We start from the raw sequence: 72,089 nt of genomic DNA, 5'->3' as shown, positions 1-72,089 counted from the left end.
GAGTCAACACAGCAGTCAAAGCTACCAGCTTCTGGACAGGAACACCTTGGGTTGCCTTTTCCCAGATAATGGTGCAGATTGCAGATAGGTTGATGATGATGGGGTACCCTCAGCAGCTGCAACCTATTATGTTTATTCCCCCTATGCATCCATCCTGGATGGACATGTATGCTCACTAGGGTCAAAATGTGGCTTCATCCTCAGCAGGTTTCCAGCAACTTCGGCAAGCAGCTAGGCCAGTACAGCCAAAAACATGATGACAGTCTGCCTCACACACTTCCAGTTCTCAGACTCTGGTACATCATCTGATGAGTATGGGGATACACAGGTCTCCTCTCAGGAGTCTATCTCAGGAGAGGAAGACTGTTTTCCAACAGCAGATGTCCCATCCCTGATTAGGGCAGTAAAAGTTGTGCTAAACATAAATGATGATGAGCCGGTGAAAAGAAAGGTTCCAGTATTCAAATGCAAGAAAGTTGTGAAAGTTGAATTTCCCAAATCTGAGCACCTTCTCACAACTTATGGGGGATGCACGGAGTTCTCCAGACAGGAAATTCCATATTACAAGAAAGGTTGAGGCCTTATACCCCTTTCCATTGGATGAGTGCACCAAATGGGAAGTTCTGTCAGCGGTAGATGCATAGGTTGAACATCTGGTTAGGAGTGCCACATTGCCCATACCATCTGCATTCTCTCTTAAATGTTCCACTTGAAGCCTGTCTCAAGGCACTCTTCACTCTATCAGGAGAGGTTACTCACCCAGCCATGGCTATGGCCTGGGTTTCCAAAGCCATTGAGGAATGGATGAAGATACTGGAAGAAACTCTTTCAGAAGCTTCCAAGGAACACCTGATGATTATCTCTTATGTTAAGGAGGCAGCATGCTATTTAAGAGAGGCAGCATTGGATGCTGGTATATTATCCTCTAAAGCATCAACAGTCTCAGTTCAGTTGTGGCTTGGAGAGCCCTTTGGTTAAGAGACTGGAAAGTAGATGCCCTGGAAATCCCTTATATTTACAGGAGAAATTTTGTTTGGAACAGAGTTAGCCAAGACAGTGGCTACATTGACAGCCTCTAAAACAGCTGGTCTACCTTCAGCATCCACTTCTAGACCTAAGCAGTTGCCCTTTCATGCCTTTTGGCCACATGGAGAAGCAAAGGGTCAAACTTCTTCTAGAAGTTCTCAATGGAAACCACAGTATAAAGAAATCCTGGCCAAACAGACATCCGGCTTCTAGGACTAAAGATAAACCAGCAGCCTGATGGGATGGGCCTCCCACTGGGGGATTCCAGGGTAGGAGGCTGACTTCTTCAGTTTTCAGACACCTGACATCTCAAAACAATGGATGCCTGGGTTCGGGAGTTGGTCTCCCAGGGGTATGCCCTCACTTTCTTGAGAATTCCCCTGCAAAGGTTTTTTTTGTACAACTATGGCAGCAGATTCTGTGAAAGCTTTGACCCTGAGGCAGGCCATACACTCCCTGCTGATGTCAGTGGTAAAAATCCTGGTTCCAGTGAATCAACTAGGAAAGGGATATTATTCCAAACTTATTTTTGATTAAAAAACTCAATGGGTCTCACCGACCTGTTCTAAACCTGAAGAGACTCAACAAATTTATCCCGGTGCCCAGGTTTTGTATGGAAACCCTGTGGTCGATTGTGTTGGCAATGGATGCATATCTTCATGTGCAAATTACGCTATCCCACCAAAGTTTCTTGTGATTTCCATTGCTGCAGGAGCATTTCTACTTTCCGGCACTGCCTTTTTGTTTATCAATGACCCCTCAGGTGTTTACCAAAATCATGGCAGTAATGATGGCCTCTATATAGTAAATGGTTAGTAAGCGCTCACTCACTTGTAACCTGAGGTGGCAGCAGGAGCTGAAGAGGAACCTTATCTCTTTTTAATACAATTGCAATCGAGATAGCCCGCGCTCAATCACAGGTGATGGTATTTTTAGTTTGCTGATGTCACAATAAATACAATAAACATTAAATTAATTCACAAGGTGATTTACTTTTGGGTAAAGCTTAATATAGCATATGAGTAATACAGATTATGCCAATACATGTATACATATAAGACACAGACAAGACAAACCAGGACACCAATAAGGACAGGATCTAAATCAAGGAAAATGCACTCAAAAATCAATATTGTATATATAGAAAAGTGGACCCTGCGAGTGCTTCTATGGGCAAGCAGGGGAAAATGTATGCAGGCAAAAGGAAAATAAACACAAAAAAAGGGGGGGGGAAAGAAAAAGAAAAAATGTGCTTTATGTTCCACAGAAACCCGTTATGTTATGTGGGTTTGTTAAATGTCTCCTGCGATTGCACTGATGGATGTGGGATGCTACAGTACAATCCTGGATAATAGCACCATTAATGGATTAATAAATGAATTTGTGGGTCACTAATGCAGTGGTAATTGCTTGAAGTTATGTGTCCCAATGGTGAGCAGGGCCTCGAGGTGCGGCGTTCCGTAACCCCGGGTACCCTACTTACCCACAGTAGTCTTCCAGAGCACAGTGTTTCCACCTTCTTCACTTCTCTTCGTCCGGAGCCCCGGGAGTGAAGTGGACTGTGGGTGCTGGGCAGATCGTCCTGGCTTCTTCCTAGGTTCCGTATGTCGGAGTGCACGGACGTGTGCCTCCCCGGCTAGGTTCCTTGGTAGCCTCGCTGTACAACTCCGTGACCGCGATGCTTCCGGGTATGAGTCTCGTGGTATTTGGAGGCAGTGTGTTCAGATGGCCGTCTGTGATCACCTCTGATGGGGGATCCGTGTCTCAGGGGGAATTGGTTGATGTCAGCTCCGACGCGTAGCGGCCACAGGGCCTTCTTCAGGGATGCAGTCCATTAATGGTGCCATTATCCAGGATTGTACTGTAGCATCCAACATCCATCAGTGCAATCGCTGGAGACATTTAACAAACCCACATAACATAACGGGTTTCTGTGGAACATAAAGCACATTTTTTCTTTTTCTTTTTCCCCCCCTTTTTTTGAGTAATGATGGCCTGCCTTAGGCGCCAGGGAGTCAGAATCCTGCCATAATTCAATGTTCTACTGATATTGCCTCAGTCATCAAGAGTTGCAGCATCATCTCAGACTGACAGTTGCCTGTCTACACAGACATGGATGGATCATAAATTGGAAGAAGTCATTGCTTCTTCCAGTATGGCAGATTGTGCATTGAGGGGCATGCTTGGATTCTCTGGCACAAAGTATATATATGCCAGAAGACAAGATTGCAGCCCTGCAGCTGTGGATACACAGGCTTCTTCACAGCTGATCAGTATCTGTTCATGTAGCAATGCAGGTTCTGAAATCCATGGTGTCAACCTTCGAATTGTTGGAGTATGCCCAGTTCCACTCCAGACCACTGCAGTGGTTAATACTCTAATGCTGGAATGGGGAGTACCACTTCATAAAGGCACAGATGATCTGTATCTTGCCAGGAGTGCAACTGTCCCCGTCATGGTGGTTACAGACATACCGTCTCAAAAAGGGTAGCCCATTCTAGATTCCAGATTGGGTTCTCCTCATGATAGATGCCAGCCTCCATGGATGGGGCACAGTGGCAGATCAACACATGTTACAAGGAAAATGGATGACAAGCGAAAGCCTTCTGTCCATAAATGTCCTGGAGCTAAGGGCAGTATCCAGAGCACTTTTTCAAGTTCAGGAAATACTACAGGGCATGCCTGTCCAGTTACAATCTGACAATGCCACCGCAGTAGCCTACCTCAACCATCAGGGAGGCACATGGAGCCAGGCTGCCATGATGGAATCTTGATATGTGGAATTACTGATGTCTTCGAATTAAAGGAAATTAGAATAACAAAATGGTATCTGAATGGTTTCATACAGTAGTTACTGACTGTTTATCAAAGTAGTGGCAGAGAAGAGATGGAGAAAATGTGGAGTGAAAATCAAGAGGATGGAGGTGAACTAGGAAGGAGGGATGACAGCAGATGAATCTTAAGAGTACTATATCAAAAGTACTCTTAGGGATAATTGAAACAGCAGGAAACATGACACTACCGATATTTTAATGTATTAAACATTTTCCTCCTGGTTACTCTGATGAAAATGTTTAATAAATTGTAAAATTGATATACAGATCAGAAGTAGACTCCTACCCTGGATTGCTTAATTGAGTGAAACAATAAAATGCATCTACTACAATAAATGTTTTGCTACTAGTGTAATAAGTAATAGTAGGTGCAACCCTCCAGCTAAATTTACCTTGTATAAATGTCAAGAGAGAACACAGTGGCTAGTAGTAAGGGCACACTACCTTTCTACATTAACACAACTTTTATAAACTGCATTAAAAATTATGATTTATACATATCAATTACTTATCCTATAAACAAGGTATAAAGTGTGAAAAATGGGGTAATAGGATAAATGGGCTGAAATTAAACTAAACTGGAATTAAACATTTAAAGGAAAATGTCACAATTAAAACTGTCCTACGTGGACAGCTAATGCATGGGAAGGTGATTGTATCACAGTAGACATATTTCAATTAAAGCACAATACAGGTACAATCATCAGATATTTAGTTTGCACAGGGAAGAGCCCACCAATGTTGCAAGTACAGCTGTACAGTAGGTATCAAGATAATTGGCAGATTGCTAAAAGAAGGTGTCCTATTCACAGGGGGATTGCAGGGTCGATGCTACTTTCACTTGTTTGCAATAACATTGAACAAGTGATGAGTGTGTGACTGTGAAATTAAATATTAAAGTAGTGACTACCTGTGTTATTATTGTAGCATATGAATCAGGTACCTTGATGTGTATATACACAGTGAAAGTTGCCCCTCACAGTGGAGACAATGAGAGCAGCAGGAATGGAAATACCTGTGTCAGCTGGTAAATTTTATCTATTTAAATTCCTATTTGTTATTGCTCACATACTATAATTATGATTCTATATATCACATATTGACACAAATGCTTGTACATGCACATATATGTACACATGTGGGTTCTACATATGTGCAAACATGGTAACTTCTATATGCACTTTAGTATGGATGTACACAATTGAACATATATGCACCTTTATTTATGTACACACTCATCGCTCACACCCTCTCTATAAGCTACTGTTATTCCCTGTATAGTCAATATTAATCTTTATATAGATTATTTCCTCGTTTCTTCATACATTTTTCATACATATTAGTATGACAACCTATTTATAAACATATACTATTTTGGGGCTTCCAAAAATTATAAGGAATATTCTCCTTCCTCTTACCCCTAATTACCATAACCAATTTATTAAATATCCTTTGTACCTGTATTAACCAAATATAACACTAAGGCAGAGGTTCAAAAACTCAGTCCTCAAGGCATCCAAACAGTACAGGTTTTAAGGGTAAACATGATTGGGCACATGTGACTTCATTAGTACATCAGTCAATGGATATCCTTAAAACCTGGACCATTAGGATGCCTTGAGGACCAAGTTTGGGAATCTCTGCACTAAGGTACAACCCTGGTAGGTCCATATGGAAGTCTATCAAAGTCCAAGCTAACCAGTAACTAAATCTTTTGGCTGCATCTGCCCAACACCCGAAGTGTTGATGATGATGGCAAGTGCTCTACCTTTCTAGTGTACTTTTTTATTTGCAAAAGTCTACAATACCTTTGTGTATTACATTCCTTAAGTACCACTTGGACTTGCCAACCAGGATGGCTGCCATGATTTTAATGTGAGCTTTAACAGTCACCGCTGAACACCACCACTCATCGATCAACTCTGCCATCAAAATATTTAAACAACACTACTAAATGTGTGTTGTTTGATGTTTAATGAATCAGTTTGTGAATAGTGATAGTGACAACATACTATAACATGGTGCCTTGCTGAGTGCAACATAATATAAAAAAACTTAATCAAAAGCACATAATGATTTTATGTACCTTTTGAGTTTTTAATGTGCACCCACAAAAAGTACTGTTAGTACAAATATAACATGTATATGACAATTATCACTATGTAGCATATGTCTTTGACCAATGCATCACAGGCTACTTACTAATTTTTGTGAACTTAAGATTGATCCAGAGTCATAGTCATCTGTATGACTCAGAAAATGGGCATATAGTTGCTTTAGCATCTTCTTTGCTGCAGGCATACACAATTGTGTTTGCATTACATGTGATCCAGAATCAGGCACTGAGCCTCTTAAGCAAGTTAAATAAATTTTTCTAACCATTTTTGTAAAATTATATAAATTGCAAATTATAAAGAAAATCCTAATAAAATGATGACAGCTGGTAGAAGCAGTACATTCTCATCATATGTCTGGATACAGGATACGGCAATTATGACAATGATTCAGATGAGAAGGCTTGTAAATATTTCATTAAGGAAATTAATAACTTACATGTTTGTTTTTATTGTTCCAAATGTTTAGCCTTCTAATATTGATAGAGGTCAGGTAGACTGATTTACCCCCTGGCTTGTATTTTGTAAATGTCATGAAACCTTTTTGTGATTCCAAATCAGTTTCAGAAAATTGGCTATTAGCTAAGCTTAATAAGATCCCTGCAGGTGCCTCTTTATAGCTTAGAAGTGTCAGGACTTTATTATTGCAACACCTCATTCACACATTCTAGTTGCTGCTGCTTTATGGACCTTTGCTACTTAAACAGATCTAATTTAGAACTTAAGTTAATGAGACTTGCTTCTCTCTAGTAACTATCAAACTGAACCTGTTGTCTGATATTTAAGAATCAAACTCTCTCTGCAATCACAGCCAGATTATTGTAGAGCTTTATGCTGTGATTCAGTTACACATTGAAGTTCTTGTTATGCAGTCTCGGCCTGACCTTGTTATACTACTGTATGTCACCAATCCATGTTGACAAATCTTTTTCCCATTATATTGTGTTCCTAATATCAGATCCTGTGTGTTTGTGGGCTTGCTTCCACATTCAACCATATCATGCATATATATTATGCAGCATGCATTTATAATTAACAGCAGTTTTCCATTTTAAAAGTAATTAACCAGCAAGGAACAGATATAAATAAGAAATAAAGAGAGAACACTTATGGTGCAGTCTCAAGGATCAACATGTAAAAGCAATGCAGCAATGATACTGAGTACATGAATATATAATAATGAGTTTTATGGACATGTGTCTATTGGTAGAGGTAGTACTGGCAATGTAAAAATGTAAAAGGTACCTTCAGTTGCTATCACAAAATGTATTCATGTAAATAAGGAAGACATAACATCTTTAAAAAATGTTTTTAATTAATATGCTTAATAAAAGCATTTACATGAGAAATTGATTAAGATAGAAATCTAAATGTACTCCAAACATTCACTGCTTCAGCATCCAGATCCAAAACAGAAGTGACATCACTAATGTCTTAAACATGAGAGTCTAGACAAACTGATGCAAATGGCGCAGCAACAAAAAAGCAGACATCCAATGTGTTTCACTACCTCACCAGGGGTCTTGCCTCCACCTTTGTCATTATTCTTTTCATACAGAGAATAGTTAGTCCAATTAATACAATGGTATTAATTAAATATAGACTTCTAGTTTTAAAGGATGAACTCTGATGTTAACTGGCAAAGGACTATATTTAATTTGTTATGCCCATAGTCAGGATGGTGCCAGCCTACTAATAAGTATGAAGCATTGGTGTATAAATAAATGGCAAACACCACTGATACAGTTTTTTTATTACAAAAGTAAGTGAACCCCACCCACCATGTCATGAGATGAACATAGTAAAATATATAATATAATATATATTTTTTTATAAAACTTATTATTAATGGACACAGAATATAAACATTGCCATCAAACTTCATATTGCTTAAATTCCTTTTCCTGTAAATCAATACATTACATTTTTTAATAAACAAAACATTAACTACTAAGCATAAAAATGTACAAAATAGAGATTATTTGACTTTGCCCTTTTATATGATTATTGTATCTGATGCTCCCCAAATAAAGGGTACAGTCCTCCCTTAAACACACAAGATAAAACATATTTCTGAAGAAAGGAAAGATCCATCAGACTCAGATAAATAAACGTCCCTCATCAATGGGATAATAATGATGATAGTAATAGAGTGAGCACAAAACCAGTAAGAGAAGATAACAGTAGGCTGTTATGTAGAGAATCATTTCAGATTGAAAGGTTAATTAAACATAGTTTTGGCATCGTCATTGACTTTGTATGTTTTTTTATTTATATTTTTAGTGGACTTTTTATGGTTTTTTATGGGAGTGGAACAATAAATAAATATCATTACTACTGGGTCCTATTTACATTTGGAATATGTGAATTGCATTTCTAAAATAATTGTATTGGCACATGACAATAGAAGCTGATGGAGGTTAACAAACAAATAAAAGATATGTTTAACTGAAGAACACCATTGTTTTTCTTATGAAATTCTGCATTTGTTTAATGTCACATGACTACCTTCCCAATTAAAAAAATAGCGTTAAATCCAAGTTAGCTGACTTCAATATGGCCATCATACTGGTGACATACCTTAAAAAGTTTTCCCCCACTCCCATATCATATGTGTACTGTAGACACTGGAATACTCATTTTCTTTTTATAAGGGTGTTTCCACACTTATGGACCACTCTGTATAGTCAGAAAATGTATACCAATTCATGGCATTAACAAGTAATTTTATAAAAGAGAATGGAGTTGGAAAAAAATAAAATACAGATAATAAACATATAATTATTGGTGGTGTATTAAAAATGTAAAGTACTTTTCATCTACTCTTTTTTAAAGGCTACAAGTTTTTTGGAACTGCTGTCAACTTCCTCAGGATTGTAGTTGAGAAGTATTTTACCTTTTTAATTCTTCCCCCATTATTTACAGTGTGCTAATGTCTCTCGCTCCACATCTCTTACTATGCTTTAGGAGGTCCTTTCATGCCCATCCAAGGACAATTTCTTCCTCAAGGAGCATGTGTGCTCCATGGGTGAAAAGAATGGTGACTGAGGTGCTTGCACCTGTGATGACCATTCACTCATTCCAGTGAAGGGCACATTTACCCCAAAGTCTTTGCTTCTCGTATTGTGAAGAAAATGACAGCCTCAGTAATCTTTTTGATGTCATTTTAGAGACATAATTCCTGCACTTCCTCAGCAGGCTAATGGATCTCTCTGGTGCAAAGTCAAGCTAGTAATGAAAATCATTTTTAGACCAGATAGTGATCCTTTTTAAAGTATTTCCTAAAATAAGTAACAATTTAATTTAATCATTTTTCATTGAGTGGACATATTGATACATTAGCCACAATAATTAAGTAAATGAACAAAATTTATTATTCTCATAATTAGAGTAAAGGTACAATTAAAAATTACAGCTCGTATCAGTAACTAAACTTGAATGAGTGATATTATATCTATTTCTTTATCCAGGGAACTCTATTGGCATATGACATATGATTCAATCATGTAGGTAAGTCTAATGTAAATTAGTCAATATCCCTCAAAAAGGTGGATGATCATGCTGCACCTGAGTTTGTGATGAGTACTCTTTGCAGTTTGGATGTACACAATGCTGGTCATAGTGCAGAGTGATGTTAATGTTTTATAGTTTATCTGCAACCCATACATATTGATGGGATGTTCACTGTGTTGTTTGTGGTGCAAACAAGTGCCCACAGTGTAACTGTCCTTCTCTTATTCCCACCTCACAATTAGGTGAAACAGGTAATCCCAATGAATATACAAATGATAAGACACAATATGTTCCTCTAGGCCAGACATTGCAAAGAAGCTTCATTGTACATATCATGAATATGTTGTGTCTGAAAAGATCAGGCAGCAGTGGGATCTCCATATAATCTGCTGTCTTGGGAAGCAGATTGGTACTTGAATATAACACTGCAAAGCCTGGATGATCAAAATGCTTGTAAATATCAGAGCCACATGTGATATATTTAGCTGAATCTCAGAATCTACAGGTCAGTCCAGACATGTGGTAAGTAGAAAATTAATCTGCACTTCTCTTTTGGGTCAGGAAAATATAGGGGAAATAAATGGAATACTGCCTTTAGGAATAAATGTTTCAGCTCTAAGGAAATGTAAGCCATATGCAAACCTTGGGAGTATTGAGATGTAATAGATGTGTGTAGTAATATTGTAGAGGAGAGAGGTAGAGGTGAAGAAAAAGAGACCATATAAAAATAAACAAAAACTGCACTTCAATAAAAGTTGTAGGTGGTATGCTAAATGTGATTACAGTAAGCTAGCAGATGTACCTGGTTTCATCAAAGTATACTTTAGATCAGTGGTACCCAAACTCCTCAAGGCACCCTAATGGTCCAGGTTTTAAGAATATCCATGGTTGAGCACACATGGTTAAATCAAAAGATTGAGGTACTAATTTAGTCACAAGCATGGAGTAACATATTCCCCTCCCTTGCCCATGTTGTTACATATTCCCTTCCTTCACCCCAAAATAACACATTTGACATTCCTCTCCCTCATATGTGTAGTAACACATTTTCCTCTCTCACCTCTGCAGTAACACAGAATGTCCCTAATACTGCACTCCATACTGTACACTTACCCGCTAACCCTGAACACACTACTATATGCTTACCCCCCTAACCATGCACCCAATACTGTGTCCTTAAACCTCTAACCCTACATCCAATACTGTGTCCTTATCCCTCAACACTTAACACAATACTGTACCCTGTCCCCTAACCATGCACACACTATTGCATCTTTGCCCCCAAAACTTCCCTTACTATTCAAAAAGGGAGTCACAACAACTTCTAGTGGTGTTTGGCAGCACTTGGAAAGACAGTTGGTGTTTGAATATGAACTGTGCTACAGCTATGATGATATAGTCAGAAAGGACATTGCACAGGGAGAGGAAACCTTTTAGCCCTTTTCATCCCCTTAGGAGACAAATTTCAAAAAATCCCTTCTAAGTGGGCATCTATGTCATGTAAGGAAAGTACTCCCCGATTTTCATGTTTCTAGATCAAGGGGTTTGGGCTGGGCAATGATGATTCAGTGAGTGAGTCAGGCAATCAGGTTATCTGATTTTATATATATATATATATATATATATATATGTAGATATTCAGGGTATTAGTATTCAAAATTAATGGTAGTATTGCAGCACAAATAATATTGCTTTTCAGGAATAAAAGACATACGTAAAACAGTAGACCGTCCATTACAATTGAATCACTAGAAGAATAAAATCACATGACTTGAATTTTTTAAAGTTTTTGAATAGAGCTGATAGATCAAATCAGTAACAATTCCCATATATAAAAGTTTGTTCTTTGTCAGTCTAACCATCGTTTTTATATAAACAACTGATGAGGTTTCAGATGAAACATTTTCTTTCCATTAAGCAAAAATAATTACATATAAATTGTGTATATAAAGTTTTGGCAGTGATAAGAGTGTAGTCTAATGCTGTACTGAATGTATGCAGGTTGCAGCTAGTGTAGGCCTATATGGTAAGTGCTCACCGATATTTGTTTGCCTTCATCCCTACTCACTAGTAATATTGCCAAAGGATTTGTGAGAAGTATGCTCTTTAGAATTTTATACAGTATGTTAGATGTTTTGGTATAATTTAACATATTTAATCATTATATTATATGAAAGACTTCTTTATAAGCTGCGATCTGTGTGCATGTTTATTTTTAGGCTAGTTTGGGTGAATCACGGTGCCCTAGAGTATAAGCATTATCATGACACCCCTAGGCCAAACATTTCTTTTTGAGAAATTCAGCAAACATTATTACATTAAGTAAATTGTGCTTACCTGTCATCCTTAGGGTTAGTTATGTGGTGGTAGACAAGGTGGTGCTTCTGTGTGTCCACATGTTATGATTGGCAGCCCACAGTACTGGCTGTGCCTATCTTCTTGACCATAAATAATTTGAATAGATCCTAAACCACCAACCCATGGCACCCCTGAAAGTGCCAAGTGCCACGGGACCCAGTTTTTTTGAAGCACTGGTTTAATTAATTAATTAATTATGTGTACCTTGAACTTTACTGATATTCATTGTAACAGCTGCATGCAATTATATGAAATTACATATTAATAAAATTGCCTACCATCATTTTCATATGTAGTAAATATAAATATGTTGGTAATGACACCTTCTACATTGATTTGTAAAAACAATATGTTAGATTATGCATTGTTATTATACAATCAATCACAAATAATCTGTGATCTGGCTATACTATGGGTTTGCGAGTTGTTGAGGCTTGATGTGTTCAGCCTTTGGGAGACTTAATACATAAAATATGTCTCTGCTCTGCTCTGGTGTATGGGGATGTGCATAGCAAAAATGACATAGAATCAATGTAGTTAGTGGAAACAGTTATTTTTATTGCAGTAATGGATGTACTGGTGTGACCACTGAGAGACACAATGTTCTCAAACTTACTTACAAGTAGTGTGTTGAGCTAAACTCCTCCCTATTTTTCTGGTATACAAACCCAATAAATTGGCATATCAAATGTGATAGCTAAATGTGAGGAGTCCCAGTAGGTACAGAAGGAACTAAATACAGATGCAATGTCTGTGTTAGTGGCGGCATCCCACACTGTGAGTAGCTTGCTGGTAGCAAATTTCTTGGATATTGTGTCCTTAGTTCTGGGTTGACTGAAATGAAGCATAGAAGTACTATTAGTTTGTAATGTGAGCTCCATTCACAGTGGTCATCTCTGTATCTGTATGTGCATTTCTCTGTCTGAGTAGACTTCCTGGTGTTCAGGGTCCTACCAGGTGTAATGTAGTTCTGTAATCGCTGGTGGAGAGTGAAAGGTTTCTGGCTGAAATCAAGCATGAGATATCTCTGATGCCTTTTGGCTTTCCAGTGCCTTTATTAAGAAGTTGTCCTCCGTGATAATGGCTCTGGAGAGGGGTAAAATGAGTGTAATATAAAAGTACAGGTATGACTAGCTACATACTTGGCACTGGCGTGGCAAATTGCACCACACATAGGCCCTGATTCAGACCCGGTTGCAGCTGCTGGCTGCTTGCTGGGTCTGTGGGCATTTTTTTTCTCTAGCTGCTTGCAAAGCTGTTGGAGACCACCCACAGCTTGTGCGAGCGGCCAGGAGATCATCGCGATAATCACACCCATCGGCCTTGCAACGAGACCCTATGGTAGGGTCTAGGCCAACTTCCTGCTCTAATAGAGTTTAAAAGAGTTCTAATAGAGCAGGAAGTCCACTACTGAAATCAGGGGTGATGTCAGTTTGCCCTCCCTACAAATGGCAGGCGTTTCTAAGGGAACGCCTGCATTTGTCCAGCCACCCCCCCTAGCCACCCACAAAACAGGGCGAGCTGTCACTCCATTGACAGCTGCCCCATCTTGTTGCGAGCCCCGTAGCGACTGAACTTCAGTCGCTCAGTGGGGCTCGTGCACGCCGGATGTGGTGCATGCACAATGCACAAACATTGGGCCGCTTGCGAGTGCACATCGCTTGTAAGTGGCTCTGAATGAGTTCCATAGCGTGAGAAGCATGTCTGCAAGCAGGTATGTGCACTGCATTTGTGACCGTGCCTCCATAGGAATGGTACATGTTCAGGAAGCCAGCCATCGCAATGCCGACAGCCAGCTTCCCTACTACTTAATCCCGGCGAGGGTTAAATGACAGGCATCTAAATCTAAAGACTGGTGCCTGGCATCCCGATAGAAGTGATGCCAGGCGCTGGACGTGAAAAGCCATGTAGGGGGGAGGGTTAGGTTAAGGGCTCCCAGAGAGGCCTTAGGGTTAGGCACCCCCCGGGAGGATAGGGTTAGGCAAGGGGGAGGGAGGGTTAGGCAACCCCTGGGGAGGTTAGGGTTAGGCACCCCCGGGGGTCTTAGGTTTAGGCAGCGGGGAAGAGGGGGTTAGGTTTAGGCACTTAGAGGGGGGATTATGGTTAGGCACAGGGGGGTAGGTTAGGGTTACCTTAGGACAATCAGGATTTCCTCCTATGTCAGCCTGACATTGCCAGGATTTGAACCGCCGGCCATGTGTCCAGCGGTGAATCATACCAAATGCCATAGGAATGCATGGTGTGATTGTAGTGCGCACCATAGCATACCGTGGCATATGCAGGCATGAGGAAATGCATGGCATGATGTGTGCACACATTTGTGGTGCGATCAACCACAATGTAACTGGGCGCATCTGTAAGGTATGTCTGTTTTTAGACTTTTCAAAAACAGCCAAGATCAAAGTCAATATTCTGATTATGTAGAACTTGTGTTTGCATTTTGCATATCTTATTTGGATATTAGTGCTAGTATGAATAATCACTTCTCCATAGTTTATCCACATGTTTAAGTTTTATAAAAATTAATAGTGATGGTTCTTTGTTATGTCTTTGGAAAAACTTATTAGAGATGATGGGTAAAATGTAATAGCCTACAAGCAGGTGGCAATTTATCCATGAGATGTAAAACAGCAATGTATTAAAACTTGGACTAAACTGACCCATGTGTGTGATGATCTATTTTTTTTCCTCTTATGGGGCAATCCAAATCTCCATAATAGAACTCCACAGTGATGTATCTTCACTAATTATTCCTTTGAAGACATGGTAGTACATGGGAAAATAAGCAAAGATTCCTCACTGTAGAATGTAACTGTTGTGTGTTCCATTTTTATTCTAATATATAAGGTTGCTTGAGTTTTTGGGGGGTTGTGCAGACATTGCATTGGCCAATGGTAGAAGAAACCAGTGGTTTGTTCACTTTGCCATATTTTTATTTTTGTGGGGTAATGTGAGACTAATTTGTTATGAAAATTGGCTGGTTTGGTATTTGAGTTTGGGATGAATAGGTAGTTTTAAGGGTTAAGCCTTTAGGTGTATGGGTCAATGTTTTTTTGAAGATTCTTGTCTTAAGCTATTTTGAGGTGATATATGATTGGATAATGAACAATGTATTATAAGTAATATTGTTGTTTTGTTGGGAAATAAGCAACTTCTGTAATAGTCTTTGATATATTTTTTTTACTATTTTAGAGTTTAGTTACAATGTAAATTTTTCTTACAATGGTTCTTTGCTGTTTGTATGATTCTGATTTGTACAAATTATGTTTATTTATTTTTTGAATTGTCTGAAAGTGATATTGCCTAACCATTTATTATGGTCATTGCTGAACTGAGGGATAAAGTTGTTAAAATTCATTGATTTCAGGAATGTTTATGTATCAAATATGTTATCTATAATCGTGATTTGTAAATCTAAAAAGATGGTGCATCAGCATAAAGGATGTATTACCTGTTTCTTTCTGCAGTTAAGACACACAGATACAGTATTGTTTATTTTATTCCAATTTTCCAGATAATGGAGCTGTACTGTAGATTCTGACAACAAACTGTCTAGGATTTCAAGTAAACCAGTTTTGAGCTCACAATCTCTTTTAGCTGTATTCCAGGGCTCCTACCATGAGGAACTCTTAAGTAGCATCTTCTTTGACATTGTTCAAATCATTTTGTACTTGCAGTTTTTATTCTCGTTACAAAGTTGTATGGGCTTTGAAGGCAGATAATTCAGGCAGCCCATAGTAACAAAGTTAGCTCCTGAGTAGCCTAATTCAGTTGAAGTAACCCTCATACATAGCGTTGAATCTGTGTAATCACATTGGAGCCTTTGTCACTAGGAGCAGTAACTGCTGCCTATCCTTCAAGGGTAGTCCCCCACTTATAATATACAGTATGTTGCGTGCAATGTGAATTTACTACTTATCTGCCAATTACAATGCCTAATATTTGCTTGGGGATGTTTGGTATATGGTAGACTTGTCAAAATTCAGAAGGTTGACAGTTGAAATGTCAACAATTTTTGAATGTCGACCAGAATATTTACATGGTCAATAGACCAACAATCAATATGACAACATACATATAGGTTCACAGGTTGAAAATGTCAATGCATTCAGAATGTCAACACCAAAACGTTGACTGTTTTTTTCAGGTATAGGGTTAAGTATAAGGTTAGGATTAGTTGTTACGGCTAGGTTTGGGTTAGAGTTATGCTGAAATAAGCAAAAAACTAAATATCAACTTTATGGTGTTGACATGTTAAATGTCAACATCTTCAACATGTTGAGATTTTAACCATGTAACCACTAAATGCATGTCAACATAGTGGTAGTTGACATATTGTCATGTTGACACTCTGACTGTTGACATTCAGAAACTGTCAGATCCTGTAAAAATTCATGTCGACATACTGTCAGCTGTTTATTAGGAGTGCCTGATGCTTGTTTTGCATGATATAGAACACTAGTTCAGCATGTCCTCACTAAGACATTTCAAGCCACTATAGTTCCAGCCACTAAATGTGCTTTTTAGTGTTACTTACAAAATTCCTGAAATGTTTATTCTACTTCATCATAAAAAAAAATATATACCACCTTTTGAATTGTTATTTTGTATGTATTATTTTGTAAGTTTAGAGGCTTTGAGTTATATAAATATTATTTAGTTATATAGTATAAATGTGTGGCTTTATTACACTATGGGCATATTCAATTGTGTGCGAGAAAAGCAAAAAACCAGCACCTGCAAGGTTTTGCCTGCAGGTGCGGGTAGTTTGCTATTCAATTAGGTGCATGTTTTTTTTCTATTGTGCATGCCAGGAGGTTTTTTATTCTCGCACATCCAGAGCAAGTGTGATTTCTTTTCTAAAATCGCAAATTTTAGGAAAAATCAGTGGGTCTTGCTCTGGGACCCTGGCGGTCCCAGAGCAAGTCCCACTGATGCTGCTGCTGGAGTCCAGGACCCTCCTAATGACTAATTAAGCTTTGGAAAGTTTCCAATTAGCTTAATTAGTCAGTAGTTACTCACCTTCTGAAGTGCTGTCTTCTGCATCCAGCGTTGGGACCTGGACTCAAGCAGCAGCAGTGGTGAGTATGTAGTGTATGTGTGCTTGTGAGTGAGTGTGTGTGTGCATGAGTGTGTATGTGTGACACCTGGTGTATGTGTGTCCCCACCAGTGTCAGAGTGGCTCCCAGAATGGGCTCTGGGAGAACTACATCTCCCATCAGCCCTTGCCCCTCGCACCAGCCCCTGGAGCCTCCCAGCAGCCCCCAGGACTCCCAACAGACCCCTGTCCAGTGAGAAGATAGAGGGGATGCCATTGGGAACTGCACAGACCAACGGAGACCCCCGGGCAGGGAAGTGCTTAATTTTTTTTTTTTTTTACGCGGCGTGGGGTTTTCAGAGCTGAAAACCCTGCGACCATTTTTTTAAATTGGATAATGCGGGTATCGGGAGCATGCATACTCATGTTAGTCCAAAATTGGGTGCGAGAGTTGCAAGATTTTTTAACTTGCAAAACCTCGTGCCCAATTGAATATGGCCCTATATGTAGTGTGTGTGTATGTTCATGACAACCAGACAGTTTATTTATTTATTTTCATGTACATTTGTTCATTCATTCATTCATTGCATCTATATTAAATAATTAAATATTGGTAATATTACTTTCCGACAATAATAAAAATAATGCTAATAATATACACAAATGGCGGTTAGCGCTCCTGAAGGGGGAATTGGATGGCACCACTAGCTGCTACCTCAGGGAATGTCCGATAGTTCCTGGAATAGATACAATGGCATAAAAAGGGAGGAAAGCGCTCTGTGGTTCAAATCAAGTGATATATATGTCTATCTGAAAGTATCAGTGTAATAAAGTCAGTATGAATGATTGTTGAAATATCTGGTCGGCAAAAACTTGGGGCTGGAAACTCGTGACAATGGTATAGTGTCCCAATTAAGAGGGAATGTCAGTATTTAGAAAACTGGTGGGCAATAACTTGTGGCTGAATTTACAATTTGCATTCAAAGTTCCTATATGGACTTGGTATGTAGTGATGTTTGTGCTTAACCAGTCACATTTAAGGCCCAGTGGGCAAAAACTTTCGGCTTGGTGTTCAGTAACAGTAAAATCGCCTGGTCGTTAATCGTGTTGTTCCTCCTTCCCTCTGCTCACGTCACCTCAGGGGATATGAATGCAGTGTCAGAGTGATAGCGACACTATAAAGCAGCGTGGTATAGGTAAGGAAATGTACTTACCAAACAATGTACCTCTGCTGGTCCGTCACTCTTCCACACGTCCTCCGGTGTATGCATGCATGTGAGTGAGGGGTACTAGGAGTATGTAAAATATGGATATTGAGGCTAATGAATAATAATAAAGTAATATTTAATGTAACTCCAGTTTACAAATTCAAGCAGTGTACAAAGTACTGCATAGATGGGATAAGACAAAAAATAAGTATAGTCACTGTGTCTCAACGCGCTTCATCCCTGGTAGGGACTTTTTCAAGGGCAAATGTCTCCTGTTGTCCGTTCTCCCAATAAATAGGGATGCTAATTACAGTTCAAAACTCTGGTGTGCGGTGTAGGAGCCGCACTTCCGGGTATTGTGTTCACGCATGCTCAGTGCCAGCCCAAGTGTAGGAGTCGGTGGACACTCTTTCTGGTTTGATGATGCCTGCAGCCCTATGATTACTCAATGAGATGCGGGCTCTACATTATGTACTTATAGGCTCCATTTGCGGTGGCGGCCATCTTTGGTGAGTCTGCTTGTTACTCTGTTACTCTGTAACCTGTAACGTCAAGCAGCCATCTTTGTTGTGGTTTCTATCTCTCTGATCTTTAATGCATCCATCTTCTAGTTATTCAATTTATACATATATATATAGCGCTCTTGCTGTGTTTCATAATTCATTGAGGTTGTATCAATGTGCAGCAAATCAGGTCTATTGGACATTCCAAGTGCAATATTATTCTTGTAGATGAATCAGGTAATCGTCATATCAAACGTTTCAACTATTACACCTATTGAAGGAAGCTGAATGGGTACACTAAATGCTACCTAATGGTTCTGGTTTTTTCATAATAAAATTTTAGTTTGATTCATTTGATAATATGAATGAAAAGATGTTGTAATAAAATGTAGTGATCTTGTTGCGGGACAACTTTGTAGAGACGTATAATGATTTTGCATCTATTCATGCCTAAGGATAAAAATAAGAATGGAAGGTGCAGGATATGTATTATAGAAATCATTATTATAAATAAGTAAGTTGGTCATGATATATAGCGTCTGTAGAGCACAGGTCTATATAGATAGCTATAAATCCTAGATGTTAGCGTATAGGTAGATGGAACAACCTTCTATATTAAGGGACTGTTGAACCTAGAATAAATAATGTTCATATAAATGACATGGGAATATGGGTTGAATGATGATACCTAAATGGTATCTGTCATGGCTGCTCCTACCGATTATAACTTTTCTCAAATAGTTACCTAATTTTTGATGGTGGATTGTCCTGATTTTCATCCAGAACTTGATATACCTTCTGGGTCTGATCAGGGAAAAAGTACAGGCGGCTAATTTTAGGGGTGCCCTAATTAGCAACCGGAAATGGTGAAATGTTAGGAGCGAGAGTCTTGAGGGCCAGAATTCTGAATCTTCTATTAAAAGTGTGGTTACATGGTATATGTACACTTAGGATTGTATCAGTAGATGTACATTATATTTAATAGCCTATGGATCAATGTTTAGACCTTCTGGATGTAATGTGTGTAATTTGTAAATCCATTGACTTTCTGCATGGTCAATTCTTTCGATCTTGTTTCCCCCTCTCCAATTAAATTGTACTCTCTCTATTGCAACGAATTTGAGATCCTTCGGATTGCTTTCATGTTTATTCCTAAAATGTTCTGAGACACTATGATTAGCAAAACCTTTCATGATATTACGGATGTGTTCTCTAATGTGGACCTTCAGGGCTCTGGTGGTTCATCCTACATATTGTAGCCCACAAGTGCACTCCAGTAGGTAGCTTATATTACTGCTATCACAGGTCAGAGTCTCCCTGATCTTATATTCCCTATCCTTCTGATTGGACTTGAAACTGCATATGGGTCTTGTACCTCTATAACCTAATGTTTTGCAATTGAAACATCTCCCACAATGGAAAAAGCCTCCTTTTATTGTTGATCCTTCTAGAGTGGTTTGCTGTGTATTAGTATCTGTTTTGTAATGGTTGTGGACCAGCTTTTTCTTTATGTCTGGGGCTTTTTGGAAGACTACATCAGGTTTATTGGGCAACAGTGTGTGTAACATATCATCCATCTGAAGGATGTGCCAATGTTTTCCAATGATGTACCTTACCTTCTGTTCTGCTCCTGTGTACTCTGTGATGAAATACACTTTATTTACCTCTTTCGATGTATCTTGTTTATTGGAATATGTATGTAGTGTATCTCTAGGTGTTGATTCCATGGTTGTATAAGCTTTATCTACTACCCCCATTTTATATTTTTTTCCCTTGAAATTTTTGTTTTAAATCAAGACCCTGTGTTTTACAGTCTTCTAAGTTGGTACAATTGCATCTCAGTCTTGTGAATTGTCCTTTCGAAATGCCATTAATCCAATTTGGATGGTGATTACTTTGGGCTAAAATGTAACTGTTGACATTCACATGTTTACAATGGGTTTTAGTCTGAAGTGTGGAGTCCGCAACAAAAATCTCTAGATCTAGAAATTCTATTCTCTCCTTACTGTATGTGGAGCTAAACCTAAGGTTCCTGTCATTCTCATTGATATAAGATAGAAAAGTTGTTAGGGATGTTTCCTCTCCATGCCAGATACAGAGGACATCATCTATGTATCTCCTCCAGAGGACCAAGTTCGCCCCCAACCACACATCGGGCCAGAAGTTAAGATCCTCCCAATGACTCATAAAGAGATTAACGTAGCTTGGGGTGAACTTGGTCCCCATTGCTGTGCCTCTCCGCTGCAAATAGAACTCCTCGCCAAACCACATGTAGTTGTGTGTAAGTATAAATCTGATTCCTTCGATAATGAAGTTAATTTGTTCCTGTTTGAGTTCCCCATCCTTTTCTAGATAGAATCTTATACTGTTTAAGCCTTGCTGGTGATCTATTATGGTGTAAAGTAAAGCGACATCACTCGTTATTAACCAGAGGTAGTCACTCCACTTCACATCCTGTAAGACCTGTAAAACCTGTGAAGTGTCTCTTAGATATGCTTTCTGTTTTGTTATATAATTCTGCAAAAATTTGTCTATGTTTTCTGAAAGTGGTGAGGTAATGGAGTTAATGCCGGATGTGATAGGTCTACCAGGGGGGTGGGTTGTGTTCTTATGGATTTTTGGTAAATGATAAAAGTGGTGCATTTAGAAAAGTTTATTCCTGTTTGTTGAGGATACCTGTTGTTTTTCGCATGTTTAAAAGGGCCACTAGTTCTCTTTGGAAAGTGCTTGTAGGATCTCCTCTCAGTTTCTGGTATGTGTCTTCATCTGCCAAAAAACTTTATGCCTCAGCATCATAATCTATTCTGTTCATGATGACGATTCCACCGCCTTTGTCAGCCGGGTTCACCACTATGGCCTTATCCTTCTCTAATTGTTTAAGTGCTTCCCATTCCTCCCTGGGTAGGTTTTGTCTTCTACCTACTGTGTTTGGATCTAATTTTCTGATATCATTCAGAACTGCCTTTTCGAATGTTTGAACATAACTGCCCTTCATATGACTGGGATTAAATGTTGACTTAGGGCGTAATGTTGTGTGTTTATATGCATTCTGTTCCGAATTTTTGGATATACTGTTGTTTTTGTCTAGAAAGTATTTCTTCAAGTTTAGTTTCCTAGTGAAACTTTTAACATCTAAGTATGTATTAAACTTGTCAAGTTTGTTTGTCGGGGCAAATACTTAAGATCACCACAAGACCCATCAATCTAGAGACACAAGGACTCACAGTAAACACCCTCTTGCAACCAGACTCCCCCACACAAGATCTAAAATGGGGAGACTGTTTTTTAGAACTAGGAAACAACACAACCAATCCACCATACAGGGTGGAGACATCCATGAAAAGGAAACTAGATGTACTAGGAGAGGATGCAGGGGAGGGAAGAAAAATAAGCAGGATAGAACAAGAACCCTGTCCAGTTTAGCACAAACTAAGAAAATACAACCCATAGGTATCTTTAATTTGAGCGACACCATTTTAACAAATACACAGATTGCTTTACTGAACAAGGGGCTAAAATTTGCCCGACAAACAAACTTGACAAGTTTAATACATACTTAGATGTTAAAACTTTCACTAGGAAACTAAGCTTGAAGAAATACTTTCTAGACAAAAACAACAGAATGCATACAAACACACAACATTACGCCCTAAGTCAACATTTAATCCCAGTCATATGAAGGGCAGTTATGTTCAAACATTCAAAAAGGCAGTTCTGAATGATATCAGAAAATTAGATCCAAACACAGTAGGTAGAAGACAAAATCTCCCCAGGGAGGAATGGGAAGCACTTAAACAATTAGAGAAGGATAAGGCCATAGTGGTGAAACCGGCTGACAAAGGCGGTGGAATCGTCATCATGAACAGAATAGATTATGATGCTGAGGCATATAGGATTTTGGCAGATGAAGACACATACCAGAAACTGAGAGGAGATCCTACGAGCACTTTCCAAAGAGAACTAGTGGCCCTTTTAAACATGGGAAAAACAACAGGTATCCTCAACAAACAGAAATACACTTTTCTAAATACACCACATCTGGTCATAGCTGTCTTTTATCATTTACCAAAAATCCATAAGAACACAACCCACCCCCCTGGTAGACCTATCACATCCAGCATTAACTCCATAACCTCACCACTTTCAGAATACATAGACACATTTTTGCAGAATTATGTAACAAAACAGAAAGCATATCTAAGAGACACTTCACAGGTTTTACAGGTCTTACAGGATGTGAAGTGGAGTGACGACCTCTAGTTAATAACGAGTGATGTCGCTTCACTTTACACCATAATAGACCATCAGCAAGCCTTAAACAGTATAAGATTCTATCTAGAAAAGGATGGGGAACTCAAACAGGAACAAATTAACTTCATTATCGAAGGAATCAGATTTATACTTACACACAACTACATGTGGTTTGGCGAGGAGTTCTATTTGCAGCGGAGAGGCACAGCAATGGGGACCAAGTTTGCCCCGAGCTATGCTAATCTCTTTATGAGTCATTGGGAGGATCTTAACATCTGGTCTGATGCGTGGTTGGGGGCGAACTTGGTCCTCTGGAGGAGATACATAAATGATGTCCTCTGTATCTGGCATGGAGATGAAACATCCATAACAACTTTTCTATCTTATATCAATGAGAATGACAGGAACCTTAGGTTTAGCTCCACATACAGTAAGGAGAGAATAGAATTTCTAGACCTAGAGATTTTTGTGGCGGACTCCACACTTCAGAATAAAACCCATTATAAACATGTGAATGTCAACGGTTACATTTTAGCCCAAAGAAATCACCATCCAAATTGGATTAATGGCATTCTGAAAGGACAATTCACAAGACTTAGACGCAATTGTACCAACTAAGAAGACTATAAAACACAGGATCTTGATTTAAAACAAAAATTTCAAGTGAAAAAATATAATATGGGGGTAGTAGATAAAGCTTATACAACCATGGAATCAACACCTAGAGATACACTACTCACATATTCCAAAAAGCAAGATACATTGAAAGAGGTACATAAAGTGTATTTCATCACAGAGTACACAGGAGCAGCACATAAGGTAAGAGACATCATTGGAAAACATTGACACATCCTTCAGATGGATGATATGTTACACACACTGTTGCACAATAAACCTGATATAGTCTTCCGAAAAGCCCCAGACATAAAGAAAAAACTGGTCCACAACCATTACAAAACAGATACTAATACACAGCAAACCACTCTAGAAGGATCAACAATAAAAGGAGACTTTTTCTATTGTGGGAGATGTCTCAATTGCAAAACAATAGGTTATAGAGGTACAAGACCCATATGCAGTTTCAAGTCCAATCAGAAGGATAGGGAATATAAGATCAGGGAGACTCTGACCTGTGATAGCAGTAATATAAGCTACCTACTGGAGTGCACTTGTGGGCTACAATACGTAGGACGAACCACCAGAGCCCTGAAGGTCCACATTAGAGAACACATCCATAATATCATGAAAGGTTTTGCTAATCATAGTGTCTCAGAACATTTTAGGAATAAACATTAATGCAATCCGAAGGATCTCAAATTCGTTGCAATAGAGAGAGTACAATTTAATTGGAGAGGGGGAAACAAGATCGAAAGAATTGACCGTACAGAAAGTCGATGGATTTATGAATTACAGACATTACATCCAGAAGTTCTAAACATTGATCCATAGGCTATTAAATATAATGTACGACTACTGATACAATCCTAAGTGTACTATCCCATGTAACCACACTTTTAATAGAAGATTCAGAATTCTGGCCCTCAAGACTCTAGCTCCTAACATTTCACCATTTCCAGTTGCTAATTAGGGCACCCCTAAAATTAGCCGCCTGTACTTTTTCCCTGATCAGATCCAGAAGGTATAACAAGTTCTGGATGAAAATCAGGACAATCCACCATCAAAAATTAGGTCACTATTTGAGAAAAGTTATAATCGGTAGGAGCAGCCATGACAGATACCATTTAGGTATCATCATTCAACCCATATTCCCATGTCATTTATATGAACATTATTTATTCTAGGTTCAACAGTCCCTTAATATAGAAGGTTGTTCCATCTACCTATACGCTAACATCTAGGATTTATAGCTATCTATATAGACCTGCGCTCTACAGACACTAAATATCATGACCAACTTACTTATTTATAATAATGATTTCCATAATACATATCCTGCACCTTCCATTCCTATTTTTATCCTTAGGCACGAATAGATGCAAAATCATTATACGTCTCTACAAAGCGGTCCCGCAACAAGATCATTTACATTTTATTACAACATCTTTTCATTCATATTATCAAATGAATCAAACTGAAATTTTATTATGAAAAAAACAGTACCATTAGGTAGCATTTAGTGTACCCATTCAGCTTCCTTCGATAGGTGTAATAGTTGAAACGTTTGATATGACGATTACCTGATTCATCTACTAGAATAATATTGCACTTGGAATGTCCAATAGACCTGATTTGCTGCACATTGATACAACCTCAATGAATTATGAAACACAGCAAGAGCGCTATATATATATGTGTACATTGAATAACTAGAAGATGAATGCATTGAAGATCAGAGAGATAGAAACCACAACAAAGATGGCTGCTTGATGTTACAGGTTACAGAGTAACAAGCAGACTCACCAAAGATGGCCGCCGCCGCAAATGGAGCCTATAAGTACATAATGTAGAGCCCGCATCTCATTGAGTAATCATAGGGCTGCAGGCATCATCATACCAGAAAGAGTGTCCACCTACTCCTACACTTGGGCTGGCACTGAACATGCGCGAACACGATACCCGGAAGTGCGGCTCCTACACCGCACACCGGAGTTTTGAACTGTAATTAGCATCCCTGTTTAACGGGAGAATGTACAACAGGAGACATTTGCCCTTGAAAAAGTCCCTACCAGGGACAAAACGCGTTGGGTCACAGTGACTATACTTAGATTTTATCTTATCCCATCTATGCTGTACTTTGTACAATGCTTGAATTTGTAAACTGGAGTTACATTAAATATTACTTTATTATTATTCATTAGCCTCAATATCCATATTTTACATACTCCTAGTACCCCTCACTCACATGCATGCATATACCGGAGGACGTGTGGAAGAGTGACGGACCAGCAGAGGTACATTGTTTGGTAAGTACATTTCCTTACCTATACCACGCTGCTTTATAGTGTTGCTGTCACTCTGACACTGCATTCATATCCCCTGAGGTGACGTGAGCAGAGGGAAGAAGGAACAACACGATTAACGACCAGGCGATTTTACTGTTACTAAACACCCAGCCGAAAGTTTTTGTCCACTGAGCCTTAAATGTGACTGGTTAAGCACAAACATCACTACATACCAAGTCCATATAGGAACTTTGAATGCAAATTGTAAATTCAGCCACAAGTTATTGCCCACCAGTTTTCTAAATACTGACATTCCCTCTTAATTGGGACACTATACCATTGTCACGAATTTCCAGCCCCAAGTTTTTGCCGACCAGATATTTCAACAATCATTCATACTGACTTTATTACACTGATACTTTCAGATAGACATATATATCACTTGATTTGAACCACTCACCACAGAGCGCTTTCCTCCCTTTTTATAACATTGTAATAATAAAAATAAACAATTACTAATGGTGCAAACACACACAATGATTTTTTGAACGATTATCGTTAACAATATAATTTATCGTTCAATTGTTGAAAAAATCGTTCACCTTCTAAGTTCAAACAATGAACGATTATCGTTCATGCGCGATCACATTTGTAGTTTGTAGTTTTCTTCAGACTGACCAACTCAACGATTTTCAGTAAGGGAATATGCAAAAATCGTTTGTAGTTCAAAAAAATCATTCATTACATTTAGTAAATGAACGATTTTAGTAAATGATTTTCGTTAATTTTTCCCTTTAAAAAATGAACGAAAATTGTTTACTAAAACTGTTCATTTACAAAATCGTTGTGTGTTTATGCAACGTAAGTATTACATCTCCTTGTATCCAGTCATATGGTAAATTATGTTTCTTTGGTGTTATTGATACATTACAGTACCTACTGTACACACTTTTGCTCATAATAGAATAATTTTTATCTATTACTGATATAGCGTATCAACCCTACAACATCAAAAGGATTAAATAGGATCCAAAGACAACTACACAGAAGTTGAGATAACTGTCAGGTTAGGCTCAGTGATAGTCAGATTCAGCATCAAATCAGTATCCAAAAGAATAAATCCATTTTAAAGCCAATGTCAGGTCAGGCAGATGACAGGCAGGGTCAAAACACATAAAGATAAATCAAAAGCATGTACCCTAGACTTTTATAAGTATTCATTGTCTACTATTAATTACATGCACACTCTTAAAAGATGTACATGAAGTCACAACAAGCATTGATCCTGGAACCTAAGTTTCAAGCTGAATCTCCAGTGGCACAGCCTCAGAGACTACATGTGTGGGGCGAGCAGTGGTGCAGCCTCAGAGACTACATGTTGTTGTTCCCAGGAGAATATATGAATCTCATCGTATACTCACTGATCAATGTATATTTGGAACTTGAGAACAAAATATATTTTTCTGGACCCTGAGATGAAAATGGAGGAAACTTGTGCACTAAGGGCCTGATTCAGAGCCGCTCGTAAGCGGATGCTCGTTCTTTCCGAGCGATGTTTGCCCAACTGCGCATGTGTACGGATCGTAATACGCATGTGCGAACCAGTCAGTGCGGCCGAAAATCGTTTGTTCGCTAAATAGCGAATGTCTGCTATTTTGAGTGACAGGAGGAGGCGTATGTGGGTGGTAACAGGGGAAGGTGCTTGAAAACGGGGAGTGGAGATCAGAACGCAGGCATGCTTAAAGGTCAAAATGGGCGTTTTATGGGTGTGCATAATTAATACAGCAGCGTCATTGACCACGTCACTTGGTTATTTTATAGTCAGAACTGCTCGCAAGATTGTGGTAGGAAAAACCAACCACAAGAATAGCGAGCAGTTCATACGCTGGTCGATGTATTCGATTAATCTAATAAATAGCGGACATGACGTAGGATGTGAGCGGCCAGGGGGCGTAGTTTTCCAAAAAACGACCGCAAGTTTTGTTCACTCGTTCAGACATAGAGGCGTGAACAGACCGCAAAGAGCGAACGGTTAATTTGAATAGCCACCCCTTTTTTCTGAACGAGCGAGCGCAGATAGCGTCCGGCTCTGAATCAGGCCCTAAGTAAGTAATATATTTTCTAGGTAAGGTACTATATACAAGGTAGGCTGACCTTACTGAGTACATGTATAACAAAAATGATAGCGCTTTACCATGTTGATATGAAAGGATCAGTATGTAAATTGTCTGTTTACTGAACACCATGAAAATTTCACATTAAAATTTCTGCAAATATAAAATGTGTAACAAATTTAGCACTTTTAAATAATTATGTAAATGCATGTAGGTACTGTATGAAAAAACAAACAAGAAAATAGATGATTTAGTCTACCACCTATGAAAATAGGATACAAGTGTCTTGCAAAATGTCTTTTAAAATGTTCAATCAAATAGATATTCAGTGCAAAATGGAAATAGTACAGGTGTACACAGGGCCTGATTCAGACCCGCTCGCAAGCGCATAGCACTCACAAGCGGGTCAATGGTGGGGCATTGCGCATGTGCGGCATGCGCAATGTGCATGTGCGAGCCTCGGAGCGAGTGACAAATTCACTTGCTCTGGGGCTCTCTACAAACGGGGTGGCTGTCGATGTTGATCAACAGCTCACCCCATTTTGTAGGCGGGGTGGGGGAGGTGGCTGGACAAACGGAGGGGTTCCTGAAGAAATGCCTGCCATTTGTGGGCGACTCTACTGACATCACCAGTGATGTCAGTAGTGAGCTTCCGGCTCTGTTAAAGCCGGAGGCTCACTGGGGCTTGTGGCAGACGAGACCCTACCACAAGGGTCTCGTCGCAAGCCTGATGGTCATGACCATCGCGACCATCACCTGGCCACTCACAAAAGCTGTGTGTGGTCACCCACAGCTTAGCAAGCGGCCAGGAGGCCTGACCCGAAAAAAAAAACGCCCTTCATACCTGCGAGCTGATTCTGGCAGCGAGCGGTTCTGAATCAGGGCCACACTTCAGAATATGGCATCCCACTTCTTTGCTAACACCTTCTTACCCACAATTGTTGCTGTGCTGAAGAATAATTGATAGGGGTTTAAGATCCTGGTTTTGTCCCAATGGATATGTGGATCTCTGGTGGTATCCAGGAAGGTTGATTTCCCTCTACAGTGGTGTTTAATGGAGGTGCAGCAGTACCTCTGTAGTGGTGTCCAATGAAGGTAGCTGTTTACCTCTTTCTTGTATGGTGAATTTTGATGAGTGCAGTGGAACTGACAAATTAGTTTTGTCAGCTGTAATGGTTTGCTTGATGGGTGGTCACTTGTGTTCAGGCCCCAAAAATCTGCAGTGTGTCCCTGGTAATTATGTGCACTTCCTGGTTCATGGCTGTTGCATGACTTGCCAAGCATTGCAATATTATGGCTAGCTCTCTCCTTCAGCCAGGCAGAGATTGTAGTATGTGGCAGTCAAGTGTCCTGTGTGCTGATGTAACTCCAATGTGTTTCGGCCCAATTTGGTCTTCCTCTGAAAGTAAAGTGTATTTAATGTAGCTGTGTGTCCTATTTATTATGACACTTAAGGTCCCTATACATGGTGCGATATAGCAGCATATCCGATGATATTGCTGCTATATCATTCCATGTGTGGGTATGATATCGGCCAGTGTGTGCTCCCGTGGGATTGTACATTGCTCCTTCAGATCTTTCTGCATGTTCATTTGATCTGGGGGAGCGATGTACTATCCCATGCAGCACTATGCAGGTGGGTGCCGGAATATCGGGTGGTAGGCAACATTATTACAGTGGGTGTGTATGAAGGTATTTGACCACATGCCTTTTCTTTTTATAATTGAAATGTAAATGCATACAGTGCAGATCATGATGATATTATTGGCAGTTGTTATGACACCACAAGATATATTGGTCCAATTTTTCCTCTGAAAACATTGTCTGAACTTCCAGTGATCTCCACAATGATTGCACAGTGAATATAGGAGAAAAGATTGGATACAATGCTCTGACACGATATATTGTGCTGTCATTCAGAGGATTGCATAGTGTGTATTCTCTATATTGTATGTTATGGGATGTAATGTACAATTGGAATGACCATCACATCTTTTGTACTGTACCTAATTCTAATGAGTAGCTAGCTTAAGTTTCTAGAAAAATCTTTGTATATTTAAATATGTCTCAAATTTTTTAAGTTTGTTAGTGGTGAATTTGATGCCTTTACATAGCAGTATGAGATGGTTTACCATTAGGGTTGTACTACTTAAATTGAAAATTCCTCATCCTAATTGGTGCTTGAGTCCTTGCTCAGAATTTTTGCCATTTTTCCCTCCCTTACATCCAGAATTTGCACTTCCAGTTTTCTCTTTGTGGCCTATTGTGGTGTTGTGTTTGTATTTAGGAATATTTGAAGTACCATGGTTAAATCTAAAAAATGACTCCCCCATGTTTCATTAGTCTTTGGTGTTTCCCGTAATGTTGCAGGTATGGTGTTTCTGGGGTTGACTTCTTTGTTGTGTGTGGAAACTTGAGGAGATAAATGGTCTGTATTGGTGTTGCTGATACTCAGCCAGCCCTTTTTCTAATAACAATATCACTAAATCTTCATAGTTGTGATTTTTTTTACTTCATATATTACGAAATTAAGTCTCTGAGTCTAAAGTGGTAGTGAAGTGTTCAAAGGAAATGTTCCATAACTGTAGTTTACTATTACTGGACTGGTGGACCTGGTAGTTTTCTGGAACCTGACCTGATCCAACCCCATTCTAATATATCTTTCCATTTTTAAATTTCATGCAGGCTGCCACATCAAAAGCCTAAAACTGTCCATATTCGTGTATGTGCTACAAACATGGAAATCTCCGCTTAGATAAACAAATAAAAGTTGTTCTTAGATGTTGTTGCCATGTAACACATTGCTGACTTGGTATGGTGTTATGTGGCTTTGGACCTACTCGATCAACCTGTCCAAGATTGTGTAGAATACAATTTGGGCCAGATTCGTAAAAGAAGGCAAGATAGTAAATAAAAAAGAACAATGCTAGTAAATTTGAAAATAAGTTACAGTTAAATGAAGACAGTGTATGTAATAAGAGAATACACAAATAGTTGGAAATGTTGATTGTGATTGGTAAATAAAATGGTAGAAATTGATGTATTGTTAAGAATTTTAAAATGGCAGATGGATGATAGTGTGAAATAATGTGTGAAGTATTATTATTTGATGTAGGTATATTGTTAAATAATAATGCATAAATGAATAACAATGAGAGAAAACAAATTAAATAATAATAATAATAATAATAATTATTATTATTATTATTATTATTATTATTATTAAACAAGAATTAAGAAATAAAAGTACAGTTATGATTAAGAAAAGAAAAAAATATTTATGAAGTATAGTATGTTATGCAGACTTTTAGGTTGATGGATACAATAGATGTACACACTGGATATTTTATTATATCTGATGTGACTAACAAAATGTAAAATTAAATAATGAAAATTATTGAATAAAAATAAATTATAAGATATAATCTGCAATATAAATAACATAGTTACATTAATATTCAAAATCTTGCATTGGTATTCTGCATCCAAAAGTAGTCTAACAAACAGTAGGAAACAGACACTAGAAACAAATAATTGATGATATGATTGTGAAAGAAAGATCAATATCTTAGTAAAAGTAGATCACAACTTGAAAAAATAAGGGCCCTCATTCAGAGCTGTATGCTCTGAGCAGAGCGCACGCTCTGAATGAGGGCCGGGCTCCATTTTCATGGAGCGTCCTCCTGGACGCTCGTATAGCTGTGGGTCACCACCCACAGGCTATACGAGCGTGCTTTTTGATGGCCGCGATGGTCGAGACCATCGCGACCATCGAAATTGCGAGCCGGAGCCTGCGGTTGAGGTTTTCAACCGCAAGCTCCGGAGTGATTTTGGCTCTATCAGAGCCAAAATCACTCCCACTGACATCACTAGTGATGTCAGTGGGCCGGCTTCTGATGGGAGGCGTTCCCGTGGGAACGCCCCCGTCAGGGAGGCACGCCCCGGCACGCCCACCAAAGGGGGCGTGCTGTCAATCAACATTGACAGCACGCCCCCTTTGATCGGACACAACGAGCGAAGGACTTTCCTTCGCTCGTCGCGTCTGGCGCATGCGCACGACGGAGCTCCCTCCGTCGTGCGCATGCTCAGTGCATAACATTGACCCACTTGCGAGCGGACAGCCGCTCGCGAGTGGGTCTGAATCAGGCCCAAGGTTTGCTATTAACAAGCCTGGTCAAAGACAGCATGAACAGTAAGGGTGAGAGGAAGGCCAGAAAATAAAACCATATCTAAAATAAATTGGGGAGACTCCAGAGAGAATTGCAATGGATTCTGATAAAATAAATCATGTTCCTGATGAAAGTCCCCCCAAAACTGAAAGAATGCAATCAACTTGATTGGAGTATGGCAAGGAAAATGAAATAGAGGACATATAATCCTAGTGATTCCCATGCATTTTTCTGTATATTGGTTTGAACAGTACTGTGTGATGCACAATACTCTAATATATATTTTTTCTTTATGTTAAAGTCACTTGATATTTAATCTGATTTTGGCTAATTCTTATTTTATACTGTATATTAGGATTTGTTACATATAATTTATCATGGACAGTGCTGGGGATTAGACTTTTTCAATATTACCTTTACTGTGTATTACACTTATTTAACTTTGGACATGTTCTGGACTGGCATAGAACTGTACTATTTGTGTAATCCTATTAAATATTGCTGTTATTATCAAATGTCCAAGTACAGTAACATAATGTGTTAAAATATTTTCAGTGTAATTTTGTCATCTTAACCTGTAATTTATAAACTGTACTTCATTTTCAGATTATATATTCTATATTACCTCTGTAACTACACATTTATTTCCATCAAACATATACACTTTCTGGGTTTTGGGCACTGTGTGTACTGCCTTTATTGATCAATACAGTAACTGAGCCTCCACCATTTCTAGTTCCCAACTGTTAGATTTCCTGAGACACAGCATTCTGTACTGTAAAAAATACAGTTCTGCACTCTGCTTATTGCAATACATAATATTAATAGGAGTTAGGGAAAGTTTTTCAGAATGAAAACAATTTTGGCCACACCAACAGCAATATTTATTGAGTGAATAGAGAAAAATACTTTATGTGCAGTTGGCATGTTAAATGGTTACAAAACAGACTATTTTCTGTCCCAATTATAATAAATTATAATACAAGCTGTCTTGACTACAAAAAAATAAATGAATTAATAAAATGAATGCCATACAAAGAGCAACTATGAGCCTGATTCTGAGTTGCATGCAAAGTGACTCTAATGCAAGTATCCATACAGCTTCAAGTGAGCAGCTGCACCTCAGCCAAAGACATCATCATTAGTGTCATGACAGGCATCTGCACCATGAGGTGTGCAAGAAATCCATCAGAAGCAGGCTTCCCTTTGCTGTAAGTGCACTTGGAAATAGCATGGAACTCTAGCTACTGAACATGACCATGACACTCTTATGACAATTCCATGAGACAGATATGCAAACATGTATAAAGTTACTTCTGTGTATGAGCAGTTTGCAAACTTGCTATTTGTGGTGTATCAGGGACATGCAGTCAGGGTAGACAAAGGAGGTGGAGCTTCCTCTGTCATACTCCTGAGATTTGATATGAAAAATATTAGAATAATACAAAGAAGATAGTTAACTTATAAAAATTGTCTTTGTTTATTGTAATCATGTTTATAGATCACACTCACCAGTGTTGTGGAACTCCCTGGGGCTGCAGGGAGATGAGGCAGCAACAGCTCAGCCTTGCTCCTGTATAGTCAGACACTGCTTGCAGAGCTGGGGGTGGGGCCACACCATGGGCAGTAAGCTGCACAGAAAGAAAGCTAATAGAGGCTTGCCTCTGAGTATGGGGGCATGCCTTGAGCACTGATGGACACCTTGGATGTGTCATATGACCTGGAAGTGCACTGCAGTGTTTAGAGATTGGAGATCAGTAAGCAGCAGCAAGAGAAGAAACAGTGATAATGGTAGGAGAATCAATGGACACTAAAGCTTATTATAGTGAGGGGAGAGTTACAGTTAGTAGGTGGTGAGACAGGTTCCCAGCACTCAGACTCATCTCCATGTGTGCCTCCCAAGCCATTGACCTCACAGCACATCACTGTGGTGTACACAGTGCTGCATTCAACTCAGAATCAGGACCTATATATCTTTACAAATATTGATGCCAAGTATTAAAACACCACAAAATGTGTCAGTCTTATTGTATAATTTAGATCTTGATCTGTTGGATGTTTTCCTATGTTTTCAAGAGTTCTCCATGCTACTTATAAATCTAATTTTAAACCTAATCTAGTAGATATTCAGTCCACAAGCACACTAAAAAGGTTTATATTTTATTTCTATTTTAATACAAAACATCCCCAAACAAATTGCCACATTGTTCAATGCATTTTAAAATGTTGTGCTATAACAAAATATTATTTCTCCCTCCTATGTCTCTCCTTGAGGAGACATTGAATATACAGTACACAAATATTACATGGTACACATATATTACATGTGAATCCTTTGTGCGTGAAGCTTTTTGTCAGTTTCTTTGTACAGTACCATACCTACTGTAGATATCAGTGGCGGAACTAGAGAGTGGTGGGCGCAGGTACAAGATTATGCTTTGGGCCCCTTCTACAGTGCCCTCAGTAGTGGTCCCCTTGTTCAGTGCTCCCAGTAGTGCCTCTTATAAAGTGCCCCCAGAAGTGTTCCCCCCTATGCAGTGCCCCCATTAGTAGTCCCCCCTTTGCAGTGCCCCCAGTAGTGCCCCTTATACAGTGCCCCCAGTAGTAGTCCCCCCTATGTAGTGCCCTCAGTAGTGCCCCTTATACAGTGCCCCCAGTAGTAGTCCCACCTATACAGTGCCCCCAGTAGTGCTCCTTATACAGTGCCCCCAGTAGTGCCCCATATACAGTGCCCCCAGTAGTGGTCCCCCTATGCAGTGCCCCCAGTAGTGCCCCTTATACAGTGCCCCCAGTAGTGCCCCATATACAGTGCCACCAGTAGTGGCCCCCATTCAGTGCCCCTTACACAGTGCCCCCAGTAGTGGCCCCCCTATGCAGTGCACACAGTAGTGCCACCCCCTACATATATAAGACAAACACACACAAAAAAAGACCACACTTACCAGAATCCCTGCTCCTGTGAACGCTGCCATCAGCTCCCCTGTCCTCCCACTCTGCATGATAGGAGAGATGTCATGCAGGAGCCGGAAGGCAGAGCTCATGAGTAAGCTCCAGCTCAGCTACCTCTGTTTACGCAGCAGCCAATAAGAGTCTGTCTGACTCTCATTGGCTGCTATAACAGACACACAGCCGCCACTGGCGGTTATGTGTTTTTGTTACTGTGTAGTGCGGACCGCTCTCACTGCAGTCAGCACTACACTTAAATACTGGGGGCCCGAAGGACACTGGCAGCAGGTGCAGCGGTGCTGTTGGATGCGGGCGGCTATGGGCCCCTGCACTACAGTGGGCCCCCGATGCAAGGCACTGGCTGCACCGCCGCTAGTTCTGCCACTGGTAGATATGCAAATTGTTTTTTAAAGGTGGCTGCAGATGTGCTTCTCTATTAAGGTCCCGTTAAAATTTGCAAGTGCACTTACCACCTGTACGAAAAAAATGCTTCTCACTACAAGCAAATGTAGCATGTTGTAATGTTTTGTTTACATTTTAAGGTTTAAGTGCTTAATTTAATTGGGGTGATTTCAGTAGTCATTTCTGTGGAGACACATATGGCCCCTATATATGCCAGATACTCCCTGAGTCACAGTGAGAAGATTGTAATTTAGTACTCAGTTAATATATTTTATTATTTTTTTATATTTTTATTTTTATATTAAGATTATAATGAAGCTACAATAATGACATTATACATATGAGATAAGAATTACAAGTAATTTAAAGAATTTCTTGATCGCATTTATGAGAATTAAGTAAATATGGCACACACTTATTATTTACTTTATATGGTGGTTGTGAAATTGATTTTCTAGTTTGCATTTACAGTGAAGTGTAGTGGATGGTAATATTCAGACATAGACATTTAGGAAACTAATTCAATTCTTCACACTGACAATTTCCTCCCAGTTAACATTATAAATAGAATTACATTGATTCCATTTATTAGCCTTAGACAAAATAGCAGTGTAGATGATGCATTTAAAGAAAAGGATGCCTATTTATATTGAGGTCTACTAGGCTGAGGTTACAGTAGATATTCAATTAAGTAGCCTTTTAAAATGCACTCACTCAGGACATAGAGTTTCTAGATGCTCAGGGAAAATAGTAGAAAAATGTAATTCATTTACTTGATGCAATTAATGTAAAATTAATAACAGAAATTATGGAGTGACAATTTCCTCTACAAAAATTTGCTCATTTTAGACTACCTTGCTGCATAAAAATTAGTAGTATATTAAGGCGGGTATCCACTACCCGATTAAATAGAGTGATTGAATGATAATGACATTGTTATCGTGCAATCGTTTGTTAATCGGGCACAAATTAGGCAGTTTAATATCGAAAATGACCAGCGATGCGTGCTCCCGCTGTTCATTTTTTAACATCTATCATCGCTTGAAAATGCTGGTCAATCTGCTGATAACGACAGATTGGCCATGTTCAGTTATGAGGGAGGGTGCCTACATGACTGATCATTTAGTGTAGGCACAGCACAATGTTGTAATTGCTCAATCGTTTCACAGTCTGCTAGTGGATGTGCAACTTTAAAGTGTCCTAAATGACAGGATAGAATAAATCACAGGAAATTTGACCCCCCCTCCAAAAATAAAGTATATGTCCATTTAACCCTCACCCCCAATCCCCCCATGATCAAAAATTTGTATTTTTAACATTGTTATACATTAAGCTGAAAAAAGTATTGGTATGATTAATATAATATTATTTATGTTGTAAAATGTTGGTACAATGCCTATCATGCCTCAAATACTGTACTTACTTTTATCTTTCTTGGTGTTATGAACTCACAATGTGCAGAAACCAAAATACCAATCAGAAGATGCACAAAAAGGTTCATATAAAATAAGCAGGTTTTTGAGCAAAAAGCTATATTGCAGGCTGCAGAATACAAAAACAAAACTCAGGGTCCAGTTTATTGTAGGCAAGCAGAATAGCAAAAACTTAAAAACAAACTGGGTCAGAAGCAGACAGCAGGTGAATACAGTCCAATTTTCTGGCACAGAACAGGGCAGGTTGTATACATATAAGTCCAGAATCCAGAGGGCTGAGACGGCAGACAAAGTAAACCAAATTACTGAGATGGATTTGTGGCAAGCTGGAGACAAAGGTAAGTTCTAAACAGGGACAAGAATGTCAGAAGAACACAAGTCCAGCACAGGAAACATTAATGACCTAGCAAATAATTTATTATTATTTATTAACAGTTTCTTATATAGCGCCGAAAATTCTGTTGCGCTTTACAATTTGAATCAACATTAACATTATACTGGGTTGTAAAAGACATACATACATGACATACATAAGGGCAAGAGGGCCCTGCTCGCAAGCTTACAATCTATATGGAAATAGGTGTTGATACACAAGGATAGGTGCTACATATTGCAAATTGGTCCAGCCTGATTGCAGATATTCTTGGGGGGCTGTATAATCCAATCACACTGGAAAGTTGGCCTAGGGTTAGGAGGATGTTAAATTGAAGAAAGGGAAGATGTGATAGGTGTTTACTATAAGAAGAGAGTTAGATAGGGAGCTATAAAAGGTTAGGTGGGTGGTCCTGGAATCTGATAAGCTTGCCTGAAGAGGTGAGTTTTCAGAGAGCGCTTGAATGTTTGGAAACTAGTGGAAAGTCTTATTGTGCGTGGGAGGGCATTCCACAGGGTGGGTGCAGCCCGAAAAAAGTCCTGTAACCGTGCATGGGTACAAGTAATGCGTGGGGATGAGAGACACAGATCTTGGGCAGAACGGATGCTGGGATCCAGCAGGCAAAACAGGCAGGTGTGAGGCACCAGGCTGCAGAACAAAGTCAAAAGAGCAGCCCTCTGGCAGGATCCAGAAATGCAGCTCAAATATAGGAGGCCTGGTGTCCCCTAGTGGTGGGGAAACATACAGCTGGAAACTTGGCAAACCAGAACAGAGTTCTCAGACTTGTTTACAGATCCATTGACTGTGCTGAAAAATTTGCAACACTGAATTTTAGATTTCACTAGTTTAAGAGGCTCATAGCATGTCAGAATCCTATACAGACACTCCATAAAATGGGTTTTTGCGTTCTTTGTCTTTAAAAATATTACATAGTTGACAATCTGACTAGGGGCTAGAGATGGATAATACTACAACTAAAGGTGGGTACACACTATACAGATATATCTGCAGATCGAGTGATCTGCAGATATATCTGCAGATTATGGTTGCTCGTACACACTGAACAACCATCATCTGTGCCTACCCGCAGGTCCTGGCAACCAGGGGGCATATCCCAGCTGGTGGGGGGCGTGTCCTGCCCCCCTCCCCATGGCTGCCGCTGAGTGTGTATGGGCAGTCTGCATACCACTCATACGCACCTGCTGATGGACAGATATGTCTGCAGACATATCTGTCCATCAGCTGTGCAGCACAGCCTATGCGATATGTCGGTGAACACCAATGTTCACCGACATATTGCAGGTACACACTGCCTGATGGGCAGCAGATACATTGGCCGATCAATTGATCTGCCAATGTATCTGTCAGTGTGTACCCAGCTTAAGGCAATTCAGAGTTGGACAGAACTGCAAAATATGAAAGCAATGCAACAAATTTTACTCTGTTATTTATAGATGAATCATACTGTATGGGGCTTTTCCAAGAACATCCAGACTCTAACCACTTAGAAAGGATTGCCTTTCTCCTGGTCCAGTACAGGAGACTGAAAAATACTTTTCAATCTACCCCAGCTCTGGTTCATACTGAATCTAAACCATTATTTATTATTTAAGTTGATGCTTCAGAAACAGTAGGATCTATTATATCTCACCATCAAGGTCTCAAATTAATAATGCATCCCTGTGACTATTTATCTAAAAGGTTGTATTTGTGAAATAAAATGACTCAATTGATGACTGAGAGTCACTAGCTATGGTTAATGCTCTCAAAAAATGGAGAAACGTACTTAAAGAAGCTATCTATCTGGTAATAATTTAATGATCATTGCAAACTAGAATATATTACTGTGTCTGTTAAAAGGATAAATTCTAGGCATGCCATTTGGGTTTTATTTTTTACCCACTTTAACTTCATGGTAACATAATGACTTGGTGCTAAATGAAATGGCAGATGACCTATCAAGGCAGTTTGAAAGGAATCAGTATTAATCTCAGATAACCCTCCCAATACTGCCAGAAAAAAAGGTAATTGTAATTCTGACCCCTTTAGTTTGAGGAAGCATATTTCTATAACTCATTGATTAAAGAAGCTGTTTAACACAGACTAATATGTAAAGAAGCATAAACTGTAAATGTAAGACTATGAAATAGACATAGATGCATTTTCAGCAAAAATAGATGCCTGACCCTAGCAGAGTCGTGCGGTATCCGACGGCTCACTTACACCAGACTTGGATGCATTGTCGGCAAAGAAAGAAGCCCAACATTAGCAGAGCAGCATGGGATCTGGCTGCTCACTCACGCCAAACAAGTCGCACTGCTTGGTGTATGGAGGATAAATATATGAGGACACATCTGTATGTTCCTTCTCAGCTGCAGAGATCAATTTGACAACATTATCATGGCTAGTATTTAAGTATAAATAAAACATTTGTATTAGATGCTTGGCAATTTTCATGGCCACAGTTCACTCAAATGATAAAACAATATGTTAAAGATTGTTCACTTGTGCTAAGTAACACAGTCTCTCATGTTCTTCCTAGTTGCCAATTACAACATTCAGTACCCTTGGTCATTGGAAAGAGATTTCCATAGTTTGTGTTACTTGTTTACCTCCATTGAAGGGCTCCTCTACTAAAGTGGTGTTCATGGACAGACTTTCAAAATGACATACTTAGTCTCCTTAAACAAACTTTCTAATGCTCCTCACACATGTAATTTATTTGTCAAGAAAATATACTAATTATAAGGCTGTCCATATTCCATAGTATTAAAGTGAGGTCCACAGTTTATACTGTATATCGCTTTTGGACAGCATTTTTGGAAATTCTTCAAATTAAACAGCAATTTATGGGTATCATCCAAAGGCAAAAAGCCAAACTCAAAAAAGTTAATTAGTGCTTTGAACAAAGTTTACACATCTACAGTAACTATCAACAAGACATTTGTGCAGAATATTTGTCTTTGTCCACATTTCTTTACAACAATACGTAACACACTTTCAAACTATGGATATCATCCAAAGTCATTTCCTGTATCAGGCAGCCACAATGGGGTACTAACAGTTCAATTTCTACATCAAAATCTAAAAAAAAACGAAAATTGGAGAAAATGTTTGTAAATTTACATCAAGCATACTGTAGTTCAGATGTAAAAATTAGGCTCATAGAAAATGCTTACTGATTCATCAATTTTGTATGAATCCATACAGAGCATGGCTGTCATCAAATAACCTGGACCTTTTATAACCTCTTAAGTTTGCAAATATGTTTTTTGACTATTTCCATTATCAGCTGTTCCTTTTCCAGTCACTGATAAGCTACTATTACGCCATACCAACAAGAGAGTACATCCAGTATTTCATGTTCCACAAGTGATATAAACATCAGCTTCCAATTCATCCATACTTCCTCCTATCAAGGTACAGGGACAAGATCAATTCATAGGCCCGTATTCAATAAGTTTTGCGTACGCAATAAAATTTCACCTGCCATACTTTTCGTCTATGTATTTTAGCACTTATCGCATGCGTAAATGCGATTTGCCCTATTCAATTTAAAAAGATGTGAAAACGCAACCCGGGGTGTGAAAACCAAGTGAAAAATGCTGACAGATTTGGGGACATCAGTCTGACAACCCCTAAAAGATGAATACAATATATCAGGCACCAAACAGTCACTTATCAGGTGAAAATTTATAGGCGATATATGCTGCAGCTTGCCACCTGGGAATAATTGCCAATCTTCCCAACAGTAAAAATAGAATAAATATAGGTGGAAAGCGCTGCACAGACACACAAAGAATCAAAAGAAGTTTAATAAATCACTATTTAATAAACAGTAATACACAATAATATACCTCCAGTCTACTAATACTAAAAGGTTAATGTCTGGAATAGCATGGTACACTGCTAACATAAATACACAATGTAACAATACCAATAGATACAATAAAAGATATCAAAGATGTCATGGATAAAAATGTCTGAATAGTCCCTCCTACATAAAAATAAAGTCACTAGTAGGAGCGTAATGTTTGTCCATGGAAAGAAGATATTTAGATATATATATATATATATATATGCTTAGGAGCTACACTCTGAATAAAGCAGTGGTGGCTTTGCTTGATGAATGAGGCAGGACAAATGATGGCTGTTGTTAGCTGACGAAATGTCCACATATATTGCACATACCCACAGCGTTTCCTCAGGTAGACAGATCTGTCCCTGCCACAATGGATATATCCTCCGGCAGCACAGTGGGATCGCTGTTCCTACCAGCTGTATAATAGCCCTGTGGTCAGTGCCAGGACCCGTCCCCTCCTGTGGATATGTCCGTGCCGCACCAGTGTGAGCTGCGTCCTCAAAGCCAAAGTCTTCTGTGTTGTAGAGAGGAAGTCCTACACCGCACAGGGCGAGTGGGTCACATCAGGAGTGTCAGCCAACTGACAATGTGGAGTAGCGGCGCCAGTGTGAGTGGCTTCACGGGACAGCAAGCAACAGCTCCAGAAGTATGGGAGTGCACAAATTGAATGGACATGTTCCAATTAACGCGTTTCACCGCTACAAGCGGCTTTATCAAAAAAGCAGGATAACTTGTCTATGTCCACAATGGGGTTTAAATAGCCTGTAGATGGGCTCAAACACCTGTCGGTAGATGATTAATTCCCAGGCTTAAAATAGCATACCAGGTGCAGCTAATTCCTAATCCACCATTAGCATCAATAGTTCCAGCAGCAAGCACATACTATATTTTATTATTCAAAAGATGATGGATAATAGAAACTAAAGTAAGAGGGAACACATAACAGAATATAAAAAAATTATAAACAGTCAGGTGCATAAATATTGGGACATTGACAGAATTTTCATATTTTGTCCTCTATTCACCACCACAAGGGCTTTGAAATGAAACAAACAAGATGTGATTTAACTGCAGACTTTCAGATTTAATTTGAGGGTAATTACATCCAAATCAGTTGAACGGTGTAGGAATTACAACGGTTTCTATATGTGCCTCCCACTTTTTAAGGGGTCAAAAGTAATGGGACAAACTAAACAATCCTAAATCTAACTTTCACTTTGCAGGCAATTACAGCCAGAAGTCTGTAACGCATATACATCACCAGATGCTGGGTTTCATCCCTGGTGATGCTCTGCCAGGCCTCTACTGCAAATGTCTTCAGTTCCTGCTTGTTCTTGGGGCATTTTCCCTTCAGTTTTGTCTTCATCAAGTGAAATGCATGCTCAATCGGATACAGGTCAGGGGATTGACTTGGCCATTGCATAACATTCCACTTTTTAGCCTTAAAAAACTCTTTGGTTGCTTTTGCAGTATGCTTCGGGTCATTGTCCATCTGCACTATGAAGCACTGTCCAATGAGTTCTGAAGCATTTGACTGAATATGAGCATATAATATTGCATGAAAAACTTCAGAATTCATTCTGCTGCTTTTGTCAGCAGTCACATCATCAATAAATACAAGGGAACCAGTTCCATTGGCAGCCATACATGCCCACGCCATGACACTACCACCACCATGCTTCACTGATGAGGTGGTATGTTTTGGATCATGAGCAGTTCCTTTCCTTCTCTTCTCTTCCCATCACTCTGGTACAAGTTGATCTTTGTCTCATCTGTCAATAGAACTGTAATGGATTTTTTAGATGTTGTTTGGCAAACTGTAATCTTGTCTTCCTGTTTTTGTGGCTCACCAATGGTTTGCATCTTGTGGTGAACCCTCTATATTCACTCTTGTGGTCTTCTCTTGATTGTTGACTTTGACACATACATCTACCTCCTGGAGAGTGTTCTTGATTTGGCCAACTGTTGTGAAGGGGTTTTTCTTCACCAGGGAAATAATTCTTTTGTCATCCACCACAGTTGTTTTCCGTGGTCTTCCGGGTCTTTTGGTGTTGCTGAGCTCTCCGGTGTGTTCTTTCTTTTTAAGAATGTTCCAAACAGTTGATTTGGCCACACCTAATGTTTTTGCTATCTCTCTGATGGGTTTGTTTTGATTTGTCAGCCTAATGATGGCTTGCTTCACTGATAGTGACAGCTCTTTGGATCTCATATTGAGAGTTGACAGCAACTGATTCCAAATGCAAATGTCACACCTAGAATCAACTCCAGACCTTTTACCTGCTTAATTGATAATGAAATAATGAGGGAATAGCCCACACCTGTCCATGAAATAGCTTTTGAGCTGATAGTCCCATTACTTTTGGCCCCTTAAAAAGTGGGAGGCACATATTGAAACTGTAATTCCTACACCGTTCACCCGATTTGGATGTAATTACCCTCAAATTAAATCTGAAAGTCTGCAGTTAAAGCACATCTTGTTTCTTTCAATTCAAAACCATTGTGGTGGTGAATAGAGGCCAAAATCTGAAAATTCTGTCAATGTCCCAATATTTATGGACCTGACTGTATATATAAAAAATAAATATAAAAAACATTCACATTGAGATGACCATATACATATAAATACACATTCCTGTAAAATACAATATGTGTATAAATATGTATATACATATGTCAATTCCCAAAAGCATATATCCAGATGAAAAATAAATAGTAAATTCGATAATTTGACGTGTTATACTATAGTGAGAGAATTTAGAATTATGAATTAATATTCAGGACCTAATCAACTACACTCATTTAATACAAACCAAATATATATTTAAATTATCGCAAAGATGATATGGAAAGTGTATTTATAGGAGAGTGAGGAAACCACAAGGACAATAAATACAAGGAAGTATTAATTCCTCTCAAGCCATTTATATAGAGCAGAGAGATACAGATACAAGATTAGATCTATTAATGTTAAACGTATGTTTCTATAATACACATATAAGCGCATATAGACAATGCCCAGCGACTAAATCTATACTAAAAGATATTTAGTAATGGTCAAAATATCATAAAAAATGACATGCACATTTATGCAAAAATATGAAGGAAACCAAAATAGTATGATAATCTAACTAAAATTCTAGTTAAATAATGTAAATAAAAATACATAAATTTACATGAAAATAGAGAAAAAGGGTACATATATATACTAAAGCTAATCCACAAAGCAGATCTAAACATTACCCAACAGTAGAGTCTGAATGGAAAATTATTAAATTGTACAAACGGACCATATATATGGAAGAAAGTGAAAAGAGACTAGCGGTAAATAATAAGGAGAATAGCTAATCACATTTCTGATCAATACAACATTAGATGATAGATATGGAGATAGCTAGAATAAATTTAAGTATTCAGATTAGCTATCCCTAGAAAATCCACAACCCAAATGTATCTAGGGTGAACACCTTGAATTGCAGAAATGCATATGACAGGAATGGTAGAGTATATATTTAGATGAATTCAAGATCTATTGTCTCATTAAGACCCTGCGGACTTAGTGTCTGCATTTTAAGGATCCATGCAGCCTCTTGTCTATATAAGTGTCTGAACCTGTCACTGCCCCTTGGCATCTGTGGGATCTGCTCTACCCCCACCACCTTAAGGCCGTTAGGGTTACTGGAGTGATTTTCCAAAAAGTGTCTAGGTACACTATGGTAGACACATTTCTTTATAATATTCTGTCTGTGCTCAAGGAATCCTTGTTTAAGTGTCCTAATTGTACGACCAATGTAGTATAAATTACATGGGCATATTAGCAGATATATCACAAATTGTGAGTTACAGTTGATGAATGACCTAATCTCAAATTTAGTAGAAGCCACCAACGCTGACACATATTTAGTTTTATTTAAAATATGAGAACACGTGATACATTTGTTGTGATTACATTTAAAACACCCAAGTACTTTAGGGCCAATAATAGTTTTCTGCACTGAAGTAACAGTTGGATCATGTTTGCTACTAGAGAAACTAGGAGCTAAGATGTTTCTTAAATTAGTGGCTTTTTTGAACACTAAAGATGGTTTGTGTTCAAGGGTGGTCTTCAGGATAGGATCTGTTAACAATAGTTTATAGTTGTTTCTCATGATACCACATATTTTATTTGTGGCTACATTGTATTTAGAGATAAATGTTGGTCTCAAGGTATTACGGTTAGCATCTATATTTTTCTTATTTTTCCTATCTTTCTTAATATTCTTATTGGTACCTTCCTTATCATGACGGAAAATATGTGCTCTGTCTAAGGATAGTGAAAAATCAAATGCTTCATCTAAAACTGCTTGTGGATATTATTTCCTGGAGAAATCTTTCATCATTTCATCCGCATGCTCACGGAATTTATTTGCCGATGTACAATTTCTACGAATTCTGTAAAGCTGGCTTTTCGGGACATTGTTAAGCCATTTCTTTTTATGATTACTAGTATATGGTATAAAGCTAGAAACATCTACTGTTTTTCTAAATGTAGAAACCAAAATCTTATTCTCTATCACTTCCAATGTGATGTCCAAATAATTAATTAGTGAAGGATGACAAACGTGTGTAAATGATAAACCATAAGTGTTAGTATTCAAATAACTAATAAAATTCGTGATAGAAGAAACATCCCCATCCCAAATAATAAACAAATCATCAATATATCGGCAGAAGAGGACCAGGTTCACGGCAAACTCCCCGCCCAACACAAGCTCATCCTCAAGGCGGCCCATGTATAGATTCACGAAGCTCGGCATGAACCTGGTCCCCATCGCCGTGCCGAGTGTCTGTAGATAGTGATGGTGATCAAACAAAAAATTATTGTGACTTAAAATAATAAAATAGATGACAAAATGAATTTACGCTGTTCCTCCGAGATCCCATTATCACGACTCAAATACCAATCGGTTGCTTCTACTCCCTTACCATGGGGGATATTGGTGTATAGAGCTTGTACATCACAAGTCACAAACAGGTAATTAGATTTCCAGGGTTTCCCCTCCACCAATTTAATGAATTGTGTGCTGTCACAGATGTAGGATCTCAGAGAGGCAGCATGTGGCTAAAGAAAATGGTCAACAAAAAATGATAAGCTGGATGTCAAACCCCCAATCCCTGAAATAATAGGTCACCCCGGTGGATGGTGAAGGGATTTGTGAATTTGGGGAGGTGATAGTAGATAGGAGTGACAGGGTGTGAAGGAAAAAAAAAGTTAAATTGTTCCTTTGAAATAACATTATCATCCATTGCAGAGGTGAGAAAATATTTCAGTTCTTTTTGTAACTGTATTGTTGGATCTGAGGAAAGGCTCCTATAAAAATATGTATCCGACAGCTGTCTATGGGCTTCCTTAACATAATCTATGGTATCATGAATGACCACACCTCCACCCTTATTAGCCATTTTTATTGTTATTGATGGGTCTTCAGTTAATACTTTAAGGGCACATCTTTCTTGACCAGTAAGATTGTGACAGCTGGGGTGTATCTTATTTTCACACAGTTTTCTAAATTGTTCAAGGGTGGTATAGTAAAAGGTTTCAATAGCACTAGTTTTGTGTTGTATAGGAAAAAAATTAGATTTAGCTTTAAATTTATACTCAGTATGAGAAGTTATATCAAACAAGAAGATTTCCTCTTAGTTCCTGTCCGTACGCAACTCACTGCTCTCAAAAAGTAGGTCATTCAAGATCTCAACTCCAATTTGATCTGTCTCATCTAGAACAATAATCTGGCCATCTTCTTTAATTCTATTCATCTTCTGAGAGGCAAAGTATCTGGCTCTGCAAAGGCTTTGTTCTAATATATCTATTAAGTTCTATGAATAATTCAAAAAAATTGGGTGATGATGTAGGTGCAAAATTGAGACCTCTTGCTAAGATCCGAGTCTCATCATCACTCAATATTTTTGAAGACAAATTGAGTACTCCTTTGGTGTTTAGTGGGACCTGTAATTTTTCCTTTTTGTTGATCTTTCTCCCCTAAAAGATGCACTAACATTTGGGATCAAGTACATGCCTCCAAATAGCCCTAATAAAGCTAATTGGGTTACTTAAGGTGTGTCAATTTCTTCAAATTTGCATCTTTGCACAAGTGGTGAAGAATAGCATTAAGTTGTTTTTTGGGTGATTATAAGTAGTCCTGTCAAATTTGGTCTTCTTGAAAATGAGTGCATGCATGGTTTAAAGTTGCTAAAGTAAAGTTTAATAAAATGTAAAAAACACACCTGAAGCAAGCACCTGCAATAAAAAAAACACCTCACCCCTACTTGCAGACCCTTCTAAAGGCTATTTTGGTAGTTTTTAAGCTTGTACCCCCACTTTGCACTTTTTTGCCCCCATTTTCAAAGTGCTTTTTTGGTGTGTTCTTCAATTTTTTTTTTTTTTTTTACCCAGTTATCCTTTGGGGGCCTGTCCCAAGGGTGCAGAGTGGTTTCCCCACCTTTGCACCCCAAAATAGTGATTTTGCACTTTTTTTCTCCACCTATTATTATTATTATTATTATTATCCTTTATTTATATGGCGCCACAAGTGTTCCGCAGCGCCGTACATAGAACTAACAGGTGAACAAGAAACAAGTAACTTACAGTACATTACAGTGCAGGACAATCTTTTTGCCTATTACATTGCATTGTGTTTTCGCGTACACAAAAAAAGTTTGCAATTGAATACGGAGATAAGTTTACGCCTGGCGAAAAGTCGCAATTGGCTATACTTTTTAGCAGATCACGACTTTTCACTTGTAGTTGAATATGGGCCATAGTAGTAAAAAATAGCTTTGTTTACTTCTTCTTGGTAAATGGAGAAGCTATGACTTGCAAGTAAGTTTTTGGGAACTTTTGGAAAATATTCATTCTTCATTCCTGGAACAAAACTTTATTTTTAAAATAAATTACATATTAAGCTTTAAACACCTATGAGTCACTTTTAAAAAATGCTGTTTTGAAGATCCTTCCACTGACTTCAAGTAATACGGGTCCATTTGACACCATTGTTTGCATCCTGCAAGAGAGAAAATAATCCTAAGGGTCAGTGGAAACTAAGGCAAAGAGGTGCAGTCGCCAACATCTTCCCAGCTCATATCCCTGACACCTATTGCCATAAACTGAAAGTTTTTCTAGCAGTCAGTGCTACATTATTGCCTCCTGTGCTTCAGTTAGTGCATACCTCATTCCTGAATTGTGCAGTGTCTGTTATTGTTTTCTGGCTTACTTTTTGACTGTTATTCTGTCTGCTGCAATACCATGGATTCCTTGGAAGTTCTAGTTCAAGCAGACTGTCTTATTGGGAAACACTCTTTTGTAAATCAGCTGACCTGGATTAGTCATTGGCTTTGCACCTGTCTGTAGGTGAACTATTTTAAATTTGCTTGTGTCTCCCATTCACTTTCAGAGCTTTACCACTATTTCTTGTGGCTTGGTTATTATTGACCATCTCCCTCTCTGTGGCTTGCTGGTGACTTGTGTCTCACAGTTATAAGTTACATTCAGTTTTGCACTCCAGTTAAATCTTGTTTCACTTGTCTTTCCCCCAGTCTTCAATTTCATTCTGACATCTCCCCTTTCATATCCTACTTCATACTTCCATTGTACAGTTTTTTTATGTGTGCCGTGTTGTTCTGCAGCTTCTCCCTCAGTGTTCAGCCAGCCTGTCAATACCATCAATTCCATAATTCCTCCCTATCAGTCTCACCTAATGCTAACTCAGAGGGCTGTTATCAACCTCCCATCCTGACTTGCTGCTGTTCTTGGCGAATACCTCTGAGTTTGAAACATCAATCCTCAGTATATTGGCTCATACATTATCAGTTGGATGCATTTATGCTAAATTCATAGGCATAAAATGTGCCCACAGAAATATGCAATTTGCATAATATGCATAGCCTCAGGGTACAAGATGCCTTAGACTAAATATAATACATAAAATGTATATTTGTTGTAACATAAGCATATATTTAAAATTATGCTAATAGTGTAAGATAAGATACACATCAAGTGCATCATATGCAAGCACCATATAACTTACATGTGTTATAGTGGGATTCCCATGGTTTGACCTAACACCATGCCAAGACCCCACTCTATAAATAAAAGTGAGAATTGCTTATTTTTGGGCATGCCATGGATTCATAAGGGTGCTAAAAATATATATCCATGCCTTTTTAGAACAAGGGAACCTTTCCTGGACCCCAATAGTTAGGTGAGCAATACATTGGTAAACAAGGATTTTGTGTGAGGAGGTTTACATTTTGGAAAAATTATTGTCCAAGTAAATGTTTGTGTATTCCCCTAGTTTAATCTTTGTGGTGGAATTCATACCATTTGTGCATTACAGAGAAACAAATCATCACTTACTGTAAGATATTAGGGATCACTGAGGAGTACTAATGCACATAGAGCCCAAAGAGTCTCAAAAAGGTTGCGTAAAGATTTTCTGGTACAATTGTAAAGTATTTAGAACATTTGAAAAGAGTGAATACTTGTTATATTTAAAATTTTATACCTAACAGTGGTATTATTTAAGTAATGAAGATACTGCATTCATACTGTAAGTATCAAATATGCAGTATATTCATTACTCCTATAATAATTACTCCTGCCATGAAAGGTTAAAGAAAATCAGCTTCATGGTTTTACTGTAAGTAAATGTATTTGCCTTTCATCTTCTTTGTAATTCATAATAAATAAGTTACCACACCATGATTTCTTTATATTTCTCCCTCGAGTTTAATTTATATTCTAGTCAGCTACTTGTTTGATTACGGAAGATGCACTGCAATTTCCTAAGATCATACTTTATTATTGTTTTTTGCTTTTTCTATTGTACTTGACTTCAAAATTTTATTCTATTAAGGCAATACTAAAAGGAGTTTAAATATATCCTTAATATAAAAACAACTAGTTACTTTTAATGAAACAATATGAAGCAGAGGTCCTATTTAGACAATTCCAATAAACTATTTGACTGTATAATTGAAAAGGTGAATTGCAACCATCTAATAACTTGTAGAATTCCCAAGCCTAATAAAAGAAAACTATAGCAATGAGAGGAGAATTATCTTTATCAATGTTCATCCACTCTATAAGAAAAGATAAAAGCAATTTTGGGACACAGTGAAATATAGATATCATATCAAGAATAAAAATAATGTACAACCTGTGTAGTAATAAAAATAACACACATCTCTGTTATTGAATGCTCTGCATACATTTTCAGAAATGGAGGATAAAGTACACAATGTTGAATATATTGAAATAGTCTTTCTAGCGCAAGCTGAATTCAAGCATATAGTGAATGTGGCATCAACACTATTTGGAGAAGAAATAATCCTATGGAGCTGTGCTACATAGAGTCACGTTTACTTTGAAAATCAAGGGGTAAATTTTCTAAGATTCATGTCTGATTGAGTTTTGCCGATTAGAATCTTGATTTGCATTGCTGAAACTCAGCTGATTTTAGGCTTCTGAAACACTCAAATTTACCACAAGCCATGTTTAGCTGAGATTGTGTTTTCCAATGGTGTATGTGATCGTGATTTCTCCCCCAAGATGCAAGTGTCTGACCGCAGCCAAACTCTCCCGAACAAGAAGCCTGCACAGAAAAGTGAGATATGTGAAGGCTGCTATTATATTTTTAATGTAAAAGAGGGTTTAATGTGAAAAAAATTATGTAGGGTCCTCCCCAAAAAGCATAACCAGCCCCTGGCACCTCAGCCCATCCTGGTTCCTAAAAATATGAGGAAAAGTGTAGGGTTCCCCTATATTTTAGGAACCAGCACTGGGCTGCTGAGCCAGTCCTGATTTTAAAAATAGGGGAGAAAATGTGTAGGGTTCCCCCTATTTTTAAAACCAGCACTGGGCTCAAATCCAGCCAGCGTGTAATGCCACAGCCAGGGAACCCTTTCACTGGGTCTCCCCAGCCAAAACATTATAACACCCAGTTGGTCAGCCCAAGCCAGGGATCTCAGGGGAGGTGGGGACACCCCCTATAAAGGGGTCCCCCTCTCCTGAGCACCCAATGCTTAAGCTGAAGCCCAGGACTTTTCCTTCCACCCCTGGGCAGTGGGTGCAGGGGTAGTATTGTTGAAAATAAAATTAAACTATTGTTTTTTTAACAGTGGAACTACAGGTACCAGCATGCCTGCCCTTTGACACTTGTGCAACTATAAGTGCCAGCAGGTGGCCAGCACCTGTACCATTGCTGTAATAAAACACAAGATGCACACTGTAGTACTGTAAGTCAATTTTCATTACATACCTACCACACTCACACATACTTGTTGCCAGATGTTCATTCCCCTTCTCCAAGTAGTGATCTAATGGGCTACCTGTAAAAAAAACTAATATACTCACCTAAGTCCATGCTCTGGTCTTTGTAGCATCCATTGGTCTTTTCAACTAAAAAAACTACACCTGGACCAGTTTGTACATTAGCGATGTATGTGTGAACACATACATTGCTACCCGACTAATGACTGCAGATCCCATGTAGACACTGTCAGTACCCACAGCTGCCAGCCAATCCATGGCCACTCCAGAGTTAGCGGCTGCTGATTGGCTGGTGGCTATGGGTGCCGACAGTTTCCATGTGTGTTCACACATACATCGCTAATGAACAAACTGGGCCGGGTGTCATTTTGTTATGTTGAAAAGACCCAAGTTTGCTATGGAGACCAGCACAATGACTTAGGTGAGTATATAATTTTTTTACAGGTAACCCATAGGATCACTACTTGGAGAAGGGCACTGAACATCTGGCAGCAGGTATGTGTGAGTGTGGTAGGAATAAATGCAGCTGCAAGGCTTATCTTCCTTGCCAATTGTTCATCGTCTGCTGCCCCTCTCTATCAGTCCCTCCATTGGTTGCCGGTTTTCTACTGTATTTAGTACAAAATACTTTTACTTACACATAAGGCCATTAACAAAACCACACCAACATACATCTCTTCACTCATCTCAAGATATCTCCCACCTGACCTCTCCGCTCAGCACAAGATCTGCGTCTCTCATCCCTACGCATTACTTGCTCCCATTCATGGTTACACGACTTTCTTTCAGGTGGCACCCACTCTATGGAATGCCTTACCATGCACAATAAGACTTACATCTAGTCTCAAATCCTTCAAGCATTCCTTGAAAACTCATCTCTTCAGGCAAGCTTATCAGATTCCAGAACAACCCACATAACCCTCATAGCTTTCATGTCTAATTATATCCCATTTCACAATACACACATAATCTCACACATTGTCTTTCTTTCATATCATCCTGACATTTGGCCGACATTCCTGTGTGGCTGGATCATGCAGCCCACCAAGAAACTCTGCAGTCTAGCTGGAACAAATTGTAATATATAGCACCTCTCCTTGTGTATCAATGCCTATTTCCCTATAGATTGTAAGCTTGCAAGCAGGGCCTTTCTACCTATATATCTTTCTGTTATTACCCAGTTTTGTTCTATTAATGTTTCCAAGTGTAAAGCGCAATGGAATATGCTGTGCTATATAAGAAACTGTTAATAAATAAATAAAATAATCAACAAATAAATGTAATAAAATGTTACTACGGTGTGTGTGCCTTGTGGTTTTTTTAACTGGCTGCCTGCTGGCACTTGTAGTACCACAAGTGCCAAAGGCAGGCATGCTGACACCTGTAGTTTCACTGTAAAAAACAATAGTTTATTTATTTTTTCAACACTATTACCCCTGCACCCACTGCCCAGGGGTGTGGGGAAGAGCCCCAGGCTTCAGCTTAAGCCTGGGGTGCTTGAGAGAGGGGGAACCCCTTTATATGGGAGTCCCCACATACCCTAAGTTCCTCAGCTTGGGCTGCCTGGCTTAGGGTGATAATTCTTTGGCCAGGGAGACCCAGTGAAAGGGTCCCCTGGCTGTGGCATTATACCCTGGCTTAATCTGAGCCTAGTGCTGTTTTTTAAAATGGGGGAGCCCTATGCAATTCCCCCCCTATTTTTAAAACCAGGACTGGCTCAGCAGCCCAGTGCTGGTTATTAAAATACGGGAGAACCTTACTCATTTTTTTCCCCTGTATGTTTTGGAACCAGGAGTGACTGAGGCACCCACGACTGGTTATGCTTTTTGGAGGGGACCCTTATGTAATTTTTTTTTTAATAAATTGACACTTTTATATATGTTTCTGCATGTAAACTACCTAATCACACTGATCTATGTATGTTTCTGCCAAACTCGCAGCAAGGAGGTGGTCTCTTTGAAACTTCTATTTAGGTCTGAGTTTAATACAATTACACCCTTAATTGTAATCACGATTTAAATAAATTCTCAAGTTGTATCTTTTTAACAGAAAGTACTTTCGAGTTTGGTCAATGATGTATTCAATCAAGTCAATCTAGAAATCTCTCTTCAGTTTGCCTTCAGTAAATTTCTGAGTTAGTGAAAATGGCAAAAATCACCCGAGATTGCACTCTCAACCAAACACCAATCTTAGTAAATTTACCCCAAAGTGTACTGCACATGTCTATAGGAATGGACTACAGGGGTATGGACATATTAATTATTAATAATAATAATAATAATATCATAATATCATCATTATCATCATCAATTTTAGCCATGAGAAAAATATATTTTATACGAGCTTTGCCCATGATGAAATTGCTTCTGCCAACATTTTTTAATTTTAGGTTTAATCGTTACTTTGCTTTGTATAGGGGCATAAACTGGTGGCAGCAGTGCCTTCCTCCACCACTCACATCAATGTCACTGTGTGCCCTGTGCACAGACTGTTATATAACCTATCCTATTCAAGTGAACATGGGTCCAAAACACCTGTCCCCCACCCCTTACTGGCCATGTGCATGGTGCCACACCTATCTCTTCCATTGATGATGTCAATTATTTTTATTTTTTTTATTTCTCAAGATGAAACAAAGTGCAGGTTATTTCAAGGAGATTCCACTACAAAATGATGCAAAATTGGTTTAATAGTTTTTGCTTCAACTTGGAACAAACAGACACTGCATTCATAGAAATGTTAGGTTATAATTTGTCACAGTGCGCATGTGCTCAATTTTAAGTCAAGAATACAGTATCTTATATTTTCATCCCGTTAAACTTGTGGATGAGTGGTGTTCTGGTGTAAGTTAATTACAAAAGAATGTCATGGTGATTCAAGTCAATTACCCACTTAGTCTAAATAGTATACTGTATGTCCAACACATATCTTTAGGATAATCTATGTAGGAGGCATATTTTTGCAATTTTCATAAGCCTGCAGAAAAATTCTGAATTTCTAATGATGATTGTGTGTACACAGTGGCAAACTGCTTTATTGGGAACTCTCCCAGTAGGTCTTTGGCTTCATTATGCTGTCTGGAGGCCCCCTGTGTTTTTTTTTATATTTTTCTGATAATATTTAGCAAGAGGGATCTGAGGAGATTAGATTGGAATGGACAGTCTATCCCCATGGTCACCCACAGTATGTAATCAGTTTTTTGCATGGCTTCTACTCTGCCTCTGATGTCCCATTCTAGTCACAGCCATGAGGGGATGCACTTTCTCCACAGTAGCCATAACACTTGACAATAAACCTGCAACAGACAAGTGGAAAGATGTTTTAAAATTGAGGGGATAGAAATAAAAACAATATTTTTAACAGCAATGTGATAAAAAAGAACTCCACATATGCTATGTTTGGACCCATACCATGCACTCCAAACAGTCAGAGCCAGGAGTTGCACTAAACAATGCGGCCCTGAGAGGAGACTCTGCCCAGAGGTACATAAGATGCACTGCCAACCAAGAAAGACAACCTAAGGGCTGTTGGGGAATTATTAACTCCTATCTGCATCTCTGTCTACCATAATTATACACTCTATGGACTGGTGAATATTAATCTTAGTTTTTTCTAATTTGTCATCGGCTGTGAATATACTCCTGATGATTTATTCATTTGATAATATTTATTAATAGGGAATTGACATTTGTTTTGGAAATTCCACAAAATTATTGCTATATATGTGCCATTATTATATTAAGATGGTGCTAAGGCAATTGAGTAAGGTTGCACATTGTTGCAAGTTTCTTATGTGGTTTTATTGTATGCTACTAAGTATATATTATGTATGTAACTTCAGTTCAGTCTTATTTTTGCACAATAAATTATTATTTAGTAACAGCTTTTGGAAATTTTTCAGTGTTTATACGGGCGTAGACACTTCTTTTTATTTGTTATTTTTTGAGAGTATAGACAGAGTCCCTCAGTTGTCAGCTGGGACAGCATTTGCATAATTAGGGCACCTCTTTGATTCTCAGTGAGCATGTAAAAGTAAATTGGTTACTCAAATATTTATTGCCACTTACTAGAGACTAGGGGCAAAATTTACTAAGCGCGGGTTCTAAACCCCAGCAGTTTGGTGGCGGTTTGATGGCAGGTTCTTATCCCAGGGGGTTTGTTGGCAGTTTGGTGACAGTTTCTAAATGACAGCGCTGTTCTATTCTATTCTAAAATTTGTTTTGATGGTGGTTTTGCTATGATATTGAAGTGGTTTTGGCCTTAGTAAATCTGCGGATAGCAAAATCGCCAACAAACCGTCAGGGTTTAGAACCCACCACTTAGTAAATTTTGCCCTTAATCTCCAAATAATAATGTATTCATTCTAAAACCTCCATATCCATCCCATAGCAATAACATTTTGCTTATAATAAAATTAAAAACCTCTAAATCCCCTATTCCTTTCTAAATCATATATGAGGAATGTAGTAAAAAGGTAAAAAATAACATTTTAAAATTCATAATGTCGACATCACAATGTTTACATATTGCCTGTTAACATTTTAACATTCTCAGAATGTCAGTGATGAAAATAGTTAGGTTGCAGGCGATGGTTAGGTTAAAGGGTGAGGTTAAGGTTAGGCTGAGGGGGTTAGTTTTAGGCACAACAGGGATGATTCATGTTGGGGATCAGGGCTAGTGAAGAAATACTCACTCAAACACCGGAGGTCACAGTCACCTGACTACCATTACCCATAAGATGCTGCTGGAAACTGTGCAGCGATTGTGAGAAGGTAAGTCACCACTGGGCCACCAGGGACAATATGTCTACATAACCTTTCATCACTGTCTACATGATGAATGTCGAGATTTTGCCTGTCGACACTGTATCACACCCAATCCTATTTAAGATTAGAAAACTTAAATAGATCAGCGTTAAAATGGAATTAATACATAGCTGATCAATTTAAGTTAAATTAGCAAGCAGAAGTTGTAACCCAATCTAAACCGCATGTATTATAGCAAGTGATTATACAACAAGATAATCCCTGGACCTGGTAAAACGGAACCATACTGTAAGTCCATTACCTGACTAAAATAATGATAAATAATGCTCCCTCTGAACTATTACATCATGTTTCTAGAAGGTCAGTGCACACCTGTTTTTAGTAACAAGCTTACTGATTCTAAATGCAGGACAAAGCAAATGAAAAGGCATGAACAAAACATACAATAAATTTTAATGGTTAATCTAAAAAAGTGGATGTAATCTGTTTGTTAACGTTCATAAGATCGACAATCAGAAGGGGTCCAGCATCATATTTGAATGCTATGCCGACAAGTTATTAATGCATTGTGAAGAATTAGAACTGGGTCAACTTTTCTGGTTTAAACATGATAATTTTTAAACTTTTAAAGCCAACATGGTTACAATTAGAGATGTGCATGGACCAGTGTGTTTTAGTTTTAGTAAAACTACCCTCAAAGGTTTTTGATTTGGCAAAATCATCCTCAAATGTTTTAGTTCGGTTTTGTTCTTGGTTTAGGATTTATTTTAAATTTATTAAACAGATAAACTCATGTCATTTGGGTCTGTTTTTGTTCCTACAGTATTTTAACATTAATAACATCAATTTTCAGTCAATTTGACCCCATTCATAGCTTACAATATTGTTTTCCTCCAGAATTACCGAAGGCTGCATCGAGCTGGCTGAATAAACTAAGTGACAAAGCAGTGGCAGTTTGAAAAATAATACAGCACATCTATGAAACACAGAGGCACTGTAGTGGGAGACAGGATGGCAGTTGATTATATACTATACAATTGTATAGAATATTTTCATTAGTAAAGAAGTACAGTAGATCAGAGGTCCAAGGCCAGCACAGGTAAATGGAGGTGGAGTATTTACTGATAGGCAGTTTAAACATTGATTGATTTATTAATTGGTTGATTATAGGACTAATAATATGAGAAAACAAATCACAGACATGGAAAATGCTATTAAAAACCAAGTATCCAAAGCCTCAATGAGATTCACAGGCCTCAGGATTCAAGGCAGAGTAACAACCTAGTGATAATTATTTGATTACATAATTTGATGATACTGCTCTGTAACTGTTGAGAAGCTGCAGGAAACAGGGCCTTTATATTTCCTAGATGAGAAGCTGGTGATGGATGTCATTGCAAAATACAAAACAACATGAATGCACCAGTAATTTACAATCATATACTGTACACTCACTGTCAAATACACACAATCTTGGCAAGGCCCATAATGAAAAGTGGTGCATAAAGGAATTGTCCTTGGGCCCTCCCAGACACACTTATGTCATATATTAAAAAGGACATGCACAGTTTAACAAGCCGAGCACTTCAGTGACAGGAATTGCCATTTTGTGACTAAAGTGTTTGGTTTGTTTGGCCCTCCACAAACCAAGCTACCAATGGGCTTAAGGCATCTAACAATGTTGTTAATCATCATCAGAGTATGAAGATGTCATTATTATCCTCATTCTCACCTTAATCAATGTTAATACTATCATTTCACAATATTAGCTCATTCCCACTGGAATCCACCATTGCAGAAAAATCTTGTTGTAATTGGTGGCAAAGGTCTTCCTCATAGAACATGTAGTTAATTTCTATGAACATCACTTTTTCCAAGTTTTTGGGAAGTTGCTTCTTATACTGATTGCTCACAAGGTTCCCGACTGTGCTAAACACTCTTTCATAGTACACACTGGAGGGTAGGTAGCTTAATTAAAACAAAGCTAGTTTGTAAAAGGGGTTCCAAATTGCCTTTTTTTCTTACCAGGGACTGTGTGACATGCTAATTTGTATTTTTTCATTAAAATAATCCTCCACCATTCTATTGATGCTTACTGTATCAGGTTGAGTCATGGTATTAATCATTTTGGGCAATTCTTCTAAACATTACCAGATGTCATAATGATTTTTCACTGTCGTGCACTGCTTTGACTCATCCTCATTACCAAGGTGAAAGGTCAGATTTTTTTGGCAACAGCATTTGAAGGAGAAATTGAAGCAGTAGACGTAATCGTTTAATGTGCCACTTGAGCTGACAACTTGATTGCAGGGAGCTCTTTACATCTTGTAAAATCTGTATAAATTGGAAATAAATATAATATTTGTGAAGTCTAGGATCAAGCATCATTTCCAAAATGTAGTGGTTCAATTGCAACTTGATCTATAAGTCCAACATACTTAGTGGAATCAATTTTTTTATCTCCCTCTTTAGTTTCTCTAGCTTCTTTTCCAGTAGTTTAATTAACAGAATCACCTGCATGGCAGTATCAGAACTCACTTAATTGGTTAATATTTCAAATGGTTTCAGTAGTTTGCATAAAATAGAGAGTATTATCCACTGTGCTGGACTAAGGTGCTATGGCCCCATCTTGCAGTCCCTATGTAATGACTTGGTGTATATATTAGGATGGCTTGTTGCAGTCTCTACAGTCATTGAAGCATATGAAGGGTGGAATTCCATTTGTTTACTACCTCTTGCTTCAGTTGATGGCATGGGGAATTGAATGGTTCTTGCAGCTGCTGCAATCTTCTACATGCAGTTGCTGAATACATGTGAGAAACAACCAATTTCTAGCAAGTTAAGAGTTTACACTAAATAAAGCTGCAGTATTTTGAGCTCACAATAGTTTATCAATATCTGGAATGATAATTATCACAAATTCCATGGGCAAAATTTACTAAACATTGATTTTGGTCAATTTGGTGATTTTCTGTGATATCCCATCGATTTTTTAATTTGGAGATTTACTAAAGACAATACTGATGGCAATTACTGTAGCATGAAAAATCTGACTTTAGATGGCAATAGACGGCATTAGACCATAGGAACAGGAGCAAACATAGAAATCTATCCATACACAGAAATACAAATCTCAAAATTACTAAGCGCTGTGTTAGTAAACCCAAAAGAAGCCTCAGAAACATCACAGCAGAATAACAAAAAAAATAGACCTGGCTGTAAGCAGCATGTTTCCCCAAAACACTGCTCAAATCAACTTGATCTGTGGAGGCTTTGGGGTGTAAAGCAGTTAAAATTAAATAATGATTTGTCCCCCCAAAAACCATTACTAGCCCCAAACCCCTCATCCTGGTTTGATACTGGTAAATTAAGGGGAAAACAAGCATGGGGTCCCCCTGACTTTCCAATAAATAGCACTGAGCTGAGCCAGTTGGGGTTCTTATGCCATAGAAGGGAGTCAAATAGCATGGCTGCACCTGAAAAAACATAAACCAGCCCCAAACTGTTCAGTCGAGGGCTGGTATCCTCCTCGGAAATTCAGATCCCCAAAAATAAGGTACACCATCCCAAGTAACTCCAAGAACCATCTATGTAACAAAAGAATGGTTGATCTAAAATTAAAGTGGATGTAGTCAGATTATCTTGAAAATAATTTCTAATTCTGTTTCTAATACTAATAGTAGCATGGAATGTAATAAAATATTAACTTTCATCTCTTTCAACTACTATTGTTATTGTAAGCTGACGTTATGTAATTTCTTTCTTTTCTGAATTGCGTATTAATTTTTATGAACAATGGCATACAATTTATTGTATTTAAAACATGAATTTTAATATTTAAAAAATAAAAAAAAATCTGCCATCAATTAAACAAAAATTCACTACTTTGTATTGAAGTCTACAAAAGTAATCTATAATTATTTCTGAATATAAACTCTTGTGACTTGGTTCCAGATTAAATTTTGGAGTCAAAATATTACATCAATTCTACAAAGAGATACTAAATAGATAAAAAAAACAGCTTGTGCTCATGCAAATTTACATTAGCAAACAAAGGATTGTATCTATAGCAACCGAAGCCAATTAACACAATAAAGTCAGATGAAATCAAATAAACCAGTGATGTAATTATATACAATCTAATTCCTTAGAACCCAAGGAAATGTCTGAAGGTAGCCATATACCTAAAGATCATCTTTTCCATCCAGCTAGTTGGCTGGCTAGAATAAAAATCTAGTAATGTATGGGAGCAAATGACAAACAGACTACAGCTTTCATTCAGACAAGTTGGTTAAATACATTTTATTTAACTAATTTGTCTGTGACCTAAAACAGTAGTTGGAATATCTATACTAGTGCACTATAAGCAGCCCAATTGTACATAGCAGTATCAACAATACTACAAAGACATATTTTAAGAATAAAATGGTGAGAACAATCATACTGGCACCAAAAATAATATGCTACTGAATTAAATTATAGAATCCATCCAGAAGTGTGGATTAAAACACAAATAGGGTCACAGTAGTTTATAATCCTTAAAGTTACTAAAGGCACAATAAACACTAAGGTAAGGGAGTGAGTCCATTCCTAATCCGCCAACACTTTTGTAATCATAATCTTCTCCATGTAGTGCACTTACAGGTGAACCACCATTCAGACATGTACATCAAATATTTAAGGCACATTTGGTGGCACCCATGGTGTAATGGTTAGCATTAGTGGGTGGGTTTGATTCCCACGATGACCCTAACTGTATGAAGTTTGTATATTCTCTCCATGATTGCTTGGGTTTTATCTAGATGTTCCAGTTTCCTCTCACACTTCAAAATTATACTAGTAGGTTAATTGGATCCCAGCAAAATAATTAAGTATAGTGTGAACTGTATGTGTTTAACTGCATGTGGTATGGATCATAAATTGTTAGCTCCACTGGGGCAGGGAGTGATGTAAATTCCTAAATATTCTCTGCAAAGTGCTCCAGAATATATGTGCACTATATATTAATAACTGGTAGTAAATAAATAAGGCACATGAAATATTAAGGTACAGTATTGGATCCACCATCAATTTCTTTCACAGCATCCCCTTAAGTATAGCACTTACAAAACATAAGGTCAGATAAAACATCTATTTGGTAAAAACAGCTAAAATCATGAAACTTGGTTCAGTTTAAATGCAATCCAAAACCCAAATTTTTTTTTTTAAATCCCAGTTATAAATTCATAGCAAATCCAAAACTGGACTCTGTTCTACTTGGAACCCCAAAAGTGATCCAAACCAGGACTCGAATCGACTTAGAACCCAAAACCTAGGATGTGTTTGACTTTCAGGAAAACCAAACAGCATATCTCTAATAAAAAGGAATAGAAAAGTTGTTGATAGTGTGATACTGTATTTAATATGTATAACTAACTACTATACTGTATGTAATATGTTTAACTATGTAAAACTATACTTACTTTGAATAGATCCTTTGGAAGGTCATCAGACAAATAATTCCCTCTAAACATTTGTCTGATGACCTACCAGAGAATTTATGCATAGTGGTAACCTGGAACTGATCAACTCTGGCTCACTTGTGTTATTCTAAAAGCCTATAGATTGCTCTGTTATGTGTTTTTTGTTATGATATTCACATTCTGTTTTTATCGTGACTTACACATATTAAATATGGTATAGAAGTTATACTTATTAAATACAGTATCACACTATTGCAAACTTTTCCATTCATTTTTATGAGCTCCATTTCTCCAGAGCTTCTGGGATTTTGAACAACTGGATATGATTATATGAGATGCATTATCTGACCTTATGGTACAATACAATACAATAGTACAATATTTAAGGGGAAAGTGTGGAAAAATGTGACGGTGGATCCTACACCTTCAGTTTTAAAGTGTCTTAACTACTTGATTTGCCTTTATGAATAGTGGTTCCTGCAAGTGCACTACAGTATATGGAGGGGATTATGATCACAATGGTGTAGAGAATTAAGAATCAACTCTAATTATTTATTTTATTTATTAACAGTTTCTTATATAGCGCAGCATTTTTCGTTCTGCTTTACAATTGGAAACATAAATAGAACAAAACTGGGTAATAACAGACAGATATATAGGTAAGAAGGCCCTGCTCATAAGCTTACAATCTATAGGGAAATAGGCATTGATACACAAGAATAGGTGCTATATATTGCATTTTGATCCAATCAGAATGCAGAGTTTCTTCGTGGGCTGCATGATCCAGTCATACAGGAATGTCCACCAAATATCAGGATGATGTGAAAGAAAGATAATGTATGAGGTTATGTGTGGACTGTGAAAGGGGATACAATTAGATATGGAAGCTATGAAGGTTATGTGGGGGGTTCTGGAATCTGATAAGCTTGCCTGAAGAGGTGAGTTTTCAGGAAACGCTTAAAGGATTGGAGACTAGAGGAAAGTCTTATTGTGCATGGTAAGGCATTCCATAGAGTGGGTGGTGCATGAAGACAGTCCTGTACCCGTGAATGGGAGAAAGTAATGCGTGGAGATGAGAGACGCAGATCTTGTGCTGAGCGGAGATTTCGGGTTGGGAGATATTTTGAAATGAGGGAATAGATGTATGTTGGTGTGGTTTGGTTAATAGCCTCATATGTAAGTAAAAGTATTTTATATTGAATACGGTAGAAAACCGGCAGCCAATGGAGGGACTGACAGAGTGGTGCAGCAAACAATGAACATTTGGCAAGGAAGATAAGCCTAGCAGCTGCATTCATAATGGATTGCAATGGCGATAGCCTGTTTTTGGGAAGGCCAGTAAGGCGTCTATTGCAATAGTCATTGTGAAAAATAATGAGTGCATGGATTAGAGTTTTTGCAGTGTCTTGTGTGAGATGTGTTCGAATTTTGGATATATTTTTTAGATGTATGTAACATGATTTTGAGACAGATTGAATGTGGAACACAAGGGACAATTCAGAGTCAAGTATGACACCTAGGCAGCAAGCTCTTGGGGCAGGGTGGATTGTCAAGTCATCAACAGAGATCAAGAGATCAGGTTGGTAACTGTTATTGGCTGGTCTAAATATAATTAATTCTGTTTTAAAAATATTAAGTTTCAGGTGGAGAGATGACATCCAAGATGAAATGGCTGAAAGACATTCAGTGACACAGACCAATACAGATAGTGATAATTCTGGGGAGGAAAGGTAGATTTGAGTATCATCTGCATACAGATGGTACTGAAATCCAAAAGAGTGGATTAGTTTGCCAAGAGAGGTGGTATAGATTGAGAGTAGCAGAGGACCTAAGACAGAGTCTTGTGGTACTCCAACTGATAGAGGTAGCGAAGAGGAGGAAGAATCAGAAAAATGAACAGTAAAAGAGCAATCAGATAGGTAGAAAGAGAACCAAGAAAGAGCTTTGTCCTTAAGTCCTAGGGATTGTAGTGTTTGTATGAGACAAGAGTGGCCAACAGTGTCAAAAGCAGCAGAGAGATCTAGAAGAATTAGAAGTGAATAATGGCCTTTAGCCTTGGCAGTGACCAGATCATTTACTATCTTAATCAGTGCTGTCTCCGTGAGTGTTGGGAATAAAAGCCAGACTGAAGTGGGTCCAATAGGTTGTGTGAGTTAAAAAAGTGTGTGAGGCTGGTGTAGACAAGTCTCTAAAGTAGCTTGGAGAGGCATGGGAGCAGGGAAATAGGATGGTAATTTGAGAGAGTGCTAGGGTCAGAATTTTGTTTTTTCAGAATGGGAGTAATCACTGCATGCTTCAACAGTGATGGAAAGATGTCTGTAGAGAGAGAGAAAGACTACATATTTTAGTTAGGGTTGGGATGAGCACTCAAGGCAGAGCTTTACTGATTTGTGAGGGTATGTGATCTAGAGGAGAGGTAATAGAGTAGGAGGATGAGAAGAGTGTAGATACTTCATCTTCATTTGTGGGGTCAAATGAAGAGAATGTGCCAGAGGTTTCAGGTAGGGAATTGAGCAGGTCATTAGCTGAGGAAGTTCATACCATTTCATTTTGGATCTTATCAATCTTGTCCTTGAAATAGGAAGCAAGATCTTCTACACAAATAGTAACAGGTGGCTTCGGTGAGGGAGGGGTAAGAAGCAGGTTAAATGTAATAAAAAGTTGCATGGGGTTAAAGGCTTGAGCAGAGATTAGAGATTGGAAATATGTTTGTTTGGCTGTGTCCAGAGTAGTACGATAAGAGTTGTAGATAGTCTCTCCTTCCTTAGAATGTGAGGTTAATACACTATGGCAACTCCATCTGTGTTTTTCCTTTTGAGGTGAAATTTTATCAGGCGGATTGCACATCAAGATCCACACTTTAGGGTGGACTTTATATCTTAATTCTGAAAAGTATTATTTTTGGCACCAGTATGATTGACCACATAATTTTGTCTGAGTGATCATCTCTGCTCATTTTCCATGTTTGGCAGCAAATTGTCAATTGACATTTGCTCCGATACATCACATGATATAGCTGGATGGTTGGAAATATATACTATGCAGTGTTAGGAGACAGAGTAAAAAGTGATAAGAAAGTGATAAGTTGCCAGCCAATCAGCTCCCAACTTTCATTTTTCAAACACAGCCTGTGAGATGACAGTTGGGAGCTGATAGGCTGGCACCGTATCACTTTCTTATCACATTTCACTCTGTCTCCTAACACTGCTTAGTAAATAGATCCCATAATCTTTAGGTCTATGGCCAGTAGTCCAAAAGGATCACTAACGCTATATTCTCAAAAGAAGTCTGTCTAGCCACAGATGATACATGTTGGGTTTATAGGCACACCATCTTCACTTTAGAATCTACTCCTTAATCCAGGAGAGTCTTAAGAAAAGAAAGCAGTAATCTCTGCTAAGAAATATCAGCACACTTTCATCCATGCAAAAACGGCCTCAGCACAGCTAAAGTTCCAGGATTGTCTAAAGACAAACTGGCAATAAACTCAGCTAGAAGAATAAATGTCAGTTTTCAAAGCACATAGGAATCCTGTCACAGGTTTAAAGCACTGTTACTCTACTGTCCATATCCACAAAGTGGCACGTAAGACATCACTCCAGTTTACATAGACTGGAGAAGTCTGCACAACCGGGATTTGTAGGGGGTGTGCAAAGCCAATATATCAATGCTCCACACTGCAGCATTCATTTCTACAGAACTCTAAATAAAAACTTGCTGGGGAATTCAATTAGACGCGTTAAAGCAAAAACGTAATGTTGGGGAAATTTTTGCACATTTTGGGTGTTTTGCTGTGATATTTTCACGTCTATTGACTATGCGCACTCCCATTTTTTGCACTATCCTTTTGCAAAACATGCTAAGCGGCATTTGCATGAAAACTGTTCGTGGAGTACTCTGTGAAAAGTACTGTACACCGGAATTCAGGGAAATCTGTCTGTACCACATAAAAGCATAACTGACATAGGTAACCAATATAGAAGTGTATTAGTGGCCCTAATAAATATATTTGGGGTTCTTAAATTGTGTGAAATGGATGTTATAAGCATTTTTATGTAACAGTGGGAAAATGATAGAAAGCAAACTGCAGTTAAATTAGGGGTACTTTAAAGTGGGTGCAAGTATATTTTTGAGTCCAAAAAGTGAACTTTTAAGAAAAGGTAATAATACACCTGGTGCAGCCACCTGCAATGTGTAAAACACATGTCAAATCCATATAGCCCCCAAAATACCAGACCCACTACTTTAAACCCATTTTCCAACACTTTTTAAATTTTTTGACCCCAAATATTACATTGGCCAAATAAAGTTATTTAAAAAATAATTTTTGCCTAATTTGTTAATAGGGGGTGTCCAAAGGGTTCTGAACCAAGTCTCGACATTTTTACACTAAAATAGTGATTTTGCACAACTTTTCACCTGCTCTGAGATGGTGAAAACTTTTTGCTGGTTTTGGTCTATGGAGAATTTGCATGTGTGAAAACATCAACAGTAGTACTGCACAAAACGCCTTTTTGTACAAAAAGTTCACACACATGCGAAAACTTGTCACAAAACCATGGCTTTTCACGGCTAATTTAATCCGCCCCTTAGAATACAAGCATCTTCTAGAATATAAAAGCTAGAATCTGATTGGTTGCTATGGGCAACATCTACACTTCTAAAAACTCTCACTTTACTAAATATACCCCTAAGGTGGAGATGTATCAAAGCTTGGAGAGAGATAAAGTGGAGAGAGATAAAGAACCAACCAATCAGCTCCTATCATCAGCAGCTGTTACTCCATTTCTATTAAATCATGTGTTTATCAAGATATACTTTCTTTAATATTTCCATATTGTTTGATATTTTTAAATATATTACATCTCTACAATACTATTAGTGCATTTAAATTTCATGCAATCTATTTTTGCTTTGTGGCATTATTGTAACAAAACTAATTGTAATTCACATTAGCTATAGATTGAGCGTGTTTTCCTCAATAGAATTGTGGTCTCTGGGCCTGATTCAGAGCTGAATGCTCTGACCAGAGCGCTCGCTCTGAATCAGGGCCCTCGGTTACCACCCACAGCTATAGCAAGCGTCCATGATGATGGTCGTGATGGTCTTGACCATCGCGACCATCGGGCTTGCGACGGAGACCCTGCAGTAGGGTCTCGCTGCCACAAGCCCTGGAGTAATTTTGGCTCTATCAGAGCCAAAATCACTCCCACTGACATCACTAGTGATGTCAGTGGGGCCGGCTTGAGATGGTAAGCGTTCCCACGGGAATGACTCCATCTGGCAGGCACGCCCCTGGCACGCCCACCAAAGGTGGCATGCTGTCAATCAACATCGACAGCACGCCCCCTTTGGTGCGAGACCTGGAGCGATGGAAACCCCATTGCTCACCGGGTCTCGCGCTTGCGCACGACGGAGCTCCCTCCATCGTGTGCATGCGCAATGGGGGAACATCGACCCTCTTGCAAGCGTACTGCCACTCATGAGCGGGTCTGAATGACCCCCACTGTTTGAAATATAACACACTTCTACTGTGCTTTAAATTGCTGTCAACATATATATCAGTGTGGGTAGGGAACATCCAACAGCAACTACACCACAATACACTAACAAAAAAAAGGGCTGGGCAAGCACAGTTCTCTAATCCCTTGATAAGTGAATACATGCATTTGTGAGGTGTAATTTTTGCACTTATACCCATTTCAGACATACCGAGAATCCCGGGAATTTGGCCTGCCTCTGCCAAATTCCTGGGTTGCCACGTATGTCTGAAAGGTACCTACATGGGAACACCTTCCCAGGTGGCCAATCTTTCAATCAACCAGGGAATTTCACGGGACTTAAGACCCGGGAAATTACCTTGCTTATGTCTGAATGGTGCTACCTGGGAATTTACTACTCCCGGGCTGCATCAAGAAGCTTTTACATTGAGTTGGCAGCGCAGGGCATCCTATAGGACACTAGGGTAGAAAAGAAAGTACAAGTGCACAACTCCAATATTACTAATTATATATAATACATTATGCAATAGAATTTTGCAATACATAGAGGTTTTAGCATAATCATGGCCATGGTTATGGGCCTACCCACCGCGCCCAGGTAACCTCTGAGGGTAGGTCCCTAACCTACTGGGGATGAAATCCAGAGCACAGGACACCCCCAAACAGGCCCAGCTGAGCCACCCCAGGGCATCACTCAAATGAGAGAAGGTGAAGTGTAAGAAAGTGTAAGATAGATAAGAGCAGCTACTGCTGCATATATAAGAAGGTGAAAAGTACATATATATTAAACAATAAAGGTGCTAAAAGTGCAAAAAGGGAAATGTGTTTATAATGCGATGCCCTGAAGTAGCCCAACCAAAGCAATCCAGGGGACCCATGCCCCAAAAATCAACCCATAGCTGCACTGCAGTATAAAATTTTTTAGGACTTTCCTAGGATTGTGCCTTGTAATAAGGTGCAGTCAAAATGCCAAAATCCCTGCTTAAAACCAATGGGGGAGGGTGCTATTCTAGGCTGAAGGTGTCTCAAACCTTCATGTGTGCATGGGAGCACACTAAATAGAGTATATAGAAAAGGGGGTTCCTAGACTGCACACCCCGAATATATATATAATGGGATTGTTGCAAACACAAGAAAAGAAAGTTCAAGTGCACAACTCCAACATTACTAATTATATATAATACATTATGCAATAGAATTTTGCAATACATAGAGGTTTTAGCATAATCACCCCATGGTTATGGGCCTACCCACCGCGCCCAGGTAACCTCTGAGGGTAGGTCCCTAACCTACTGGAGATGAAATCCAGAGCAAAGGACACCCCCAAACAGGCCCAGCTGAGCCACCCCAGGGCATCACTCTAATGAGAGAAGGTGAAGTGTAAGAGAGTGTAAGATAGATAAGAGCCGCTACTGCTGCATAATTATATATATATTTTAGTACCTTTATTGTTTAATAGCTAGGTATTTTTCACCTTCTTATATATGCAGCAGTAACTGCTCTTATCTATCTTACACTTTCTTACACTTCGCCTTCTCTCATTAGAGTGATGCCCTGGGGTGGCTCAGCTGGGCCTGTTTGGGGGTGTCCTGTGCTCTGGATTTCATCCCCAGTAGGTTAGGGACCTACCCTCAGACGTTACCTGGGCACGGTGGGTAGGCCCATAACCATGGCAATGATTATTCTAAAACCTCTATGTATTGCAAAATTCTATTGCATAATGTATTATATATAATTAGTAATGTTGGAGTTGTGCACTTGTACTTTCTTTTCTTGTGTTTGCAACAATAGTCTCCACAGGTAGCACCTCCCATTATATATATATTCAGGGTGTGCAGTCTAGGGCCCCCCTTTTCTAAATTTCCCAGGAAAACAATGTAGTGTGAAAGTGGGTCTTGACCAAATACCTGGGAATTTGCACAGGAGAAATTCCCGTGTCTGAGCAGGAAATTTCCCGGGTCGTATGTCTGACTATGCAAACGGCATTTTATGGGAGTGCATAATTAACTAAGTAGTGTCATGGCACATGTGACATGGGAGGTTTTTACACTGACTAGATCATAATGCTTAAGAGAGGGTCTGGTCAACCTTAAGCTCTACGAGCAGCTCCAATGGTTCTCGATTAATCCTTATATGCCCGGAGATGATGTGTAATGTGAATGAGAAGGGGGCATATTTTTAGTCTTACGGCTGCATCCTTCCCTTGCTTGTCCAGCTAATGATCCCATCTTAATGATGCAACTTGTGAGCACTTCATTTGCATATCTGGCCCCTTTTACCTTACGACCGTGCGGCAGCAACGACCGACTCTGAATGAGGTCCAGAGTCTCTTTATTTACTTAAAAATCAGACACATTATGAGCAACATTGGCCCAGTGCTTATTCTATTCATTAACCTAGTGTTTTTATTTCATTTTTCCTATTTAATGTACTGTACCAAGTATGTATCCTCAATGTTATGTCTTTCTGCTGCAAGATTCAATTGAACAGAAACATGATGTAAATTACATTAGGATGTCAGTTTACAAAAATGAACATTTGGTGAAAACTCATAATTTCCTACTAGAATTAATAGTGGGCATTGGAAACAAATGAAACAGATGGTAAGAACATCCACAGAAACTGTATGTTGTAGGATAGCACTTTAACAATACAACACAGCAGGATAAGAGCAGACACCCAGGAAAATGTAGGCAGGAGGTGGCAATTAAAAAGATATATATTCAGGTTGATATAGTTATAGGTGTCAAGATCTTCTCTAAACAGTTTAATCTCTGATTCTTCCCTTGATGAAGACAAATAAGTGCTTTTGAATTCAGGACTTGATTACACATGAACATTAAAAGCAAGGGCCCTCATTCAGAGCCGCTCGTAAGCAGCAGTACGCTCGTAGCGTCCCGATGTTGTGAAACCACGCATGCGCCGGTGTTACACAGCGCATGTGCGTACGGCTGATTGCGATCTTTTTTTAAGTCGTCAGTCAAATAGTGAACAGGAAGTGACCTGTCAAATGTGATTGACAGAACAGGCCATTTTTGGGCGGTGACGGGGGTGGAGATGGGAAAACGCAGGCGTGTTGAGGCATTTTGTGGGCGTCCTTAAATTATCTCATGCGAACATCAAATGTGATCGGAACGAGTCATACGTCACTGTCTGATCCACTTTCCGTTCAAACTGCTTGCACAGCTTGGGGTCTGGTATACTCTACCACAATGGCGATGGTCTCGTCCCCCTCCCCGAGCCTTAACGATGTTTCATCGATGTTTTAAATTTAAACAGACAAGCAATCAACTTTGATTACCAAACTTGCTTGTAATGTGTTTAGCCACTATTTTTTGGGTGGAAGCCCAAAACCGTACGCAGGTGAAATACTCAGCTGCTAATTTCAGGATTAGACCATCAAAAAGCGTACCATTTTTGTTGTTTTAAAATTTCTTTTTTGGGGTTTAGGGGTTTCTGTTATTGCAACAATATTGTCATCATGTTTGAGTTTTTGCTACATTTTTAATGTTCACAGAAATTTCACCAACATTTTTAAATGGAAAAGTGTGCCTTTAAACTCCCAAATGGTTTTTAACCCTTTTTTTTTGGAATGTTTTCAAATTAAAATATTTGGGGTGCCGGGATTACAGAAAATACATTTTTGGAATAATGTCACAATACAATGCAGAATAATTTGATTGTTTTATTTGTTATAATATAATTTTTTGTTTTTCCAGGCCATTGGCCACTTTGCAGGTCTGGATAACGTCACAAAAAATGAAAAAATTTAATAAAAAAGAAGAATGGCATGTGGCCAAATTAAAAGAACACACATTAAAAACAATTCACAAGAAAGGATAGGGAAGTTTTGGCCCTTAAGGAATATGCGTCAAGCACAGAAGGATTGTGGGAAAATTCATCAGTGCTGTCATCGCTTTTTGCCCCGTTTGGCTGGGGTAGGGTGGGAGCCTGACCGGGTCCAGGAAGTCCTTTGGCTGGCCTCTCCAGAGGCAGATGTTGTGGCCTCTGGACTAGGCAGAGGGCTAGGCACATTTGGAGGGATGGCTGTTGTTGTGCCAGAGGTGGAGGAGCCTGATGTTCCGGCAGGAAGGGAGGCCGGCTCCACCATGTGCTGATGAACGAGCTTCTCCAGGGCATTGGCAATTCAGATGTTGGCCCTGGTATTTTCCGCCAGGGCCTGACCAATGGTCACGTTGGCCGCAGTATTTTGCTCCATAGCCTCCGCCACCCGTAGCAGACTGCATCCATCCTCAGCAGAATCTCCGTGTGGTGATCCGATTTAAAATTGAGATCCATGAGGAGGGCCACTGCCTGCGAGGGGGATTGCCCTGGACTGGCTTCTGCAGGGTCCCCAGCCGGATCTACTGCTTCCTCCCCTGCAGAGCCAGCAGAAATTCTGCGGCCACGGCTCCCCTCTGGAGCAGACTCATACGCCTGTGTCTCTGTGAGAAAAAAGAGAAAAGAGGACCATTACAATCTACATATTGTCACAAACACATTTCAGAGTTGGTAACATAACAACATTTACCTGGGACAACATGAGGAGCCGCATAGTCTGGCATGTCCGTATCCATGTTGGACATGCCAAACACCTCCTCATACTGCACACTACCCTGTGCCAGCTCTTCCAAGTCATTCAGCTCCAATGACACAGGGGTGGGACCCCCACCTGTCCCCCTTGCATGCCTAGCCCTCTCTGCCAGTTTTTGTTTTAGACGATATTTGTAATCGGTCCATCTGTGGAACAAAACAAAAGCATTATTCCTGCAGTATTTGGCCCTGTAACCACTTTTCTTAAAAATGTAGTTTTTACGTACCGCCGTTTGACATCCCGGGCTAGATGTTCAAACTCACCAACCCTATTGACAGCACTCGCTATCTCCTCCCACATTTTCCACTTCTGGCTTGAACCCATATTCCGATCGGCCTGTGGCAGGGTGTCAACACACCTTTGAACCAAAACCTCCATCTCCTTTCTTGTGAATTGTGGCTGCCTTTTTTTTTTGC

The sequence above is a fragment of the Taudactylus pleione genome, unplaced genomic scaffold (assembly GCF_031769625.1).
Source record: "Taudactylus pleione unplaced genomic scaffold, aTauple2 ptg000066l, whole genome shotgun sequence".
Lineage (NCBI taxonomy): Eukaryota > Metazoa > Chordata > Amphibia > Anura > Myobatrachidae > Taudactylus > Taudactylus pleione.
The sequence above is the reverse complement of the archived record's forward strand: the minus strand, read 5'-3'. Positions refer to the sequence as shown.